General features: G+C 42.7%; 1 protein-coding gene across 1 annotated transcript; it reads right to left on the reverse strand.

The window, feature by feature from the left end:
• Window positions 1–30,295: 30,295 nt before the first annotated feature.
• LOC308657538 (L-amino-acid oxidase-like) lies at window positions 30,296–36,792 on the reverse strand (the record flags this gene model as incomplete). Its single annotated transcript, XM_081309310.1, has 6 exons — window positions 30,296–31,127; window positions 32,308–32,444; window positions 34,047–34,115; window positions 35,285–35,486; window positions 36,174–36,286; window positions 36,565–36,792. 6 exons carry the CDS (start codon window positions 36,790–36,792, stop codon window positions 30,296–30,298), a joined length of 1,581 nt encoding a protein of 526 aa, XP_081165436.1.
• Window positions 36,793–72,089: the final 35,297 nt, after the last annotated feature.

Genomic DNA, 72,089 nt, shown 5'->3' on the forward strand with positions numbered 1-72,089 from the left:
TCAAGATGGCAGAGCAGGAGGGCAGAGACTGGCTATCACATTTGTAATTATTCTCTCATCATCACAAAGGAGAGTGGCTTATTTGAGAACAGCTCTGCCACTTAAGCTGCGGTTATCATTATATTATTTTATCCTGAATTGTCTGTTGTTCATTCCCTTGTTTATTGGAAATTGGATTTGATAATCACATAGTTGTGACAGGAAGTTGAATTTGGGAATATTTAGCCCATTGAATTTTCACTGATATTACTACTAAGTGGAACCAACTGTCATAAGACTTGTGCAGAGTCCCTGGATCCGGGAGCATCCATTGGTTTCTCCTGTCCCCTCCAGGTGGGGATGAGTGAAAGTAGAGTAGACATTCCCAGAACCTGGACTTCTGCAATAAGCGCCATGCTTTCTCATGCCCGGGAGTTTAGGCAGAAGCAAGAGCGTGTGTGACCCCTGGCACTGCTCTCCCATGTCACCCAATGACCATATGATGAGTGGACACGCATGCATATTCTGGCCATTCATCAGCTACATATCCTAGTTTCCAATGCAGCTGTTTCTCTCTTTGGTCTCGGTTTGAAATCAATGGGATTTTTCAGAGAGGTTTATAGAAACCTAGTGAGATGCCGCTTTAAGTCAGCATTTTAATAGCTTAAGCATTTAATTTCATTTAAGTCAATGCTTACTGAATTCCTATGCTGTGACAGGCATGGCCATGAGGACTAAGTTCAAGCTTCTGGATCACGTGGTGACTTTCCAGGAGTCCATGTGGTGGTGTGAATGGATAAACCTTCCAAGTAGCTTCCCCTGCAGAGCAGCTGATGGCCACTCTGGGTTCCATTCCTAACTCAGGGGAGTCCTGCAATTTGGTCACCTTAAGAGCCAGTCTGAGGAGACTTTTAAACAAAGGGATGGACGGCAGAGGGGTAGCACATGGCACCCATGTGGAGGAGATATTTCCTGGTATTGGCCTCAGAAGTGTCCCTTCTAGGGCCAGAGTCAGAGCCACTGACCAGCTCCACATCAAACCCAGAGAATGAAAGAGAGATAAGTCAAAGCACTAAATTGAGCCAATTTCTAATATCTTAGAGGTCTCATTTAAATTCAGTTATCCAGATAGTGATGGATGAAGGAGGTTTAGTTTACACATTTTAAAAAATTCTACATTTTGAGTTGAGATACTGATGTAAACAATTAATTCACATTTTATCAGCTCAGTTTTTCTCTGGGGGCGGTGGGGTGGTGGTAGAGTCTACGTGATATTTAAAAATAATGAAGGGCATATAAGTAATGATATATGTAACTCATTTAAATGTAAATGAGTTTGCAATATGAAAATGAAGAGAGCAGGCCATGAAACAATGCACAGGGCATTCCTGTGTAAACACTTGATTGATGTGGGGCATCCGTCATAGTACACTGCAACTTTGGGTGAGGCCCTGTTTGCAAGGACTCTTCCCTCAGGCAAAGTGCCCAGGAGAGGCACTCTGTGTGTGGCTACAGCTCCCATGTTGCACAGGTGTCACAATGGCCTCACAGTGTCACGTGTGTGAGGGGCTCGGCAGTGAGGGCTCCACCATGTGAGCACTAATGAGCAGGGTCTCCATTGTAACTGTCAAGTACTCGAGAGTGATTAGGCTTTAGGTCGGCTGACGGTTTTGGCGGATTCCTTAAATGACTCCACTCTTGCTAGCAATGCTAGGGAATCTCAAGATGCACTGCAGTTTGGGGCTTGTCTCCCCAGCTGGCAGCCTGGCTGGCATGGCAGGTCACCATGGCAGGAGCTGGTTTTTGTCAAAGTGATTTAGCATTATGTCTCTTGCTAACAAGCATATTTTCAGATGCATGTCACACTTTAACTTCTCATAGCATCAACCACATGCTAATTATAATCTTTCTGGATGCATTTTGACATGGATAGAATTGGGAAAATGGCCTGTGGAAAAAATATTATGGAAGCCATCATTGAAAGTTCTTGAAACATTACACCCATAGTCCATTTCCAGTTTCTCCTACTGGAGATTTTAAGTAAGCATATTTCTCATCATGCCAAGGATTCTTAATCCTGGATATTTGCAACACAACGTTAATTCAACATTCCAGCATCGTGAGAGTAGTGAAGACGGCCTTGATGCTGAAGAATGAGAGCTGAGATCTCAGTTCCTAGGCTTTGCTGGGGTGAATCACATGTGAATTGTCCCCTCAGGGAATTCCTTCTTCCTGAAAATTTTCTACATCCTAGAGTCCGGAGCCTGGGTGCCAACACACCTCTATAGACACCCAGGGCTGGGAGGTCGGCTATGATCTACAAATACCTCGACCTTCCAGTCATTTAGTTCTGTAAGTGCCTTTATGTTCTCCCGCAGCAGCAGCAGCTTGCTGGGAACTTCTGGTTCCCCGTTATGGATCACTCCAGCCATGACCACGGCAGAGGCTCCCCTCAAGCCACAGTTCACACCTCCAGGAGCCACCTGTGGATTTCTTGGTCATGCACTTAGCCTCCAAGGTAATTCTGCATGAATTCATTATAAAGACCTCAGTTTTCAAAACGGAAGTGTCATTCAGGATGGGCTAGATCATATAGCAGTGACAATGACCTAGTAAGAGTTTCTCTATGGCTGGGACAGGTCTCACTGCCTGTCTGGCTGCCTGTCCTCCATGCAGGGGCTGGGGGGTGTCCACCCTCTCTCTAGGATCTTGGGCACCTGTGTTTCTGCACAGGCCTCTTCTCAACACTGCAGGGGAGGGCAGTGGAGGGAGCACCCACAGAGGCAGGCTGCCTTCCATTCACCCTTCACCAACAAAAATGTGCTCCAGCTGCAACTCTCTGTGTGGGCAGGGGATCGTCTCCTTCATACAGCTGGAAGTGAAGAAGAAAGGAATTCCATCCCATGTGGGAACCTCTTCATTCCAAGGAACGGGACCCCTCTTGAAAGACACAGCAATGGCTCCGATACATTCCAGGGGCACAGAGTGTCCTTTGATGTCTACGTAAATCTCCTTTAGATGAGCTGTTTCACCAAAATCACTTTCCTTCAGGAATAAGAAAACTTCAGTTAAGAATCTTATGTCTTCTTTTTAAAATATCTATATTTTGTTTTTATGTATCAATTAGATATAAACTTAAATTCAAAACATCTAATGTTCTTAGATGTGATAGTTATCTGTGAAGGTATGAAAGCTAAACCAGAATGCATATTCTTTGAAAACACACGTTTGGTCAGAACATTACCATACACTATTGGACTTCATAATGTATTAGAATATACTCTAGTATAAACTATAGTACTTATGTACGATCCCATGGGCAACTTCCACTCTCCCGAATGCAGTGTGGCTGAGTCATCATAAATCACAATGAGATTTCATAAAGCTGGAAATTTAAACAGCAGGCAACTCAAGGCAAAGAGGAAATTGCATGTAGGCCATTTAGCCTTGCATGTCTCAGAGAGTACCACATTCCAGAACGTTCAGATGCAGCCAAAGTGACAGAGGGGATAAACTGTACTCTAAACCCTAGTTACAGAAAAAAGAAAGATGGCAAAGGAGTAACTCCTATTTCCTTCTCACCAAAAAGACCCCTGCTGTGAGCATTAAAGAATAACCAGCCTTGTTTTTTAAAGGAGAAGGAAATAAAGGAAGAATGATCAGATATCCTCTGCATGGAGTAGTTGTGTTAACTATGGTGGGTCGGTTCCTGGGTCAGACCACTCCAGTCTCAGTGGTTTACAGCAATAAAGGCTTACTTCTCAAAAAATAAAACAAAGGCTCTCTGCATACAAACACCAGCAAGCAGGCTCATAACATGAATTCTTTAATGGGCTCTCTGCCCAGAGCCATCCTGTTCTGTCCACACTGAGCCTATAGTTGGAAGAATGCCAAAACATTGTATTTACTCTATTTTAGGCTTTTTGTTTCTTTTAAGCTTTTCCGGTTATGAAATTGCAAATGTTTTTAATAAAGAACATTTATCCTGAAATAAAGGCTCATGAAAAATAAAGTAAGAAGCACCCCCAGTTCTTTATCTCAGAAATAACCCAGGCTGCCTTGACCATTCCTGCACAGGTGGAGAGGTACGGGTGGAGACCCACCATGGTCTCTGCCATGTAGCCCCCATGGTGACCTAGGAGCAACTTCCTTTCAGAATCACCAGAGAAACATGCTGAAGACAGACTCCTGGGCCTCTCACCAGGCCTAATATATCAGTTTCCAGATGGGAGACTCATATTTATACTTTTAACAAGCTCCCTAGACATTTCTTATAAAGCCAACTTAGTCCAGTTCTAAAAATAGGTGTCTGGGAGCCACTGGGATAAGTCACAATACTGACTTCTGATCATTGGTTCCCCTCTTTCCTTCACACGTAGTTTTTAGCCCATCATCAAGCTCAGCAGCATCAACCAACATCACATTTGACCAGTAACCCTGCTACTGGGCCAAGCACGGTGGCTGTCATCCTCTGACAGACACCAGGAACCAAGTCCTGAATGACGTCACTGGCCTCTGTCCTGCCTAGCACCACAGCACTGAGTGTAGATCTGGTGGCACTATCATAGAGCCTGTCATCCCCTGGCCTTCCCCCACAGGGACGTAGGCCTAGAAGTCATGTCCCATGCATGGGGCTCTACACTGGTGGCTCCCACACAAGAGGATGCTCTACTCCCTGGGGACACTGGTGATTTCTGAAGACACTTTGGATTGTCCTCACAGGAAAGAGTGGTGCTCTGGTGTTGGTGGGTGCAGGCCAAGGGCACTGCCAGCATCCCACAGTGCACAGCTGGAACCTCGTGGCCCACTGCTTCCACATCTCAACCGTGCTGGTGGTGGAAGCCTGCACCACAGGCCTGCACTGCTGCCAGGCTTGCCCTCATGTGCCAGGAGAGCACCTTCTCAATTCTCCCATCTGTAGGACTTGTCAAACTCAATTCCACATCAGGCATTTTCTGACTGCATGGAGGAGGCTGGAGAGCTCCCAAGCTGCAGCAGCTCATCTGCTCTGAGCGTGAGATAAGCTCTGGGCGTCAGCAAACCCCGTCTTACGCTGACTTGTGCGTGAATCTCCCCAAGCCATGGGTTTTACCAACGTGTGTTTTTAAAGATGGTCACCTTTTGCACTTGGGCTACACCATGGCTGTTTGCTTTGTCATGAAGAGAGCTGGCTATGGTCAAAGGTAAATTCCAATGAAAAAGTCACACTTTGCACTTACATCTCTGTGGTACCAACTCCCATCTTGTTGTCTCCCAAGATTGACAGGGAGCTTTCCAAAGGTGTTCCTCTGTGAGTTTGTTCTTCCTCACAAGTTTCATTCCCTTTACAAGGTTTGCTATGAATGGTCCTGAGCTGCCTGTAGCAATGTTCTTTGACATTTCTGATCTAAGTCTGTAAGAAGGTGCTGAAACTGGCTTTAGTTGAGCTTAAAGGCATCCAAATGGCCAGAGGTGCTGACCGTGGAGCAGAGGCTGGGTTTGCTGTGGTCTTTGGGGCCTGAGTGGCACAATCAGATTTCCCAGTGTTGAGCAATGGATGGGAATCGGGAAGGTGAGCCTCCTCCACTGAGATGTGGTTAGTGAAGGAAGGAGATGGGCCTATAGTCAGACAAAGGGGAGGGTAAGGAGTAATGATCTTTAAATTTTTTATTAGGGAGATTTCAATTTAGTTTTGGTATCTCTGAGAGCAATTTAGTCTCTGAACTTTGAGGATGACCCAGTTGGTGAAGATTTGAGTATTTTGGCTACTATCCAGGTGAAAGTTTGGTACTGGGATCCCAGGGAACCAGCAGTAGCACCGATCTCTCCCACGGTGCTTTGCTATCTTTGTGATCAGAATATGACAGCGGGGAGGCCTCAGGGGTCAGATCCTCAGCAGGGCCTTGCAGCTTCTGTCTGTTGCTCACTCCTCTGGCCATGACTCTTCTGTGATACTTCCCAAGGTGGACATGCTCATAAAAGGACAAACTAAATCTTCAGTAAAACAGATATTTTAAAACCTTTTGATACCTGAAAATTAGACCTTGATCTGTCTGAGATGCCATGGAAATGAGAAGAAAATCTGCAGATTGTATTATGCTTTCCAGCAAAACAGGTGGACTTAGGTGGCAGTGCTCCTCTTAGAGGAAACATGGAGAAACCCAGAGATGTCAATGGTGTCCAGCTTAAAAGTTTGGCAGAAATAAAGGTATTAGGTACAGAAACTCTGATTGCTCACAGAAACCTAGCTTTGACAGATTTTCAAAATTTCCCCAGGAGGGTTGTACAAGTGACTTGGGCGTCTAATTCTGTCATTCCTACTGCCAGGGGCAATACATCTGAGAGTTTTGATTCAGTGACTCAATGGAAGAAAGCAAGTAAATCAGAGCCATGTGGAGTTCCGGAATGCTCCATGGCCACATTAGGTGGGCCTGCTCTCCTTTTGTAAAGAGGCAGAATCCTAATGAGATAGGAAAGACAGAAGCCTGGGAGCAAGCGGACGTTTGTCTTGGAGTCTACAGAGATATGTCATCTGAAAGGACACAAGATGGGCTGGGAGCCAAAATGGAGTTTTTCTTGACCCAGAATTTTAAAATGTCCTTATTTCATAGCACCCGATTGCAGACTATTCTAATACTGGCATGAACATTTTCTAAAACGGAGCAGGGAACATGATAGGTGAGCTACTAATGTAAAGAAACTTAATTAACTTCCATCAAAATGTATTTTATTTTGTTTGATGGTTTCATATGTTTGGAAGGAAAAGGATTCAATAATTTAGGAAGACATTTTATAAAACAATCTTTGGCATATTGGCTCCAAAAGGCAAAACAAGAAAAATAGGCTAGGGTTTTATTGAAGAAGAAAAGAAGGCAAATTCTCATTTATAGAAAACCTGTAAAATCTACAGTATCAGAGATCAATAGTGGTGCTTATATGTTACTAATTATTTGGTCTCTTCTCTGCTTGGAGAAAGAATAGTCCACAGTCTTTCAGTTTATATACTTGGAGGCATCTATTTCTCAGTGAGGTCTCGTCCACATCTTGGAATATCCGTGGAATATAGGGTTAAGGTTAGGGTTAGGATTGGTTAAGAGCATGCTGGACCTTGGGGTGGCATCAGCTTCCCTGAATCCCTCTTCTTTCTTGTCAGGTGGGGGTTGAGGGACTGGTGGTACCTGCTCCTACTGATGGGCTGGGACCAGTGCACAGGTGCCAATGCACCCTCCAGATACAGGCTGGGGTCAGCCTGGTGCTCACAAAGCAGTTTCTAAACCCTGTTAATCTAAAAAAATCCCCTTTTAGAAATAGAGCTTCCCACACCTTATCTTCTACATAATCTGGTTTCATAGTTCAGCATTGACCTCCAGGAAGCCTGTGTCTTAGTCTCGATGGGCTAAGAATGCCATACATCGGAGGGCTTGTCAATGCAGAGATTTACTTCTCATTGTTCTATAGGCCAGGAATTTGAGATCAGGGTAACAGCACGGTTTTCCTGTGTCTTCAGATGGTGAAGAGGGAAGGGACTCTGGGGTCTCTTTTATAATGGCACTATAAATTTGAAGGGGCATGCACATTTGGTCTATAGCAGCTATTGCATTCTGGTAAAGAGCAGCTACTCGTAGACATATTTGCTAGTTGGTTAAGTTAGCAGAGGAGAGCAGGGAATGTCTGGGCTCTGTTGCCTTTAATGACTGTGACCTGCATCTGGCGATTGTGCCAATGGCTGTCCTGGCTGTCTCTTCCCCCTTTATCTTCTTTATCTTGGTATTCCTCTGCCCACAAATAGGAAAAGCAAAGAGATTATAAAAGTCATAAAGTTCATACAACTCTTGACTAAAAATGCCACTTTTAATATTTTATTCAAATAATAACTTGGAGGAGGAAGGGGAAGGCGCTGGTGATGGGTTGAAGTTCACCCTCTATAGCTCCATTTTGGCATTTTCTTTTGCCCTTTATTGACGCGATTCAAGATTTGCTTAAGAATCAGTTTCACTCATCAGGCAGCGTCAGAGTTGGTTTTCACCTGCCAAGAAGTAGAAGCAATGACCAAAGCCCTCTCTTCCCAGGCAGACAGACCCCAGGAATGAGCTCCCAGATGAACAGGAAGGCTGCTTTCCACTGCTCAGAGGAGGCTGGGAATGACCTTGCTCTTCTCCTGGAGGGACAAGTCTCATACACTTGAGTATGAGGCCCAAAGAGTTCGGCATTGCTAGTTCCTTGAACACTGCATTTTGTGGACTGCCATCATAAGCACATGACGTGTGCACCTCCAACGAGGCCTCGCGCAACTGGGGCTGAAGTTTCAAGGCCTTTGAAATATGCGTTTGAAGAAATCAGCAGAAATTTGTCGTACCTCCCATGGTCAGTGTGAATTCACAGGAAATGCATTTTATGATACCCTGTGGTCACTGAAAATCACTTACCATTAACCTTTCTTACCAATAAATCACTAGAATTACTGAGGGTAATTTCAGAGACATGTGGGCAGGTAATAAAGTTGGAATGAAATGCAGCACTTTCCCCAGAGGTCTGCACACGGTGCCGGTTTCCCCAGGACTCTCGAGCCCTGCTCTTTCAGACCTGAACACTCTGCTCCCTGACCTGCAGGAGTGCTGTCTGCCGCACTGCACACAGGTGGAGCATGCCCCTGCACCAGGGCTCCTCTGCACAGGGACAGGTGTGCCAGCCCCTGGCTCCTCAGAGACCAGCTCTGTGGAGCCACCTGCAGAGCCCTGTTCCCGTGGCTGTGCCCTGTGAGATGAGCCTGGTGCAGAGAGCTACATTTTGACATTTTGAGAAGAAACTTCCTCTGATTGTGCTGTGGCGACAGAGGGCAGGTGGAATCCAGCAGCAGTTATTAGTAAAGAGATCAGCAAGGTTTTCAGGGCTTTTCCCAGCAACATGTTACCAGACATAAGTGTTTCTAGTTAGGTGACTCCCCTGGTGCTTGGAGAAGGAGCCAGTGGTGGATCCCTGAGGCTCTCCCTCGCCACACTACCCAGCCAGGCTCCTCCAGCCTGGTCTTGGTCAGCCTGGCTTGTCCTCTTCAGTGCCTTTGAGTTTTTTCCACTTTGATTTTCTTTTTGATGATCTTATGAACACCCAGAAAACCTAGCAGGTGCTAATTGAGTGTGCTGTTAAGGATGTTCTCGGGACTTCTGAGCGTGGATTGGACTCGCTGCTAAAGTACATTGAACCCCTGTTTGTTTGGTGCGTGGCTTTGTGTGCTGTGGGAGGGAAGCTGTGGTGAAGGTCAAGGTCTCCTCCAGGGACTCTTGCACTACATTTCAGAGAAAAAACTAAACCCAATCGGGACTTTTTGTTTTTGGATAACCAAACAGAGGGTAGAACAGAGGTGAGCCAGGAGAGTGGGTTCCCCAGAGATAGTCTTGACTTTCAGAAATCAGGTCCTGGAGATGGATGTGGGACGTGAGGTGTCCACCAGCAGGCAGATTTAGATGGGGAACTAACAGTGGTGACCTGGGGTCCCCTGACACACTGCTGTAAGCTCAGCACACTGTGTCCAGAGACAGGGCTCTGCTCACCCCAGTCCCTCCCTCTCACATGGGTGTGAGGGAGTGGAGTTGTACTTCCAGGACGCATCCATCTAGCCACTCCCCCTTCATTGTGTACCCGCACCTCGGGAAGCCCAGGTCACCTGGCCTGTCCTTCTCCTACCTGAAGACCCTGCCCGTGGCTGATCTAGAAGGGACAGGAAGAACCTCGTGGTGTCTGAAAGCTCACTCCCCCTTGTGAGGAGTGAATGCAGGGTCCTCAGAGACAATCCACCAAGGGTAGAAATAGCACAGAGATGGACTATACTCTGACAACCCCATACCAGGGATCAGTGTCCACATGCCTGGTGAGTCCTGCTTTTCTTTCTATGTCAATGTCTATTTTCAGCCTTGCTGTCCTGCTGCAGGGCCATCCCAGGGTTCCTTTTCCCCTCACCATGGTGTTCCTCTAAATTGCTTATAGCGGAGTTAAAATTTAGATTAAGGTTGACACATCAGGGCAACTACTGTTTCCATTTTTCTGGGGCTTTCAAAGAAGCTTACCAGATGTGGGTGTGTCCCAAGGCCATTCCCCCTAAGGTCTGCTCCCCAACCTTCCTCCAACCTCAGCATCTTGTGGGAGCCAGCCTGGCCAGCCTTGAAGAGCCAAGGGACTCCTCCAACTGAGGTGCACAGTGCTCAGCCAGAAAAATATGAAGTCTCTTCTCAGCTACTTCTCTGACTGAAGAAGTGAATGTCATCCTTTTCCCTCCAAACAGTTAGCGCATGGGAGAAGCTACGTTCTCTACACGTTCCTGGTTTGTTCCCGACACAGCCGCTGAGAGGGGAGTCTGAGAGTCCACGGGAAGTTTACGGGGAGGCCCTTCGACACACCCCCCTTGCCCACCACCCACCAGCTCGTTTTAAACCTCATAACCTGTATTTATGACAACTAGCCACTCCCCCTTCATTGTGTACCCACCGTCATTGTGTACATCCCAGAATCACCCAGTACTAGACAACGTGGGGGGTCCCCTTGGTGTGTTTTCTGTATACTTAGAAAAATGATCCTGACCAAGTAATTTCACTTACAGAAAAGGATATTTTTCCAAGTAGGATGCAATTTCTTGAATAAATGGGGCTGACAAGTTTGGTCTCATTTTCCTCTGCTTTGTTGGCTTTCTTTAAAGAGAAACACAGTGCACTTCTCTTCTTATGTTACCGTCTTCTCTAACTTCCTTTTTAGAAAATAATGCAGTCATTCAATAGCTAAGGATAATTACCGTAGGGGAAACACCACCAGGAAAGCAGAGAGGGACAACGAGCAGGGGCAATCTGGGGCTGTTGAGGGTGAATGTGAAGCTGAAGCAATACATCATTTAAAATAGAGAAAAACATGTGAAAGTGTAGCCACCTGTTAAATGTGGGCTGAATCAGGTAGGAAACCAGGCAAAGCTGAGCCAGAGCCAGAAACTCAGGACATCTGCACACAGCCGGCTCTCCATCCTGGGCGCCTGGACAGGAAGGCTCCTGGCCTCCTGAGCTTTCCCCTCTCACCTCCCCTTGGGCAGAGGTGCTGTCCAGTATCCAACATGGGTGCTTCTGCGTGTCTCCCTAAATCTCACACCTCCCATTTCTCCCTTCCCCTCCATTCTTCCCCACAGACACAAAGAGAGGGAAAGCCCAGGCAAGACTCCAACTGTAAAAGGCCTAATGTTTCATTTATTTATTTTTTTGATTTTTTGCATTTCACTTTGTGTCCACGTCAAGGATCCAAGTGTGCAGGACAGTGGCATGGCTGAGTAGTTCACAGTACTGATTTGTAAGGAAGGAGTCCCTGCTGGATGGTGACACTGCTGATTCCAGAGTGCAGAGGTAGTGACTTCCCACACACTGGTTCTGCATTTGGAAGCAGATCATCATGACTTCTGGGCAGAGGGCAGGACTCTTCGGCTTCTCTACCAGCCCTGGCTATTTACACTGCCCTCCCCTGCTCTCCTGCACCACCGAAGCTGCTTCCTTCCCAAAGTGCACTCTTATTATCCACTCATCTGCCTAAAACTGTCAAGAGCCCTGAAGCCTGTAGCCCAAAGGCTGCACTCCAATTTGCCATTTCGGCCTCATCCCCCGAAGTTCCCAGCCAGTCTCAGGCAAGAGTGTGGGTGCCTCAGTGGTCTTCCAGCTGGGGCAGGGGGAGGGAGAGGGCAGGCATCAAGGGTATAGGAAGAAAGGCCCAACACCGCAGGGATGGAGGAGGCCACGGGCAGTGGCCTGACAGCTGGGGTGTTTCCACCTAGCTGAGAACAACCTCCAAGGATCTGAAGGCCAGCTCCACCACTGCCCACCCGGAGAGGAAAGTGGAAGGAAGAACCATCCAGGTGTCTGGACCATCCAGGCTCCTGTGAGACGGCGACTCTGAATCTGGGTCCTATTTTACAACTTCCTGCTCACCCTGGAAGTCCTGGAGATGCTTTTAATGATGTGTGTGCTGGCCTCTTGACACAGCGGCCAAATAGTTAACCGACGTCCAGGTTAGGGTGTTAGATAGAGCCAAGAAACTCATGTTCCCTCAATTTTGAACGTGGAATGGATATGAAAAAATGCATTCAACAAACAATGATTTACAATGAATTAAGATTCTTTAACTACAAAATCAATGGAATTAAAAACATTTTATTTAGTATTTGAAATAAACACATCTGTTGTTCTTGAATTTTAAAGTAATGTAGTCAACCTTCCAATGATATAAATCCAACAAAAAGTAATATAAATGTGCAGCACAGTGAAAAGATACAAAATTGTGAGGCAAGGCGTATTATAGTCTTGAGAGCTAACAGGTGCGTCCAAATCTGGCTCAAGGTGAAGATCAATTGATCGATAAAGATCAAGGACTCAATATGAAGATCATGAAGATCAATGACAAATCAATGACTAAGGGAGGAATCCAATGAGTAGTAAAAGTTACCTCCAAAAATGCCTTGGAGGAACCCTGAGGCAGGAACAATGGAAGCACTTCCCTCTTAAGTCCTAAAGAGGAAGGAACGCCTTTCATCCTGCGCATTATTCATCAGCATCCCTGAAGCTCCCACCAGCTCGAACCAAAGAGTAAAAGAAACAGAAGATCTGAATATGAAAAGGCAACTTGTATGTAGATGACGGATTCACAGCTGAGAATCTGTTTTAATTGCATTCAATTTTAGTAAAGCAGTTAATACAAAAAATAGGTAAAAGGCAGTAGCCATTTGGAAGTGTATGATGCAGTATCATAAAATGTACTCAGAATGTCACGGGAACATCACAGTTATCTAGTTCCCAAACGCTTTCATCACAGATAACTCTCTGTACTATGTAACCTTCCTGAAAACCTGAAATCATTCAGAAATGTCAATTTATACAATAGTGAAAAAAATGACTTATAAGCAAACATAAAGGTCAATGGCAGAAGAGTCCTGGTGTGTTCCATTTTCTGCCTTGGATAAGGAACAGAATGCTCAGAAATCTGCACCCAGCTATCACCTGATAAAGTCAAAAGGAAGAAGGAGAATTGCTTTTCCTTTCTGTCTCAGATTTTCCAACATCTACAGCAAGGCCTTGTTTATGAGATTGCAAAGAAATTATCCAAGGAAGGAAAAGGAAGGAGTTTACCAATATGGCAACCTGAGCCACCCTAGAGACACCAGGATTCAGGAAGATCTCCCATGGGTTCCATTACCTTGAGGGCAGTGGAAAGCGGGACCCCGTGGTAAGAGCTGTCTGTCTACTTCTGCGGTTGCTCGTGCTCATCTGTTGAAGAGAACTGGAAAAAGGAGTCAGTTTTCATGGATTCTGCTGGCTCCCCTCCCTAATGGTTGGTTCTGGAAATTGAAATTGATCTTGAAGCAAAGAAGTATGTTTAGACATTCTCCCAAGGACTCATCACTCAGGAACAGACATTGTGTGGTCAATTCTGTTTCAATGTTTCCATTTTAAGATTTTTAAAAGGGTAAAACAAAGGGAGAATGGAGTCTGAGGAGGTCTGTAAGTCCCTTGGTCACTCTCCCTTGAGTTGAACTCTGTGGGGCACCTCACAGGCATAAGGAGGCTTTCAAAAGTGGACCCTAACTATTCTGAGACCTCAAAGTCTACTGTGTTTGCCCTGCTTGTTGTGAGATCAAGCCTCCTTATCATCGGCTTTCCCCAGACACAAGCACGAACGGGCAGCCATACTGGTGAGTGCAGATGGATGCTTGGTCTCATCCGGGAGTTTCTCTGGAGACAGGAGGACATGGACCCACAGCATCTCTTTCCCCATCTTCCCCAAACCCCTGTGGCGCATGCCAGACACTCTGGGCCTGCGGGGAGCAGGGTCTTTCGGGAAAGGTAGGAGACACGGTGTTACTCTCAGAGATGAACGGGCGCTCGGAGGAAATTCCAGCACAGTGAGTGGATGTGTGAGCGGGTGGGGAGCATTTTATTTGGAGAAACCAGGAAGAGTCTCAAAGTAGATGACAAGAGAAGCCTGCCCTGGACTCTGAGAAAGAGGTAGCTGTATAAAGAACCTATCCAAGCATGAAGGACCAGAAAGCACAAAGGCCTGAGTTAGGAAAAGCACATGAAAGGGCGTGGCCTGGGTGCTTGGAGGCAGCAATGTCTTCTGCAGGCCAAGTGTAACTGTGTCAGGGCTTAATTTAAAAGGTCAGCCATCACGTTCATTAGACCAAACAAAATGAGCACACACACACCAAAAGCAAAATGAAGGGAGCTGCTTCCTCCTGAGAATCTATCGGCTTCCAGATGGAAACAGTGAGCACTGACCAAGCAAAGTAGGTGAGACAGCACTTGCTAAGACGGTTTAGCTGCAATGCTCTGTGGTGCTACCCATCGTCTCTGCTAGGTAGCCCTCCATAGTGCACATTCTCGTACGACTGCCCCTTCATCTCAGCTGTTAGAATGGCTCTGCCATTTGGATTTCATGTGACCCATCTGTTAACACACACAGCACTGGAGCATTTAGACTGTTTCCCATGAAAACAGACGCATAGCCTGCAAAGAGCCATGAGCAGGGGAGATTAACCAGCGTGAGCTCAGTGTGGGTGGTGGATGCTCTCAGATGCCCATGAGGGTGAAGAGCAATGTCTGATAATGATGTGGATAGAGATGGGGTTTCGCATTACATTCTGAGCAGGGCTGAAGGGGGCACTCGCCTACGGCTATGTTTTATAACTGATGGGCTCTCACTGAAAGCTGCAACCTCCCCCACCCACTCACACTACTAGGAGATCTAAGTCAGGATCAATGGCTTGGTGATTTGCTGTATTTACCTTGGCAGAACTTTGGAGATCACAGCCCTGAGAAGGCAGCCTCTGCAGTACTGCTCCCTGGCCTTTGTGAAAAATCCAATACTCCATCCGAGTTAGTTGTCCTTGGCACTCAGGACTGTGCTTGAGAGGAGCACCCTGGAAGCCAATTTGATGACCTTCCTGCAGTCCATCCCACTGCCTAGCAGGATATTATAGGACATGTTTGGTCAGGAGAGGGTTGTTCCAGGGGCAGCAGGAGGCCAGTTTCAAAGCCCCAGAGTAGTCCTAGCGGCTAGAGACTTCATCACCCCCAGAGCGTCCATCCCACTTACTAGCATGGGGGAGGCTCCAAATGCAATTGAGAGTTTTGGGTTCTTTGAATGACCCTTTGGATCTTCGCTTCTCCTGTAGCTTTGTCCAGGTAGCCCACACATACTACCTCGGAGTAACACCTTGTTCACATTCACTGATCCAGCTGAGAACCCCAAAGGCTGAGCTCTGTGTTTAGGGGTAGGGATCACTGTAGCTCCTCACTGCCTCTGTGGACCTCCAGGGTGGAGGGGGACAATACACAAAGCACAGCAGGGTGACTGTGCGGGAGCAGGGACAAACGGCCATGGGACCCAGCAAGGGCAGTCTTGTCTGACTCGGATCCCCAAATCCTCAAAGGAAAGTGGGCCTCCTCTGACTTGGTTTCCGTGACTACAGCCAGTGTGAGGTCGGTGACCCGGGGGGAGGATCTACTTGATCCTCTGACCACAGCTCGGAGCCCAGCCCACTCCTGTGTTTGGAAGAGCAAGGCTGTTGGTCTGTCTTGCCAATGCCCACTCACGGCCAGCTCCCCAGGCTGGGGAACAGGGACGGGAAGCACTGAAGGCACAGACCTGGATCCTGCCATCTTGGTACTTAGCTCCCTGCTGTCACACAGTACCTAATTGACCTAGGGAGGGGTGGGGCCAAGTGCTCCCCACAAGGGCTTGTCCCAAGTCACCTCTCTCCTCCAATCAGATCCACTTCCCCAAGTGTCCACCCCCCCAACCCAGCAATCTCCACCACGGAATTAATCCATTCAGGAAGGAGACCACCCCCCAGGATCCAGGCACCTCTCCAAGCCCGGCTTCTGACTGTTGCTGGTTTGGGAACCAGACCTTCAACACATGAGCTCCTAGGGGACATTTCAGATCCAAACTGCAACGACACTGACCATGGCTTGAGGCTCACCCAGCTGGCTCTAGGTTTTACTCCAAATCATCATTTTTGTCTTCACATTACCAGCCTCCATTTCGTACGCCAAGGCTCTATAACTTGGGTTTATGTTTAATTTAGGGAATCTCATAGACAAACCAAATGGAACAGGCTTAAACACGTTTTACTTGCAGCAAAGTCTTGCATGTGGCACATGGAGATCTTGACCCAGGCTTGGAATTTTCCATTTTACTCTGCAGATTTTCCTAATAAGAGGAGTTATATAACAGGTTTACTAGAAGTAGGAGAAGGGCCTGTGGTCATTTTTAAAATAGTTCTCTTGTAGTGCTGAAACAAAATCCTATTTAACTCTGATTTCATGTTGTCATTCAGGTGATACCACAGCAGGGCTTTGTCTTCCAGGGTTGCCCGGGCTATTGGCAAAGTGCTTCGATTCTTCTCTGAGACACCATGAGATATAAGAGCACAATGCTCTTTCCTGAGTCTGGAAGATGGCATTTTCTGGAGCAAGGAGCTGTGTTCTCTCCCAGAAAATGACTGATGTGCTCCTAACACTTCCCGAGGTGGTACCCTTCAGATGCTCAGCCACCCCTGTGCATTGGACTTAGTGAGCAGCTGGTGACAGTCTACTCCAAGTAGTGCTAAATGACCACCACCTGAAACTCTAGGAGCACCATCTCACCAGAGTGAGTACAGGGCATGGCTGGGCATGACATCCCTGAAGATGTCTCAGAATGGAAAAGAGGAATGTAGCCAAGGGTTTAAAATTCCATCAGTTCTGAAATTCTAGGTTATTTTCCTTTGGGAGATGGGACTTCAGGGTTCTTTAGGAACACGCTAATTGGCCTCCCTAACCATATCCAATTCTAAGTTATTGATTTTCAGTTACTTTTTTTATGTTCCTATTTGTTTTCAGCTATACTGATGAGTCTTGCTTAAATTTGCAAAATTCTAATCTCTTTTTCCCACAAATGCTAACAGGATCTGAGACAGCAGACATATGGCTTGTTGTGCACATCTCTGTCCTGCCTGTCTTATTAACATTTCCTTGGCAGGGCTTGATAGTGTTTTAATTGGCATTGCTTATCATCCAGTTGCAGCAATCACACAAAGCCCATGGCTACTGTTAGCAGGCCCACCTGCATTTCCATTTCAAAGGCCTGCACCCACTTGGACAAAGGATGTCTTCAAGGCAAACCAAGCAAGCAGGTGGAACTCAGATAATGATCACTGAAGCCACCAGGCTTGTGACAGCTGTCTTAAAGACAAACTCCCCTCTAAGACAGTCCAGGCAAGGAGACAATTGCATTACCAAGGTGGACATTTTCCCTCAACCCCAGCACCTTTAAATAAACATGGTTCAAATAGATCTGACATTCAGATGAATTATTTTGGTTAGCTTTTGTTGTTTTATGGAGAAATTATTGTTCTAGTAAACATTGGACCATTGTTTTATCAAATAAAAGCAAACCACCAACTCTTTCATGCATTTGCTCAAGCATTCCTTCAAGGAGAATATGCCATACATCTGTTCTGTCTCCGGCCTTGTTTCATGTTGTGGGGGTGCGTCTGTCAGTGATTCAGGCATGGTGCTCACAGGTGGTACATGGAGAGAAACTGGGAAACAAATGCAGAATCCAAAAGGAAAAAGAAAATAGGCAGAAATATAGCAAGATGCTTGGCTACCTCTGGTTGTAAGCAGAGTGTAGCTTTCTCTGAGGGAGTGACATTAAAGATGAGAGGGAGTCAGTCAGGCAAATACAGATATAGAAGAGGAGAATTCCAGGCAGAGAAAAAGGCCTCAAGGGAGGGATCTGACTCCTTAGTGTGAAATACTCTAATGTGTAACTTTGAAATGCATCCAAGGAAAAGAATGGAGAGATGCACTGATGGAATGTTAAAAGGAGGGTTGGCTCCATCTGCAATGAAACAAAGACAGCAAGACTCTGAATGTAGTGTCATACTGGTGATCACTACAAATCATTAACTTCTCTGGATGTTTACAAGTTTTTGTAATGCCATTTTGGACAAAGTTCAATATGTGCCAAGATCTTAGACTTGTTATTTTATGTTAAGTGGCATTAAGAAAGTTTACTTTACTTTGTAAAAGGTAAACTAATATTTAGGACAATTTGAGATTTTTTATGCATAACATTTCAATACCTAGAGCAAGAGTGGATAAATTCTTCTGTAAAGGGTGAGACAGTAAATACATGCTTTGTGGGTTATGTGGTTTATGTTACAACTACTCAGATCTCCATTGCAACACAAAAGCAGCCTTAGATAATACATAGATAAGTGTGTGTGCTAGTGTTCCAATAAAACTTTATTTACAATCACAGGCAGCATGGGGGTGGCTGTGGACTATACTTTCCACTGCTGTCAGTACGATACACATGAGGGTAAGATCTTGAATAATTTTACTTATTATGATAAGTAAAACTTGTCTAGTTAGCTACTGGAAATATTTAAAGTGAATGCAGACCATTAATTTTATAAATGTAATTAACATTTCTAAGGAAATTCAATTAAATAAATCTGCAAATGATATAAATAATTTAAGTAAGTTTAGTTCAGTCAAGATTTAGCCTAGTCTAATATTAATAATGACAATAACAGTGGTAATCAGAGTGTGCTTGTTTATTTTGTTAGATTCTGTAACAGAATAATCAGATGTACAATTAGGGCTTAAAGGCTTAAGGGAACCTAATTTTTAAAGTTCATCATCCTTAGTCATTTGAATATTGCATTTATAAACCAATTATCTATAATTAGTCTTCTCCTCATATGCTTCTAGCATATAAAAATTCACACACAAATATAAACTAGGGTAAGTTATTTGGATTCATTTAGAGTAAAATACTAAACTATCAGAGGGGCTTATACAAGGGGTGACAATTGAATTTGGATTTCTAAGAAAGATTTCTCTGACAGCCGAGTGGAAAATGGATTTGGGGTGTGAGGCTATCTGCAAGAATGAAGAGATCAATTAGGAGACTATGAAGCTTTTAAGGCACAAGATAATGGTGACATGTGTCTGACATGTAATTTAACCAAATGTGTGACGAGAAGTCCCCAAATGTGGCTTGAGCCACCAAGTGGTTGCAGTTGCTATTTATGGGGTGGGAAGCCCAAAAGACTAGCAGCTTTGGATGATTCCTGCCACTGGACCCCACTAGTGCAGAGTAGCCTGGGTGGTCCATGAGGTAGTTCAGGGACCAGGTGCTGCTCCATCATCTCCTGGGTAGTCCTGTGCATTAGCCATGAGAAAGGGAAAGGGACGTGGAGAGCAAGCTCTGTCATGCCTGCTTGAATCCATCAGACAGCCCCATGGTCACAACTACCTGCAAGAGAAGCTGGGTCATGTTCTCTGGTGAGTGACCATGCATCCAGCTACAACCTTGAGCTTCTCTAACTGGGTTTTTGAAGGACAATCAACAACATTTACTTCCAAATTAAGCACAGAGCAGGTGGTCACCCCAGGCTGCAGTGCTGGGGGGTTCAAGCTGGAGAGATCTCACTGCTATTGAATTATATGGAAGATAAAGGAATTATGGGATTAATGATTACCCATGACATATTTCTTTTTTTTTAAAGATATATATATATATATATATATATATATATATATATAGAGAGAGAGAGAGAGAGAGAGAGAGAGAGAGAGAATATTTTTAATATTTATTTTTAGTTTTCGGCAGACACAACATCTTTGTTGGTATGTGGTGCTGAGGATCAAACCCGGGCCACACGCATGCCAGGCGAGCGCGCTACCGCTTGAGCCACATCTCCAGCCCCCCATGACATATTTCTTGCAATATGCTTTAGAAAGTGTCACTTTCTATACTTTATAGTCTTTTAGCATAAAGAACTTACAGGTGTTCTACACTTATAAGCCCCTGGCTTGTGAGCTTTGGCCTTCTGGTGACCAGGATTCACATGGGTCAAGGCAAGATGTGCTTGCTCGCTAGCCCTCACATCTACACCAGGGGTATGAAGGCAATCTGCAGATGAAAACACAATAAGGAGGTTGAAGAATTTATGGTACATAGGGTTTGAAACAATATAGTCAAAAAGGCAACTTGGAGAAAATTATAATGAGAACAATCTGGGGAGAGTAAAATTTTATATCCTTATGTTCATCATCTTAATTCTTTTCTTACATAATTATAAGAGATATGAGAATAATAAAGACCTAAAAATTTGCCAGCCAAGTTTCTTGACATGTTTTTGGGACATTCCACCGAGTTCAAATGATATCCCACCTAAAATTTGGCTCGAGGGTTGGCACTCGTGATGCCACACAGTAAGTTAATTTGAAAGAATGCTTCTTGTCCACACAGGGTTTTCTGGGTATGTGTGGCAGCACAGGCAGGTCTAGACTGGCAGAGTACAGTAGTCACTTTTAGGCATCAATTTGATGGGATTAAGGAATTCCTGGAGAAGTGCTACTTTCGGATGTACCTTGAAGGTGTCTCCAGAGGAGCTGTCCTGCAGCTCAGTGGACTGGGAAGGGAAGGTCTGTTCTCAGTGTGGGCTGCACCATCTAAATCAGCTGGGGTCCTGGATAGAACAGAAAATTGAAGGAAAGGCAGTTTTGCCTTCTTTCTCTTGGATCTGGGACTCTCTTCTGCTTTTGAACATCACAACTCCAGGTTTCCCAGCTGTGGGCTCATACCAGAGATCCCGTAGTTCTCAGCCTTTCACCCTGAGATGCACACAGTGGGCTTCTCTGACTCTCAAGCCTTTAGATTTTGACTAGCTACCAGCACCCAGGGCTCCAGTGTCTAATGGCTTGTGGTAATACTGTTCACCTCCACGATGGCATGAACCAAATCCCCTGGTAAACCCCCTCTCCTCAGTCTGCCTGTCTCCCTATCTATCTGTCTATCTATCTATCTACCTACCTACCTACCTATCTCCTATTGGCCCTGTCTCAATGGAGAAACCTGGCTAATGCAGTGGGCAGACCAAAGACCTGGGTCAGTTTGGGCCTGAGTTAAAAGTCCCAGTTAGGGCTGGGGATGTGGCTCAAGTGATAACGCGCTCGCCTGGCATGCACAGGGTGCTGGGTTCGATCCTCAGCACCACATAAAAATAAAATAAAGATGTTGTGTCCACCAAAAACTAAAAAATAAATATTAAAAAAATTCTCTCTCTCTCTCTCTCTCTCTCTCTCTCTCTCTCTCTCTCTCTCTCTCTCAAAAAAAGGCCCCATTTGCAGGAGGTGTCCATCTTCCTCCAGTGGGGCGGGAGGAGGCTGGCCTTCTTATCAAGCTCTGCAGACATGAGGCCAAAGAGACGATGGAAGGCAAAGCTTAGAGACAGGTCAGTGGCCAAACATCAAAGACTGAGTCAAACTCCATTACAGCTGGTTGAGAAAGAGGATTAGTGGGTCATTCTGAAAACTTATAAAATCGTCCACTGTATGAGAATACACTTGAAGATCCTTATCTTACAAAGTGTCCTCCATATGACTTATTTCAGAAGAAGCATCTTGTGTTAAGCACAAACTGGATGAGTCAGCCCACTCTAAATCCCCAGCTTGGCCTTGCTCTGGCTCTGGATCAATAAATCACCCCATTATCTTGACCTCCACTGCTTCCTTAGCAGTGGAATGTTCATGATAAGAGCATCCAGTTCCTAGGGCTGCCAGTAGGGTTGAGTTGGTTAATACACAAGGGCACTTAGTGTTTGGCACACATAAGCACTTAATGGGTATTACACAGTATTCCCGCTATTGAAATAATCCTTTTATACAAAGTAATCCTTGTGCTCTTTTTGAGATGTCCCATAAAAATTAGTAGTTCAGAGTCAATATATAAAGGTATTGGCCAAGAGCTTTATTAAATGGTTGATTTTATTTCCTGGTTAAAAAAAATTAGAGAAAGCTGTGGAGCTCAATGAATTTCTATATCAACTCTAGAAAGATTCTAAAGTCCCTTCAGGGGACCTGCATCTTGGCAAGATGGGCCTCTTCTGGCATCCAGTGTGAGGCTTCCCAGGGGCCTGCTTCTGCTGTACACCACAAGGAATCAGCACTTTTCATCAAATTAGAAAAACACCACTTTTAAGGGAAGTTCTCTGGGAACCTACATAAAAATAATAACATGGAGACTTCCAGTGTGTACACCAGAGGGGGATTCAAAAGAAACTACATCTGTTATACTAACATAGAAATGTGGACTCTGTGTAAGGTGGACAGCACTTCTGTTCAGAACCTTTTGCTCACTTGGGGAGAGGAAGGACAGGGCTATGGAGCAGGTGTGGGGTTACTCATAAAGTCCCTGGGTCTATTGGGACCCCTCTTCCTTCCTTCAGGTGGAGAGGAGAAGTGTGGCCCTTTGCAAGCCCAGGCCAGTTTCACACTGGGCTCAATTCATCAGGAACATTGCAGACTTCCTGCTTGGAATGGTGAAGAATATGGCCACCACTTGTTCTTGGCATCCAGGGTGACCTCAGCCAACTGTCTGTAATTGCAACCAGACCTCTCCGGAGAAACACACTTTCACAACAGTGGTGTTAGGTGGGTTTCTCTGTAATATTCATACAGAGTGTAAAATCAGGGATAAAATTTTTAAAAGTAAGCTCCTTTATTATAAATAGCTAGAAAGAAATATTGAACATCATAGGAGGATACGCATAGGAAAGAGCTTACAAGTGCTGACGCCTTCATTTGTAACGCATACACTCAGGGTGGATCCATAGATGGATTGACAGGTAGTGAGGCATATATAGCAAAAAATAGCAAAAGGCTCAATTTAGGTGTTGGTTGTATGGGTATTTCTATCTATGTCTTTCAATTAGTCTTTATATTTGAATATTTCCAAAATAAATTGTTGGAAAAAATTAAGAAGGCACTTTATAGGCTGAAGCAGATCTTCAATCTCAATGAAGTAAGTAGCTCACAGTTTAAAGCCCAGGGCAATTGCAAAGGACAACAGTTTCTATAAGAAAATGTGTGCAAATATGACATTTTTGCTAGGCATTATTAGTTTTTGAAGCAGCAGACTGAGCTGTTTTCAGCATCAAGGACAGCAACAAACTACAGCGATGATGAATTTGTCATTACCCATTAATGTTGCCCTGAAAGACTTGCTGACTGAGCAGACGAAAGCATTCTGGCAATCTTTTTCTTTTCTCCCCTGTGGTGGTAACTGAACCCTGGACTTTGTTCATGCTTGGCAATTGTTCTACCACTAAGCTGCACACCCAGTCTTAATGCAACAATCTAGATTGAAATTTGTTTTCTGTTTTAGTAGAAATATTTTTTAAAAATATTTTTCCAACGTGCTCATTCACCTAATAGGCACTGTTATTGACCTAAAGAGAAATAAGACAACCCTAAAGGAACTTAAGACCAAAACTCAGAAGAAGAGCATATTCATCAAATACACCTGAGTGCTCAAGACCGGGTCTTGAGCAAGGTGTGGTCTGACCATGCAAGATCTGGTCTCATGTGAAGGATTATCTAGGAGTCATGGCAAAGCTGATTCTCTGAGCATCCCTTAATAGGTTGCAAAATAGAAACGCAGGGTAAAGTCCTCATGTCCATGCATGATGAAATGACTTGTGTTTACACACACACACACACACACACACACACACACACACATACATATACATATATGTTTGTATATAATGCATATATACACGTGTATAATATAACTGCTTTCATTGTGTCCCATAGATTCCGGTATGTTGTGTCTGTATTGTCGTTTATCTCTAAGAATTTTTTGATTTCCTCCTTTATGTCCTCTGTAACCCATTGATCATTCAGTAACATATTGTTCATTTTCCAGGTGATGCAAGATTTTTCCTTCCTTCTTTTATCATTGATTTCCTGTTTCATTCCATTATGATCAGATAAGGTGCATGGTATTTCCTCCACACCTTTATATTTACTAAGAGTTCCCTATGGCATAATATATGGTCTATCTTTGAGTAGGATCCATGTGCTCCTGAGAAGAATGTGTATCCACTTGATGATGGTTGATATATTCTATATATGTCGGTTAAGTCTAGGTTATTGATTGTGTTATTGAGTTCTAGAGTTTCTTTATTCAGCTTTTGTCTAGAGGATCTGTCTAATGGAGAGAGCAGTGTGTTGAATTCACCCATAATTATTGTGTTGTGGTCTATTTGACTCTTGAACTTGAGGAGAGTTTGTTTTATGAACGTTGTAGCACCATTGTTTGGTGCATACAAATTGATAATTGTTATGTCTTGTTGGTGGATGGTTCCTTTTAACAGTATATAGTGTCCTTCTTTATCCTTCTTGATTAACTTAGGTTTAAAGTTGATTTTATTCGATATGAGTATGGCCACTCCTGCTTGCTTCCGAGGGCCATGTGAGTGGTATGATTTTTCCCAACCTTTTACCTTCAGCCTGTGTATGTCTTTTCCTATCATATGAGTCTCCTGAAGGCAGCATATTGTTGGGTCTGTTTTTTTAATCCAGGTTACTAGCCTATGTCTCTTGATTGGTGAATTTAAGCCATTAACATTTAACGTTACTATTGAAATATGGTTTGTACTTCCAGTCATGTTTATTTATTTATTTATTTTAGTTTGGATAGTTTTTCCTCTTTGGTTATTTTTCTCCCCCTTTACTGAGATACCTCCCACTGTTAGTTTTGGGTGCTGTTTTTCAATTCCTCTTCTTGTAGTATTTTGCTCAAAATGCCTTGCAGTGCTGGTTTTCTGGCTGCGAATTCTTTTAACTTTTGTTTATCATGAAATATTTTAATTTCATTGTCAAATCTGAAGCTTAATTTTGCTGGATACAGTATTCTTGTTTGGAATCCATTATTTTTAAGTGTTTGAAATACGTTGTTCCAGGATCTTCTTGCTTTCAACGTCTGTGATGAAAAATCAGCCATTAACCTAATTGGTTTACCCCTGAATGTAATCTGCCTCCTTTCTCTCATAGCTTTTAATATTCTCTCCTTGTTCTGTATGTTGGATATCTTCATAATTATGTGTCTTGGGGTTGGTCTATTATGGTTTTGAATGTTTGGGGTCCTGTAGGTTTCCAGGATTTGGCAATCCATTCCATCTTTCATATCTGGGAAGTTTTCTAGGATTATTTCATTCAATAGGTTGTCAATTTCCTTTGGTTTGAACCTCCATACCTTCTTCTATCCCAATGACTCTCAAGTTTGTTTTTTTATGACATCCCATATCTCTTGGATAGATTGCTCGTGAGTTTTAAGCATCCTTTCTGTGTTGACTATATTCTTTTCAAGTTGATAAACTTTGTCTTCATTATCTGATGTTCTGCCTTCTACTTGATCTAGTCTATTTGTAATATTCTCATTTAAGTTTTTAATTTGGTTTATGCTTTCCTGCATTTCTAGGATTACTGTTTCATTTTTTTAAAAAATCTCTACCTCTTGGTAGAGCTCGTTCTTTACCATTTGAATTTGTTTGTTTAATTCGTTTTCAAAATATACTTTCATTGCTTCAACTTGCTGTCTCATGTGTTCTCTAATATTCCATTCCAACTGAGTTAGGTATGCCTTGAGTTCTTTCTCTGTCCTTTTTTTCTGATGCCTCTAGGTCCTCCTGTAGATTTAAGTTGTCCTGCATTGTTTGTAATCCTTTTTTCCCTTGTTTTTTCATGTTGTTCACGTTACTTTCTAGCTCTGTTTGACTGCTGTGTTTCTGCTTTCTCCTATAAATTTGTTTTGGTTTTGTATATCTCTGTTGTCTCTCCTTTGTGATGGGAGACTATGTCTAGAAATGTTGGGCTTTATTGTACTTTAAAGCTGATTCATTCAATTCATAGAAGGCTTCCGGATTCTGTATGCATATAGTGATTTGTTGTCTGTTCTTAGGACTTTATGTTTAGGTTAGGTGCTATGATGGTATGAGGGTTAGTATGTCTTGGCTACTTTATAAGATTGCTCTACTGAAGGGGGATACTAACAGGTGATTGGATCAGGGTGTTGGTAGTAGCTAGGTATTTAGGAGCCCTATAGACGGCCTTGAAACATTCACCTATTTGCATTTAGACAATTACACGTAATGGAAGACGTAACACTTGGGATTAAAGTTGGGGGGAAGGGGAAGGAAGGTGCTCTTAAAAAGAAAGGAGAGAGAGACATATAGATTAGAGGAGAATGGAAAGAACAATAAAACTTGAAACAGTAAAGAAAGAAAGAAGGAAAAGCGGAGAAAAGAACAAAGAGAGAAAAAAAAAGAAAAAAAATTGAAGTCTTAGAGATCCATTTTCTTCTCTTCCAGTAGGCGGAGCTGTGCCCTCCACGCTGAGCTTCTGCCCTCTACATGCTGATAGCAATCCCTGTAAGGCGGCTCCTGAGAGTCTCTCAGTCCTGTTAGTCCAGAGCAGTATCACTTCTCCGGCCCCTCCCCTCCCCCCTTCCTCCTGCCAGCCAGCCAGCCAGGTCCTGTTCACTGGAGGCAGTTCCCCAAAGATCTGGTTACACTTGCAGCCCCACCGGGTGTCCTATATCCCGAATGACTGAGTGCTCTCTCCGTCATTCATCTAAGCCCCAGTGCTGTGGTGTGGTGATCTGGGGACCAACAGTTTTAATTTTTCCGGACCCCTTTGGTGGGCATGCCCCCAGAAACTGGCGGCTAAGACCTTGGGTGTTGCTGCTGGTGATAAGGGGAGTTGGGGATCAGGAATCCCCTCTGCTTCCCTACATACATGCCCCCAGGGAGATTCCTGAGGTTTCCTGGCTGTTTGTATCTGGAGGGGGTTGGAGTCACACACCTGCTAAAGTGGATTCTGCTGGGAAGGAATTCTGTTGGCCGAACTCCGGTGACGTCACCTCTCTGCTATGGCGGGCCCTAGGCTCCTTGCCAGAGTGTCCAAAGGGAGGGGTGGGACTGGTCTGTCTCTGGTTTATTTCAGCTCCCAGTTCGCTACTTTATGAAAGCCTGGCTAGAGACCTCTTCCTAGAGTCCCTGCGCCCTACCTGCTGGGCCGCACCTCGGGGCTCTAGCGGCCCAGTTGCGGGGGCCACTGGCGGGCGGTCGACAAATTGAGTCACATGGGCAGCGGCTGACATGGGTGGCAGTCGGGACCTCTGCGCTGCGCTGCTTGGCGGAGATTCACTCGTCTGGGGCAAACTGTCACCCCCCAAAATCCTACCAATTGCCGGCTGGTCTCTCTTCAGTGGAATTTCGCCAGGAGCCTCTCAACAGGTAGGATCTAAGCATATCGATGCGTCTCTCTGAACCCATTACTGAGGAGGTACTGAGAGCGCTGCCTCTCCACCCGCCGCCATGTTGGATCCCCCCACAAACTACATTTCTGATAAAGGACTTTATCTAGACTATATAGAGATCTCTCAAAACTCAATAATAAGAAAGCAAACCATTTAATTGGAAATGAGCCAAAGATATGAGAGGATATTTCCAAAGAATGTTATAAAAAGATGTTTAACACTGTTGAAGTAAAAATCAAAACCACAGGAGGTGTCAGCAATATTATTTAGCAGAATGCCCTGCCCCCACCCCAATATATACATTACCAAATGCTGGTGGGGAGGATGCAGAGATGCATTCAAATATTGTTGTTGGGAAGTAAAATGGCACAGCCATCCTGGAGAGAGTATGGCAATTTTTTAAATCTAAATATGCACTTACCCAATAATTATATTTCTAGGCATTTATCATTGAGAAATAGAAGCTTAGTTTTGTCCAAAAACTTACACATAAACATTCATTGCACTTTTATTTGTGAAAGTCCCAAACTGGAAAAAGCCTAAAATTCCTCAGTGGGTGAATGGTTAAATAAACTATGGCACTACTGTACCATACAATGCCACTTTGCCACAAAAACAAAATGATTTCTACAAAGAACAATTTGGATAGATCTCAGGGAGTTATTCTGAGTGAAAATGTCAATTTCAAAAGGTCATATACTATAGGATTGCATTTATATGGCATTCTAGAAATGACAAAATTCTAATAATGCTAAACAGATTAGCAGTTGCTAGGGCAGGAAGTGGGGTGTGACCATAAAGGGGTAAAACAAGGGAGATCTTTGTGCTAGTAGAAGAGCTCTTTATCGTGTTTGTGATGGTAGTTACAAGAATCTAATCTAAATAGAATTATACCCAAACATTGTACTAATGTAAAATTTCTGGTTTTGTTATACTATAATTATGTAAAATGTAGCCATTGGTTGAAATTGGCCACACTGGGACCTGTTATTCTCTGTGACTTCCAGTGAGTCCATAATTAAAAAAAAAAAATTATCGGTTTCCTACATACTAGGTGTCATCATAACCCCCTGCAATTATAATCCAGGCAGAAGCCCACTTCTGGCATCCCAAAGTTCTTGCTGTTTTATTGATGACATACAACATAAACTGTTTCTTGTTATGCTTATTTTGTTGTATGTCTGAGTTCCTGAACTTGTCTCCAAGTTCACTGCGGTAAGGATTTAAGTCTTGCCTGCCAGATTTCAGAGCTGTTATCAGAGTGGTTGTTTAATGCATGTGAATTTAATGTGTGCAGTGAGACAGTGGGGACTGTGAGACTGTGGTGCCAATGGCTCCTGTGTAGCTGAGCTTCAAGTGAGGGAGGGGACAGATAATTACACTCTCTAGGGAGGTAACTGGAGCATGGGTGAGTCAGTCCTGGGAGAAACAATTTGCCCTGAGGCCTCAAGATTCCCTACACAGTCCTTTTGGGTATGCTCTGAATGTAAGGTCCTGACCACTCTTTGCTAGTACTGTTTCTCAGGGTTGTGTTTTAGCAGCAACCTTGGAGGATAAAAAGTGCCTATAAAAAGAGCTGGGGATGTTGCTCAGTGGTAAAGTGCTTGCCTTGCATGCACAAGGTTCTGAGTTTGATTCCCAGCAAAGGAAGAAAAAAAAGTGCTTAACCTTCACCCCCAAGAAAAAGCAGGCTTGCATACTGCTTAACAATAACAATATTGTTAAACTCTCAGAGCTTAGTGCTCCTCAGCTTTCATACAAGTCCACTGCAGATGTAGTATCTACTAGGATCCCTCTATCTTGCCCCCTTGGGACTTGGGAAGTTCTTGCAGCTTGAAGGTGTCATGAGTCCTCTGTCTCTAAGTCATGAGTCTTGTCAGCTTCCATGAAACCTTGACAGGCTCATTTGTTAGACTGCAACTGACATAAAATTCCAGACCCTGTTGGAGTGGTTTTTCTGAGAAGCAGCATGCTGTTCTGGCCTAGTTTTAGGCTCTAAACAGAAAGTCAGTACCTCAGGTGGTTCTGAAGGCCTTCCTGAAGGTACCTTGTTCCCCTTGATGATAAACTGTCCCCTAACTTCATAGCCACCTGGCTTCTTGCTGTGGCCTTTGAGTGATGAACTCATACCCCAAGAGGTCTTTTAGGGACAAAACTCAGGCCAGGTCACTGCCAAATGATGGGCGTCTCTAGAACTCATTCATACCCTGTCATTTCATTAACCCTGTGCTTGAAAGTTATCATCAGTATCAACTCCATCTGTTTACTTCTTCACAGGACTGCCAGTCAAGAAGACTCCATGGGGGTGGGGAAAGGAGGCAGAAGACAGCCCCCTGCCTTCTGAGAACATTGAACTCCTTCAAACACTTCAGATGTTAATTGCTGAAGTCTGCAAAGTGAATTGTTAATTGTTTTGGGAGCACCAAAAAAAAAAAAAAAAAAAAAGAATAAGACCAAGAAGCTGAGCCTAGAAGAAGCAAGAGGATTTGTAGTTATATTTAGAGTTGGGTTGAAGTTTAAACCACTTAGGACCAGCATTTGTGACCTCTTGGAGAATCAATTTTCATAATCTGTAATATGGAGTAGTACTGGAGTATGTACCTCAAGGGCTATTGTAATAATTTGGAAAAAGCATTGAGCTTTTTCACACAGTTGCCTCCAGGTAACTAAATTTCTACCCTCTGTTAAAATTCATGGGCCTGGCCAGGCATTGCAGCAATCCCTAGTACCACAGGAAAGAAAAAGGAATTAGCCATGGAAGGAAGAGGAGGGGAGCTAGGGATAGACTCAGATTAAAGGAACAGAGGCCAGAGCAAAGGGCCCCAGGAGAGGGCATTAGAAGAGTCTCTGTGGCCTTCCGAACTCAATTCTAAAATTATTTGAATGCCACTCAGAACATAGACAAAACACTTAATTTTAGTCTTAAATTCAACAAATGCTTTATTGTTTTAATCATTACATCAAATATTCTTGTTGTTCAAATATTGTCAATAAATCCAAGGTCACGGGTGGTCAAATATTGTAGGGATTCCGTTCATTGGCCTTGATTTGACATCTTTGGGCAAAGGTGAAGATAAAATGAGAGAGTGGGTTTTGAGGGTTTTCCTATGGATCAAGGTGATTGGAATCACCCCAATTCTTAGGTGCTACAAGCTGGTTATAGCTCACTTTTGGAGTAGGCCTTTTTTGTGTCCCCAGGATCCTTTGTCAAAGCCAAATCCACAGACTCTTGGATGCTCTTTGCTGCCCTGAGCCCTGATTTAATAGCTGTGTCAATCCAGCCATGGGGCAGGGCTGTGTGTTCACCAGCAAAGTGGACCCGCCCTTCTGGATGGCTGAGCTCCTGTGCGTAGTCCACATATTGGTAAGGAGTGAAGGAGGTGAACGCTCCCAAGGAATAGGGGTCTTGGCTCCAGTGCTTGACCATGGAATAGGGGCACAGGGCCCGGAGCTGTTCTTTGGGGCGGTCATGGACAGCAGCTAGGTCATCCAAGATGACATCTACCACCTGGGCATCGTCCATGGCAGCAAAGAACATGGAATCATCACTCACAGTATAGGAAGCCAGGATGATACCTGTGCCATTGTGGGAGATGTGACTGGGATAGTAGATAAAGCGGGCGGGGCGGTCGGTGCTAGACTTGCCACCGAATATGCCTTCTTGCTCCCAGAAACGCTGTGTGCAGGCCAGGATCACTTTGGTGGCGCTGGTGTAGTGGACTGAACGTAGTGAATTCTCCTTGTTGAGAGAGAGGGGTGGCCGAAAACGGAGGAGCCGGGCAGCCTTGGCAGTGCTGGCCACCACCACAAAATCGGCAGTCAGACGTGACCTGGGCTGCAGAGGGTCAGCTGTCCTGAAGGTGACATGGACATGGTCTCCAGACATCTCTACTTCCTCTGCTGGTGAGTGAAACAAGACTGTCCCTGGCAAGAGGGCACCATGAAGGGCCTGAGGGAGTTGGTCAAAGCCTCCGACGATTTCATGAAACCTGAGAATGAGCAAGCAAAGAAGGAAAGAGAAACAGGTAGATGGACAAGGCATTCAGAAGACAGGTCATTTGGACTGGACAGAGGCTGAGTTCCCTAATGGACTGTACCACTCATGTGTTGGGGAGATTTAACAGTTGGCAAACGGATTAAAGCAGCCAGAATGTCAGCTTTAGGGAACTAGAGAAAGGTGTGGCTTTGCGTTGATCAATCAGAAAAATGTAACCCTCTGAGTCTGTATAGCCCCTTACTCTTTGTTACCTTCCTCTGGTCCCCTTGGTGGTCACCTCCATGGAAGATGCCTGGTCTCATGGCTGACAAAGACCCGGATTCTTATGTATGGATTCAACCCCTTCCATGATGTCCTTACAGAGTGCAGCACAGGGTAGCCTTAAATATTGCAGGCTAAACACCACCAAGAACCTTCATTTGACCTTGATCTGTCTTCAGACTTCCTCACCTTCCTCTCTCCCCCTATGGCAGCCATTGGCTTGAATTTAAATTGATTAATTCTGAATAAAAATGCTGAGGAGAAGTGGGAGGATGCAGGTAGGGAAAGAAGAGGTCTGTAATCCATCAGGGCTCTTCCAGGCTTAGTTCTCCTCTGGTAAATGTCAGTACCTGTTTCGTCTGAAATGGGTCACAGAACCCCAGGTGAGAGTGAATCTCAGTTCTTTTGATCTTCATTAGCTACAGATCACATAGCCAGTTACCCAGGGTGACTAAGATCTGAATTTGGAAGCCTTGATTATCTTTCAGGTCTGAGAGATACCAAGTTCCTCTTGCATGAACCTCTAATGTAGGACTGAGGTCATGCTCTTTGTCACAGAAGAATAGGTAAGGGCCAGAGTAAAGCAGATCTATTGGCTCCTAAGAGCCCCTTAGCTAGAGGTTCTCAAAGTGGGCTCCCAAGTCAGATAGCAATGTCACTGGAATATGTCAGAAATGCATGTTCTTGGGTCTCAGCGAAGGTCCATTGACTTTGGAAGTGATGCCCCATGTTTAAGAAGCACCCTCCCTCTGGTGGTTCTGAGGGGCATTGGAGTTGGGAAACCCCTGCCTCCCCTCCTGTCACTCTCACTTTTCTTGGAGTTATCACCTGATTTATCTTGTCCTTCCTTCTACCCCTGTCCTCACTAGTAACTGGCCACCCCGTGCCCATTCTCTCCCCCCATTTCCCACCGAGATTCCTGAGAGAAGATGATCAGGTCACGCAGAGTTTCTATGAAGGACTCGTAGTAGCCAGAGTCTGTGTTCAGCAGGTCCCCGATCATCTGCACTGCCCCACGACTCAGGTCCCCCACCTTGATCAGGTACTCCTGGGATCACGTTCAGGGAAAGAAGGCAACCAGGTCAGAATGTTCAGGGAGCCGACATGAGAGCCATTGCCTCCCACCTGGGGGTAACGAGGAACAGAACTGCACAGGGTGGAATGACAGAAGTGCACTCAGCTGGGTCCCAGGTGCCTGGTTTGCACACAGGGCTCTGAGGACAATGTTCCAAATGGTCTCCAAGTCCCAATAACAGGGACAAATAGCTAATGTTTGGTATGGATTTTAACCTACAGACCCTCTTCCAAGCCCTTTACTTGTATAATCCTCTTATATAATCTGAAGAAGCCCTATTTTACAGATGGGAAAGCTGAGGTCCAGTCTTCATGTCCATCTGTAACTGTATGGGGCCCAGACTGGCCTCTCTGATCTACCCAAAACACCAAGCCAGGAGAAAGGTGAATACCAAGTATTGCTTCCCATCCTGCCCTGACCCTCTATCCTACCCATTACCTGGCTGCCCTGGCCCCTGGACCATAAAGTGACTATGAGGTTCTACTTCTAGTATAATTGGCCTGTGATTGTGCCCTGCGGTTTGCCCATGCTCCTTTCTCCCAGGCAAGTCCTGGACATGACAAATCTGGCTGGAAAAGTTTCACCAATCAGGGTGGCTGATCAGATATCACAGGACTTTGACCCACCCAACTTCTGAAGCACCCAGTTCAGAAAGGCAAACCGCCACCTCTGTTGGAGCAGTCGGCCATGAATGGTTAGGATCTCCTCATAACCATTCAGCTTCCTCCTCAGCTATCCAAATTTATGCACCCCCTTGCCCCCTTTGCTCCCATCTCAGGAACAACCACTGGAGGCCAACTGTCCTCCCCTAGCCAATCACATAGGTGCTCCCTTTCCAGTTAACTGCCTCCAGCTTCTCCATGCCAATAGCCTCCGAATGAGGCATATCTGAAACCTTCCCCTTGTGGCTGTGTGTGTGTGTGTGTGTGTGTGTATGTGTGTGTGGTGTGAGGATTGAACCCAGGGCCTAGTACATATCAGGCAGTGTTCTTCCTCTGAGCTATTCCTCCAGCCCCAGTCACCTCTTTTTGCACTACAGCCATGAGTACATCAATGATGGACCACGTATAGGACAGTGGTCCCAAGAAAGTGTATAGCCTTGTGACATTGTAGCCATCTTTGTGTAACTAAGCATTATGATTTTTACTGAACTCTGTCATCATCTAAGGATGCACTTCTGCGACGTTATCCCCCTCATTAAGCAACACATAACTGTATGAGGGCTTTCCCATACCTCTACCTGCCTTTGACTCTCTGCAAAAATGCAAGTGATGGTGGCAAGTTCCTTGAAATAGCAAGCTCTGACTTGCTGTATCTTTGACCTTTGATTGCTGTCCTTGGGGTGGTCTTTTTTAAAATTTTCTTTCTTCCCTCCCTTCCTACCTTCCTCTCTACTCTCTCCTGTCCTAGTGGAGCTTACATTCAAGTAAAGGAGAGAGATTATAAAAAAAGATAAACAAGTAAGGTGCAGTGTAGTGAGTACTAGGGTGGGTTGTCCCACTGGGTTGGTTTCTGGGTAGCTGTGACAGGGTGGTGCATGGTTAGCCATGGTTAGAGGGGAGCCTCAGGACTGACCTTGGTGGAGAAGGAGTCATACTTCTCCAGAATCTGGCTGCAGCTACTGTTCTTCAGCTCCTCCACCAGCTTGGCATGGAAGAAGGAGGAGGGGAGGACACTTTAGTGAAGGTCAGTTCCACACACACCCTAGACCCTGCTCCCACATACCCCCATGTTCCACGCTTGGCACTTGCTTCCACTCATCCTGGGTGTGTCTGAGGCATTCTTTATATTAGTTCTGAATGCAACACTCAGTCCTACAGCTGGATTGGGGCACTTGAGGATGGAAACATTATCCCCTGTCTTGCACATATTCTGAGGTGTATAAAGCTGGAGCCAGGCTCCCTGTCAGCCTTGGAGCCCCCAGAATTGGGGAAGTCTATCTCCTTGTCCTTGTCTGAGGACATTTCTGCAGGCCTCTGGGGCCACTGTGAATGGTGTGGATGCCTAAGGGCTTGGTCCTACTGAGCTGTTGAGTGACACTTGATGAGGTCCAAGAGCTATGGAGTGTATGCTGAGCTTAGCAGGATATCACTCCAGCAAAGGCAGGGCATCTGGACAGAGGCCTCCTGTGTAAGGTATGTCCCAGAGCTCAGCTGTCACACTGAGGTCCTTTTGGGTCACAGGTCAGGAAAGAAAAAGGCACTGTCAGTGCTGAGTAAACATTGTTCAGTTAGAAGAAGGCATGCAGGTATTCCAGACAGGGCCCATCATTGATTTTCTTCCTTGACCACATATCAATAATGATGACAATTATAATTCAAGGTTGGCCATATGCCTTGCAAAGTTCTGATCACTTTATACGCATCTTCTCACTTAATCTTCACAACCAGGCTGGGAGAGAGGCTCTAGCAGTATGATTGTTTTATAGAAGTTGGAACAGAGAGATGGCAAGCATCTTGTCCAGGGTCACACAGTACATTCAAATAGAGTCCAGCTTGTAGGTCTCTCTCTGCCTTAAACCTAGATCTGCCATGATGATCTCAAAGGCAGCTAGCTTTACACATATCTGTACATGTGAAGACCTTTGGGTCTGAAAATGCACAATGACTGCTGAGATGGGAGGTCATGGGAGGGAGGCAAGGTTGACAGACCAAGCTAGTGGAGCCCTCCTGCACATGGGCCTGGGGTCCACAGAGAGAAACTTTAGAAATTTTGCCGTGGTTAGAGGGGAGCCTCAGGACTGACCTTGCACAAGATGTCTTTGAAGAAGGTGATGGCCTGCATGGAGGTCACTGATTCCTACTTTGGCTTACCTTTCTCAATGCTTCAGCAAAGAGCTGTTCAGCTGTCTTCCCCACCTCATCTGCTCTGACTGGGTACCCTAGCAGGCTGGGGTCAGCCTGCACAATCCCCGTGCGCTGCCGTATTCCATTGATCAGCACCCAGGTCTGGTTGTTGGAGGGGAAAAACTCCTTGAGGGTCAGCCCCAGTTTCCTAATAAACTCATGACAGAGCCTGTGGAGTGAGTCAGAGATTGATCCAGGATGAGGAAGCAACCAGTCTTCCCTGCTCCCTATGCTCACGTCCTGCCCCTACTGGATTCTCTGGGGCCCTCTCTAACCTCCCTCTACAGAAGGAACACTGGCTACTTAGCACTGAGTTGCTATGCCAAGCTATGGCTATGTGACCAAGAGGAAACCCTCTTTGCTGGCTGAGATCTCTCTCACTTTGTTCAAGACTTGAAGCCTTCAGACTTTTAGGTGTGGCCCCTCCAGGTCCAGGAGATACTATGAAGATGTGTAGAGGGAATGTCCCCTGGATTTATCCTCCCTGGAGACTGTGTGTATCATGAGTATTCCAGTCTGCATTCTCCTAATTCCTGCTCACCCACCCCTTCAGGATGGCCCTCCCAAAGTGGGCCCCCACAAGACACCTCTTTCTCCCACAAGGATGTTCATATTTCTATCGTTAGCAGGCCTCACAGACTGCCTTTTGACTTTCTCAGGTGTTCTCCTATCCCAATTATCTTTTGTGATCCTCAACAGGTGCAGCTATGTCTGTTCTCTATATTAGAACATTGATGCTGGGAGAGGGTTCGAGGTAGCTGTGGAGCTATGAAATGAGTTGGCATAGGTCCTGTCCTTGTTGCTAGCAGCCCATATCCTGGTCTTCCCCATCCACCCCCACTTCTCTCAATCATACCTGTGGTTGATGGGGATCCTCATGGCACCCAACTCTATGTACAACTGTGTTCCAGGAACTCTATGGGTCTCAATTCTGCCACCTACACACCCTGAAGCCTCCAGGACAGTCACCTAGAAAGATAAGTATTTATAGAACACAACTAGGCTAGTCGTGTCCCCGCCATACAACCCCCTCCTCCTCCCTCCAGGCAGGCCCAGATTTGCCTCTTTCTGAAGTCTCTCTGTGTCATAGTGACAGACCAATTGCTCTCCTACCCCTTCCATCCCAGCCTAGAATCCTAGACTTAGTCTTTGGCTCCAGTTCCACTGGGCTATCCACCACCTGCAGCCACCTCCCTGCTCAGAGTCCAGGATCCCTATGAGGTACTCTCCCAAGCACCATTGTGTACCTGGTGGCCAGCATCCTGCAAAATCTTGGCAGCTGTGAGTCCAGCCATGCCTGCCCCAATCACCACTATCCGTTTCTTTTCAGCTGTCTGCCCCAGCCCATCTTGAGCCAGCTGTAGTAGTTCTTCATACTGGGGGTCTTCAAAGCATTTGACAAGGTCATCATCAAAGGCCTGGGTACTCATGCCCAGCATAGACAGAAGGGCCAGAGCCAGAAAGCCTGGGAACATAGTTGTGGAGATGGCAGTCAGGCAAATAGCTGGGGACCAAGGAAGCCAGCCTTAATTCTTGATCAGTGGAGGATCATGTCACTGAACCTGTAATGCAACATCCTGGGAATTCCTGTTTCTTTCCTCCCTACCAGAGTGTGCATTAGCCGTGGACCCTCCCATTCTTGCTTTCCATGGGGAGATCAATGCCCTCCATTCAGGGAGAGACACAGGCTGCATATCTGTCCCTGAGGACCTGCCATCACCTCAGCCAGCTGGACTTCCATGTAGGAGGCCAAGCCCTCCACTGACTAGAAGACAGGTGAGATAGCTCTACCCTTCACGTTGGGTTTCCTTATCTCCCCCTTGGGGTTGATAAAATGTTTGTTACAATGGGAATACCTTACCTCACTGCAGCTAAGGAAGGATGTGGGTAAGACATTGTTTGATAAACTTACATTCTCTGAGGTGTGCATGGTAGGCTACCAGCTTTCCAAGACTAAGAGGAACATCCTGGGGTCATCTCTTAGAGATGACCAAGGGTTATTGAGGTTAAAGAATTTTCTAGACCTAGCCTCCATTTCCACACTTGTCTTCCATTATATTCTGTCTCTGTTCTGAGAGAGATGTGCCATAACTTCCCCCTAGGGTCCTATAAAAGGTGTAAGTCTTGTGATTGTTTCATTCCTATTTTCAAAACTATTTATCTGTGCTATGGGCTGAATTGCATATGCCCAAAATTCATATGTTGAAGCCTTAATCTCTAGTACTTCATAATAGTGACTCTATTTATAGATGGAAGCCCTTAAAAGGTGGTTAAGGTAAAAGGAGGCTGTTAGGATAGGTCCATTCCAATCTGATTGATGTCTTTATAAGAAGAGGAAATTTGGACACAGATAGAGACACCAGGGATGTGTACACAGAGGAAATAACTTGTGGGAAGATAGTTATCAGGAAGCCAAAGAGAGGTCTTAAATCAAACCTGCCAATGCCTTGATCTGGGACAGCCAGACACCAGAACCATGAGAAAATAAATTTCTCTTATTTAAGCCACTCAGTCTGTGGTATTTTATTATGGCAACCTGAGCTGACTAATATAGTTTATTCTTTTTCTCCCCCCATGTGGAGAAGAAAAGATGATTGGTTCTTACCCAACTCTCTCAAGTCAGATAGCCACAGACCTTGGAAGAAAATTTGTATTCATTTTTCTTCTTAAATTTTTTTTGGTGTTAGGAATCAAAGCCAGGGCCTTGCAAATGCTAGGCAAGTGCTCTATCAACTGAATTATATCCCCACCCATATTTGCTTTTCATGTAAATCCACACAAGGAATGTGTGAATGTCCCCTGGTCTTCAATCTCAGGATTTTTATTTAATTTGGGCTACCCTTCTTTCTTGGTTTGTCATAGGATTGGTATTCACATTACAGAAAATAAAGGCACAGAGGGACCCATTATTTGTCTCCTTCTGGGTATAATTTCTCACTCTCCCATTTCATTTCAATCATCACCATTAAGTTTGTGCGGTCCTGCTGATTCTTGCATGGAGTATGTTAGATAATTGCTAACCTCTTGTCTTCTCCATCTTGAAACAGAAATCAGTCCCTACTGCACAGAGTGTGCCTCCTGAGAAGCACCTAATGTATTTGTGGAATATAGGGGTGGTAGAAAAACTAGTGGATGGAAAGATGGGGGAACAAATAAATGAGTGCATGGATGGACAGTGGGATGGACAGTGGGAAGGATGTGTGCACAGAGAGGCTTTGGGGCCTCCAGCCTCTGCATTTCATCACAGATTCCAGCTGGTGGGCAGTGTCCAGCCTGGACTTGTGCTCTCTGGTCCTTGAGACCAACATTTAAAAAATTATTTATTTTTTGGTTCTTTTCAATTATATATCCATTTTGCTATGATTTTGCAAGCATGGAGTATATGTTACTCTAGTTAGAATCCCAGTCTTAAGGATGTACATGGTGGTGAGATTCACTGTGTTATTTTCACACATGTACGTGGGAAAACTGTGTCAGATTCATTCCACTGTCTCCTTTGCTCATCTCCCCTCTCTTCCCTCAATTCCTCTTTGTCTACTGCTCTTCTAGTCTTCCCTTCACTCCTCCTTCTATTGTGGGTTAGGGTCCACCTATCAGAGAAAACATTCCCCCTTTTTTTGTGGGGATCCTTCCGTCCACCTTTCCCCTGACTCTGGCCAAGGACTTCACCTGCTTCTCCAGCTTCCTTCTGTGAACCTGTGTGTTTGGCTTTCTCATTCCTTTTACTCGGTCCATTCACATGCACAACTCTCAGAATTCAGCCTCTCTCTGCCCTCAGGAATCGTACATCTTTTCTTTCTTCAAGGAATGGAAATAGGGTTTATTCCTTGTCTATTTCTTTGAAAAGAGAGCAGAATCTGACTCATTCTGAATTCCCAAGTTTTGGTCTTTTTCTCCCCAGTCCCTTGGGATGTTTATAATTATTTCATTACTTACTTATTTGTGGTACTTATTGATTGAATACAGGGCCTCTCTCATGGTAGGCAGGTGCTGTTACACTGAGTTACATACCTAGTCTTCCAAAAACATTTTTATCGTTATTATTTACTAATTAATTTGTTTTATGGTACTGAGGATTGAACCCAGGACCTCACACATGCTATGCAAGGACTCTGCCACTGAACTTTATCCCTAACCTTTCCAAATTAAAAAAATAATTAATTTTTTATTTTGCCAAGTTGCCCAGGCTGGCCTCTAATTTAGAATCCTGTAGCCTCAGCTTCCTGAATAGCTGGGATTACTGGCATGTGCCACATACAGTCTATTTTAATTTTTGATTAATATATATTGATTTTACATATTCATAGGATTCAGTGTGATTATTCCCACACATGCATACATGCACTGATCATTTCAACAGCATCTCTATATGACTTGAAAATGGTACTTGAAATTGTCAGCAATTCCATTCCTTAAGGAAACCATAGATTCATGGCTGGACCTTCTAGGAAACACAAATGCTTTGAGGTGTTTTCCCAAAGGTGAGGGGGAAGTTTCCATGGAGAAAGCCCCCTCTTCTATCAGTTGCCTTGCCCTGTAGAGTCAGCTCTGTAGAGTCAGCTCATTAGGGCAGAGGGCTCCTCCCTGGCCATAGAGAACAGAACAGAGTATCTTTGCTTGAGGAGCTATCAAAACAATCCAGAATAGCCTTCATTTCACACAGAAGAAACCAGACCCAGAAATCCATGGAGACACACAGGTATTTACTATTTGCAAAGAGAAACCAACACCAGACCCACAGCCCTAGCGCCCCTCCACATGCCTCCTGAGTGAATCAACAACCTGCCTTAAAGAATTGCTGTGTTCTGTTTTGGAGGTGGGGGGACTATTAAGCAGCCCAGATGCCTTCTCTGAGAATTAAAAATCAGATATTTCCTGTTCACTCTGAATAGAAGCTGTGCACAATTATTACATGTCAATTAAAAAGGAAAAAACCTCCATAATTTCTGATTTTTTGTCCCCTATTGGTTTGGAAAGCAGGATCGCCAGAGCAGGTTAATGGGAGATAAGAATGGAAGACTGGGAGGAAGAGGGATGGCCCAGAATCCTGGCCTTGTGGGCTCCCTCCGGGTACTCACAGAAGCTCAGCATGGTTCTTAGTTCCCCAGGATCTGGAGCTGGATCAGGTCCTTATAGGGCTCTGAGGATTGTCTGAAAGATGTGAGCAGAGTCAGAGATATTTATGGCCTGTTCCTGCCTCTCAACTTCTTAGTTCCTACCCTTAAGTCACAACACCCACTGGAAGCCTGCCAGGGAGGAGGCCGTGGACAAGAGATGCTTGGGTCCTGGGGGAAGTAGGCACAACCTAGTGCTCTTCTTATCTCCACTTACCAGATCTGCCCACCTTGCCTCCCACTACTCTGTCAAGTGGCCCTTACTCTGTCAGTTTCCTTGGCTAGAAACCCTAAGGTAGGTTTGAGTCCTCCTTTCCCGAGTCTTTGTGTCCAGGGTTTCCAGCTTCCTTAAGCTCTGCCTTCCCAGGGCACTTACCATCGTACCCATTCTTTGCTTAGGTTCCCTCTCTCTCCTAGCTTGTGGGGTTCTCTCCCTCTGCCCCTTCACAGTCACTGCAACTGGGCCCTTCTTTGCCTTGGCCACTGCTAGAGTGACAGTTGTAAATGCAAATCAGGTTTGGTAGCTCCCTCTCTCCCTCTCTTTTTAATATTTTTGTAGTGGGGATTGAACACAGGGCCACATGCATGCTAAAGCAAGAACTCTACCACTGAGCTACCCCCTCAACCCCAAACTTGCTCCTGGAAAACTTTGATACTTTTATTTATTCTGCTGGCTAAAGAAGAACCTATCAAAGAACTTGTTTCTTTAGCAAGGACGCCTATTGGAGTGCTGGGTAGGCAGTGGTGCTTCAGTGAATACTCTCTCAATGAACACATAAAGGAGGTGTGAGGTTCGGTACCCAACACTGTGGCCAGCAGGGACTCTGGTTTCCAAACTGACAACCTCCAGAAGACAGCCTATCCCATCCTCTTCTCCCACATTATCTCTTCATAAACTTGTCTTGGACAAAAGTGCCTCTGTCTCAACCCCTCACGGTGCTTCAGGATGTTTACAACAGAGATTTCTCTATCTGTGGCTTAATTAGTCCTTTGCTTCCTGCTCCCAAGTGCATTTTGTCCCCACCCACCCAACTCCTGGTGTTTTTTCCTTGTAGCCTTTCGGGAACTGTAACCTTCCTCCTTTGCCATGCCCTTTGCAGGGTGGTGAGGGTTTGAGATGTCCAGGGTGTGGCAAGGGCATGCAGAGACTGGAACAGTCTGGGCTGGAGAGAAGGGGTGGGGCTTGAGCTGGTAGAAAGTGGAGTTGGGCAAGGGGGAGTAAATGTGTTAAGGCACAAGCACTAGCTGCTGTCACCCAGTCTTGCTGTCTGCCCTCTGAATCCCAGGGCTGTGAAGGAGTTCCTTAAGTTTGGCCGTACTCGGCAATGAGCTAGCAAAGCTATTCAGCAGGAATGCTGGCATCCAGTTTTAGGCCCTTCTAATTCCTTCTAGAAGTGCTCCAACTCTATCACCTCTCTTATGCACAGTAACCAGACTGGACAGATCCTCAATGTGCTGGGTGTTTTTAGAGACAGGCATAGCACCAGCCAACAAGCAGGTCAGCCCTGTCACCTCTTAAGCAGATAGTACTCTGCTCATCTCTAAAGATCTCTGGGCATAATGTTGAACAAAAGACACCAGACAAATGACACCTACTTGTTACTTTCCTTACATGATGTTTAAACACAGGAAGAACTAACCAGTAGGGATAAAAGTGATAACAGGGCTTATCTTTTGGAAGCATTTCCTGGAATGGAGCATAGCAGAACTTTCTGAGAGTAATGGAAATCATTTTACCTGAGCGGTAGTCACTCTCAAGTGTTTCGCCAATTAAGATGTCTGTGTTGTACTCAATGTAAATTATTCCTGTGTAAAAATTCAAAATCATAAAAAGGCACCCCCCCATGCTAAATGGTTTTTTTTTTCTAGGTTAAAAAAAAATGAAGGAGAGAGACAAGAGTGGAGGAGATAGAAGATAAATACAATAACTATATAGTATATCAGATGGTGGAAAGCATTCTGGAAAAAGTAAAGTGGGCAGGGAGGTGGGCAGGATGGTGGAGCCCAGAGCAAAAGGGGGAGCCAGAGGCCAAGGAGTCAGAGGCTGCTGGGGATTTGGGCTCACATCTGTTGAGAGCCTTCTTGGGCTATGCCTTGCCTACCTTGCTTCTAGGAACTGACTAAGGCCCGAGAAGCCCTAAGCACTGATAGGTGGAATTCTAAGTAAAACATGGCTAAACTCGTATAGATGAAAGTCTACAAAGTTCTTTTTTTAGTTTATTTATTTATTTTTAAAATCCAATATTAAATTGCTGGGAAAACTCCATTCTCTTGTGGGGGGTGTTTTTTGTGGCCAGGGCCTGGAATGGAAGTTTGACCCCACTCTTGCTATTCCCGCTCTGATTATTTTACTCACCCCACATCCCACACACCCGGAAGCAGGTCCTCTTATTACTGTTGTTTCTTGATGAGGAAATAAGACTTACAGGAATGGGTAACTTGCTAAGAAGGCCCTAATCACATCACAAGTGTGTGTCAGAAATGAGACACACATGAGCTTCCTTTTGGCTCTTCCTGGCTTCTGAGGATGTGTCAAATACTGGGGGTGGGGGGAGTGGTGGGGACTCTGGCAGGGCCACATAACCAGAAGAAATAATTCAAACATCTTATTCAACCTCTGGTGCTGAAGTTGCAACACAGCCTGACGCACAAGCACACATTAAGGCTCAGTGAGCAAATCAGCTTTCAAGGGTGGGCTGCCTGGATGGAGCTGCCTCAGGAACTCCTGGCTGCAAGGAAGGCACCTCCCAGGAAGGTGGGAAATGACTGCTACAAGTGTGTCCTGAGGACCTGTGTTTTGACTGAGGGGCACTGGCTATGTATGCTAGTGCTGCTGGCTCTCCCAGTCACTGAGGTGTTGGTGGTGGTGAGTCCACTCGGGCCTGGCCCAGTCAAGCTTCTGTTCTTCTGATCCACTCAGAGCCTGGATAAAGGCTGGATGTAGAAGTGTTGTCCAAGGGAAGGCCTGACCAGACCACTGGCATGTGGCTGGGAGCCTGTCCTGGGGGACCCTATCCTAGGGGTCCTGTTTTGGAAAAATCTTGTCCTGGTGGCCTTGTCCTAGGAGATCCTGTTCTGGGGGGCCTGTCCTAGGGGGCCAGTCTAGGAGAGATTGTCCTGGGGGAGCCTGTTTTGGGAGCCTGCCCAAGGAGGCTTGTCTTAGGGCAGCCTGGCTTGCTTGTCCTCTGATGGGAGGCAAAAGAGCTTGGAGAAGGAATTTTCTTGGGGACTCTTGCAGGGACTCTGATCTCCCCAAGCTCATCCCCATGGGTGAATCTGTTTATTGTAGGAGAACTGGTGGAGGTGGGAAGAGAATGGGAGGAGGAGAGGAAGGATGCAGGAGCAGGAAGGAGCAGGGTACTGAGTCTGTAAAGGGGGAGACCTCAAGCAAGTTCCCTGCCTGGCAGCCCTTTGAGGACCTGCCATTAGCCCCCAGCTTGCCTTCCTCGTTGTGTACCTCATCTGTCTCCTCCACAGCCACTCACTGGGGTAGGTGAGAATTACTGAGAGCCCTGTCTTCTCATGTTCCCCTGCATCATATACAGAAAAATAGATTGTCACTAATCCTTGCCCTGGCTCCGTCCTTTTTGCACTGCTGCCCTGCCCTGCCCTCCACAGAGGTATCAAGAGTGTGAAGTGAGGCCCAACAGGGGGACTATGTGGGTCACGGGGCCCCAACTACACCACCACTGCCTTTGCCTCTCCACTTGAGGACTCTACCCACTTTCTACTGCAAGAACAGTAGGGGACCTCAAAAAACTTAATGGAGGTGGGAGTGGGGGTGAAGCATGCAGGGCATGCTTCATGAAGGAAGAGAGAACAGGGACCCAGGAGAACAGATTGCTACCCATAAAACATAGTGGGGCAGACACAACTTACACTTCCAGACCACACCTCCTCCCCACACACATACACCCTTCTTCTCTGGGCTACTCTAGGACCATCTTACCTTTATGAGAAGATGAAATGACAAGAGGGAGAGAGAAGGGACCCTCCTTGGATCACAGAAGTGCGGGCTTACTCCACCCCAATCCTCATGCCATCCTTTCTCACTGGCACCCTGTCTGATTCCTCACCAAGAAAACAGCTCTATGGATGATGTGGCCAATTGGGGTCCTGGTCCAGGTGGAGATGGACTGGACTTCAGGCACAATACCTCTTTCTAGGAAGGCAGGACAATTAGAGGAAAGGTCACTAGAGGAAAGGAAAGAGTCCCTGTATGTTTATCCTAAAAGTTTGTGCTGTGACAAAATATAGGGATCAAGATACCTAGGAGCTTGCCTGGGGCCTGTAGCACCCATGTCTACAAAGCCAGGGCTTGAGCCAAGTCATGGGTGTCTTGGAGGGTAGGTGGAGTCAGAGTCCTGGATAAGGACTTTCCTGTTGTGCTCCTCATAATCAGTCTACGGTCTGGATCTTCATGCAGTTGAGTTTCCTGATCTCTCCCCTGATTTCCAGATCTTTGCTGACAGGTCCCACCAGAGAAGTTTGCAGAAGAGAAAGGAAGGGGGTGGGATTTAGATTGTGCTGTTAATCCAAACCAAATGCCAGTGCCTCTGTGCCAGACATCCAGTAAGATGTTCTCATCCTGATGCAATTGGTGGCCTGGTTCAAGAGAGTGGACCAATCTTGGGCTCATCAGGATCAGATAGCTTGGGCCTGAATAGATGTGTGCCTACACTCAGTTTCTACCTCTCACCTTCTCTGTGACTTAGCTACTGGGTGCTGTTTCCCAGCATCCTAATGGAAGTGGACCTGAGTGACCGGGTATGGTCTCATACATGTCTCCTCTCTGCACCTTTAAACCCGGTCTTCCTTCTTTCTAGAGCTATACATGGAGAGAAAGTTCTAGCATGACCAGAAGTCTTTCTTTTTTTTTTTTTTTTTACCAGAAGTCTTTAGGTGTCCTCTGGAAGGATGAGAGAGCACACTAGAGGTTCTGCTACTGTTAGTGGTGCCCATAGTAACAGCCTTCTCTGCCCTGGCCATGTGTCTCCCAGCTGCTGTCTTCCTTCTGGAGGTCTGTCTCTTCTACCCTTTCATCCCATCTGTCCATCTGGGACATAGTATTGTTCTCTAGTGGTGGGTGGGGTGTTGGCAGCAGTGACTTTCTGTCTTTCAACATCTTTATTTATTTTATTAAAATACACACACATAAATTTTATTTTTTGGTACTAGGATGAAAGGCTATTTCAACATATGAAAATCAATAAATTTAACACAGCAGATAAATAGACTTAAAGAAAAGAACCACATGATTATCTCAACACACGCAGAGAAAGCATTTGACAAAATACAGTATGCATTCATGTTTAAAATATTAAAAAATCTAGGGAGAGAAGAAACATAACTCAACATCATAAAAGCTATATATAACAAACCCAAGGCCAACATTACTCTAAATGGAAAAAATGGAAGCATTCTCTCTAAAAACAGGAAAAAAACAGGGATGCCCCCTTTCACCACTTGTATTCAACATGGTCCTTGAAACCCTAGCCAGAGAAATTATACAAAAGAAAGAAATTAAAAGGGAACAAATAGGAAAAGAAGAGCTAAAGTATCCCTATTTGCCTATGACATGATCATATATTTAGAAGACCCAAAAAAAACTCCACCAGAAAACTTTTAGAGCTCATGAACGAATTCAGCAAAATAGCAGGATATAAAATTAGCACCCATAAATCAATTGTGTTCCTATACACCAATGATAAATCAGCCAAAAATTAGGAAAACTATCCCATTCACAATAGCCTCAAAAATAAAATAGTTGGGAATAAATCTAACAAAAGAGGTGAAAGATCTCTATAAGGAAAACTACTAAATGCTAAAGAAAGAAATTGAAGAAGATCTTAGAAGATGGAAAGATCTCCCATGTTCTTAAATAGGCAGAATTAATATTATCAAAATGGCCATAATACCAAAAGTGCTATACATCTTTAATGCAATTCCTATTAAAATCCCAATGACATTATTTACAGAAATAGAAAAAGCAGTCTTGAAATTCATTTGGAAAAATAAGAGGCCCAGAGTAGCCACAGCAATCCTTAGCAAGAAAAGTGAAGCTGGAGGCATCACAATACCAGATTTAAATTATTCTACAGAGAAATAATAACAAAAAACAGCATGGTATTGGAACCAAAACAGACATGTAGACCAATGGAACAGAATATAAGGCACAAAGACAAACCCACATAAATACAGTTATCCCATACTAGACAAAAGTGTCAAAAATATACATTGGATAGCCTCTTTAACAAATGGTGTTGGGAAAACTGGAAATTCCTTTGTAGCAGAATGATCTCTCTCATGCTCCAAAAAACTGAAAGTGTATCAAAGACCTAGCCATTAGACCATAAGCCCTGCATCTACCAGAAAAAAAAAGAGTAGGCCCAACACTCTATCATGTTAGCTTAGGAACGAACTTCCTCAACAAGACTCCTAAAGTGCAAGAAGTAAAATCGACAATCATTAAATGGGATGGTATCAAACTAAAAAGCTTCTTCACAGCAAAGAAAACAATCAAGAATGTGAAGAGGGAGCTGACAGAATTGTTGGAATAAGTTTCAGTCTCAGCTAGCAGCTACTAGCAGCTTGGAAGTGCCTGAAATATCCACCTTCCTTCAGGCCTGATAGGAGGGCCTGCAGGATGGTGTGAAACCACATCCTCAGCACTTGTGGTTAGCATTACCAAACTTCCCAGCCAAGAAACTGAGAGTCAGGGACTTCAGGGCATCACTCAGGGGAAATCTGGTCTAGCAGGAGAAACCAAGACTAGCAGGAGAAACTAGGGGACTAGAGGCCAGGCCCTTGCGACTAGGCGGCTGGAAACCGCAGGCCCGCCGGTGACAGTTAGCCCACTGCCCACGTAACTGGGCGGTAGGAGAATGCCTGCCCGCCGACTACCGACCGCTGGACTGGGTGCCTAGAGATCGCCCGCCCACCGGCGACAGCCGGCCCGCTGCCAGCGCGAATGGCAGCCGGAGTCCACTCCCCCGCCACGACCGATCACCTGCCCGCTGCCTGAGATACTGGGTGGCTGGAGACTGCCCGCCTGCCTCGATGGGGAGCTGAAACCAAACAGAGACAGTCCAGTCACACAGCCCCATTAGGACACCCCAGCAAGGAGCCTGGGGCCCGTCACAGCACAGTAGTGACATCACTGGAGCTTGGCCATTGGAATTCCTTCCCAGCAGAATCCACGTTAGCAGGCACAGTTTAACAACACAAAGAAGAAACAACAGAGTAATACAGAACCAAAACAAATCTATAGAAGAGAGCAGAAACACGGCAATCAAATAGAGCTAGAAAGTAATGTGGACAACATGAGAAAACAAGGGGAAAAAGGAGTACAAACAATGCAGGACAACTTAATTCTACAGGAGGACATAGAAACATCAGAAGCAGGGATAGGGAAAGAACACAAGGCATACCTAACTCGAATGGAAAGGAATATTAGGGAAGACATGAGACAGAAAGTCCAAGCAATAAAAGTATATTTTGAAAATGAATTAAACAAACAAATTCAAATGGCAAAGAACGAGCTCTACCAGGAGATAGAGATCTTAAAAAAAAAACAAACAATAATCCTAGAATTGCAGGAAAATATAAACCAAATTAAAAACTCAAACGAGAATATTACAAACAGACTTGATCAAGTAGAAGTCAGAACATCAGATAATGAAGACAAGGTTTATCAACTTGAAAAGAATATAGTCAACACAGAAAAGATGCTTAAATCCCACGAGCAATCTATTCAAGAGATATGGGATGTCATAAAAAAACCAAATTTGAGGGTCATTGGGATAGAAGAAGGCACAGAGACTCAAACCAAAGGAATGGACAGCATATTAAATGAAATAATTCTAGAAAACTTCCCAGAGATGAAAGATGAAATGGATTGCCAAATCCTGGAAGCCTACAGGACCCCAAACATTCAAAACCATAATAGACCAACCCCAGGACATATAATTATGAAGATAGCCAACGTACAGAACAAGGAGAGAATATTAAAAGATACGAGAGATGGGAGTTCAAAACCCAATTGAGTCTAATGTATGAAAGATGATATATCATGAGCTCTGTAATGTTTTGAACAATCAATAAAAAAAAAAAAGCTACGAGAGAAAGGAGGCAGATTACATTCAGGGGTAAACCAATTAGGTTAACGACTGATTTCTCATCACAGACTTTGAAAGCGAGAAGATCCTGGAACAATGTATTTCAAATGCTGAAAAATAATGGATTCCAACCAGGAATACTGTATCCAGAAAAATTAAGCTTCAGAATTGACAATGAAATTAAAATCTTTCACGATAAACAAAAGCTAAAAGAATTCACAGCAAGAAAACCAGCACTGCAAAGCATTTTGAGCAAAATACTACAAGAAGAGGAATTGAAAAATAGTGCCCAAAACTAACAGCAGGAGTTATCTCAGTAAAGGGGGAGGAAAATAACCAAAAAGTAAAACCAGCCAAACTAAAATAAATAAATAAAGAAGCATGACTGGAAGTACAAATCATATCTCAATTGTAACCTTAAATGTTAATGGCCTAAACTCACCAATCAAGAGACATAGGCTAGTAACCTGGATCAAAAAAATAAATCCAACAATATGCTGCCTTCAAGAGACTCATATGATAGGAAAAGACATACACAGGCTGAAGGTAAAAGGTTGGGAAAAATCATACCACTCACATGGCCCTCGGAAGCAAGCAGGAGTGGCCATACTCATATCGAATAAAATCAACTTTAAACCTAAGTTAATCAAGAAGGATAAAGAAGGACACTATATACTGTTAAAAGGAACCATCCACCAACAAGACATAACAATTATCAATTTGTATGCACCAAACAATGGAGCTGCAACATTCATAAAACAAACTCTCCTCAAGTTCAAGAGTCAAATAGACCACAACACAATAATTATGGGTGACTTCAACACACCGCTCTTGCCATTAGACAGATCCTCTAGACAAAAGCTGAATAAAGAAACTATAGAACTCAACAGCACAATCAATAACCTAGACTTAACCGACATATATAGAATATATCAACCATCATCAAGTGGATACACGTTCTTCTCAGCAGCACACGGAGCCTACTCAGAGATAGACCATATATTATGCCACAAGGCAACTCTTAGTAAGTATAAAGGTGTGGAGATAATACCATGCACCATATCTGATCAAAATAGGATGAAATTGGAAATCAATGGTAAAAGAAGGAAGGAAAAATCATACATCACATGGAAAATGAACAATATGTTACTGAATGATCAATGGGTTACAGAAGACATAAAGGAGGAGATGAAAAAATTCTTAGAGACAAATGATAACACAGACACAACATATCGGAATCTATGGGACACAATGAAAGCAGTTTTAAGAGGGAAATTCATTTCTTGGAGTTCTTACCTCAAAAAAAGAAAAAACCAATAAATAAATGAACTCACGCAACACCTCAAAAACCTAGAAAAGGAAGAGCAAAACAACAGCAAATGTAGTAAAAGACAAGAAATAATTAAAATTAGAGCAGAAATCAACGAAAATGAAACGAAAAAACCATTGAAAAAATTGATAAAACTAAAAGTTGGTTCTTTGAAAAAATAAATAAGATAGACAGGCCCTTAGCCATGCTAACGAAGAGAAGAAGAGAGAGAACTCAAATTACCAGCATACGGGATGAAAAAGGCAATATCACAACAGATACTACAGAAATACAGAAGATAATTAGAAAGTATTTCGAAACCATATATTCCAATAAAATAGAAGATAGTGAAGATATCGATAAATTTCTTAAGGCATATGATCTGCCCAGATTGAGAAAGGAAACACACACAATTTAAACAGACCAATAACAAAAGAAGAAATAGAAGAAGCTATCAAAAGACTACCAACCAAGAAAAGCCCTGGACCAGATGGGTATACAGCGGAGTTCTACAAAACCTTCAAAGAAGAATTAATACCAATATTTTTCAAGCTATTTCAAGAAATAGAAAAAGAAGGAGCTCTTCCAAATTCATTCTATGAGGCCAACATCACTCTGATCCCAAAACCAGACAAAGACACTTCAAAGAAAGAAAACTACAGACCAATATCTCTAATGAACTTGGATGCAAAAATTCTCAATAAAATTCTGGCGAATCGAATACAAAAACATATAAAAAAACTTGTGCACCATGATCAACTAGGATTCATCCCTGGGATGCAAGGCTGGTTCAATATATGGAAATCAATAAATGCTATTCACCACATCAATAGACTTAAATACAAGAACCATATGATCATCTCGATAGATGCAGAAAAAGCATTTGACAAAGTATAGCATCCCTTTATGTTCAAAACACTAGAAAAACTAGGGATAACAGGAACTTACCTCAACATTGTAAAAGCTATATATGCTAAACCTCAGGCTACCATCATCCTAAACAGAGAAAAACTGAAGGCATTCCCTCTAAAATCTTGAACAAGACAGGGATGCCCTCTATCAGCACTTCTATTCAATTTAGTTCTCGAAGTACTAGCCAGAGCAATTAGACAGACAAAAGAAATTAAAGGCGTAAAAATAGGAAAAGAAGAAATTAAATTATCGCTATTTGCGGATGACATGATAATATAATTAACAGACCCAAAAGGGTCTATAAAGAAGCTGCTAGAGTTAATAAATGAATTCAGCAAAGTGGCAGGTTATAAAATCAACACGCATAAATCAAAGGCATTCCTGTATATCAGCAACAAACCTCTGAAATGGAAATAAGGAAAACCACTCCATTCACAATATCCTCAAAGAAAATAAGATACTTGGGAATCAACCTAACAAAAGAGGTGAAAGATTTATACAATGAAAACTACAGAACCCTAAAGAGAGAGATAGAAGAAGATCTCAGAAGATGGAAAAATGTACCGTGCTCATGGATAGGCAGAACTAACATCATCAAAATGGTGATATTACCCAAACTTCTCTACAGATTTAATGTGATGCCAATCAAAATCCCAATGGCATTTCTTGAAGAAATAGATAAAGCAATCATGAAATTCCTATGGAAAAACAAAAGACCCAGAATAGCAAAAGCAATTCTAAGAAGGAAATGTGAATCTGGAGGTATAGCGATACCAGAGTTCAAACTATACTACAAAGCAATAGTAACAAAAACAGCATAGTACTGGTACCAAAACAGGCAGGTGGACCAATGGTACAGAATAGAAGACACAGAGACTAATCCACAAAGTTACAACTATCTTATATTTGATAAAGGGGCTAAAAACATGCAATGGAGGAAGGATAGCATCTTCAACAAATGGTGCTGGGAAAATTGGAAATCCATATGCAACAAAATGAAATTGAATCCCTTTCTCTCGCCATCCACAAAAGTTAACTCAAAATGGATCAAGGAGCTAGATATCAAATCAGAGACGCTGTGTCTGATAGAAGAAAAAGTTGGCTCCGATCTACATATAGTGGGGTCGGGCTCCAAATTCCTTAATAGGACGCCCATAGCCCAAGAGTTAATAACAAGAATAAACAAATGGGACTTACTTAAACTAAAAAGTTTTTTCTCAGCAAGGGAAACAATAAAAGAGGTAAATAGAGAGCCTACATCCTGGGAACAAATTTTTACCCCTCACACCTCAGATCGAGCCCTAATATCCAGAATGTACAAAGAACTCAAAAAATTAAACAATAAGATAACAAATAACCCAATCAACAAATGGGCCAAGGACCTGAACAGACACTTCTCAGAGGAGGACATACAATCAATCAACAAGTACATGAAAAAATGCTCACCATCTCTAGCAATCAGAGAAATGCAAATCAAAACCACCCTAAGATACCATCTCACTCCAGTAAGATTGGCAGCCATTATGAAGTCAAACAACAATAAGTGTTGGCGGGGATGTGGGGAAAAGGGTACACTTGTACTCTGCTGGTGGGACTGCAAATTGGTGATGCCAATTTGGAAAGCAGTATGGAGATTCCTGGGAAAGCTGGGAATGGAACCACCATTTGACCCAGCTATCGCCCTTCTCGGACTATTCCCTGAGGACCTTAAAAGAGCGCACTATAGGGATATGGCCACATCAATGATTATAGCGACACAATTCACAATAGCTAGACTGTGGAACCAACCTAGATGCCCTTCAATAGATGAATGGATTAAAAAATGTGGCATTTATACACAATGGAGTATTACGCAGCAATAAAAAATGACAAAATCATGGAATTTGCAGGGAAATGGATGGCATTAGAGCAGATTATGCTAAGTGAAGCTAGCCAAGCCCTAAAAAACAAATGCCAAATGTCTTCTTTGATATAAAGAGAGCAAATAAGAACAGAACAGGAAGGAAGAGCATGAAGAAAAGACTAACAGTAAACAAAGACGAACGGGGGGAGAGAAAGGGAGAGAGAAGGGAAAGCATATGGAAATGGTAGGAGACCTTCAATGATACACAAAATTATAAGAGGTTTTGAGGGGCAAGGCGGAGGGGGGAAAAAGGGGAGAGAATTGAACAACAGCAGAGGAGATAGAGAGGGAAGATGGGAGGGGAGGGGAGGGGGGATATTAGGGGACACGAAAGGTAGCAGAATACAACAGTCACTAATATGCCATTATGTAATAATGTGAGTATGTAACAGTTGTGATTCTGCAATCTGTATTTGGGGTAAAAATGGGAGTTCAAAACCCAATTGAGTCTAATGTATGAAAGATGATATATCATGAGCTCTGTAATGTTTTGTACAATAAATAAAAAATAAAAAAACTGTGACCCTAAAAAAAGGCTATTTAATTATAAATTAATAAATAAGAAAACAAAACAAAACAAACAGAGAATGATGTCTCTGTCATGTCAAAGCCATGGTAATATAACTGGTGTTTCCTATTCCTCACAAGGAGGACAGAGGGTATTTCCAGATGAGATTAGTATTTGGATTGGTGGTCCAGTAAAGTAGATCACTCTCCCTAATGTAGGTGGGCATCATGTTATTTGCTGAGGTATATTTTGTTTTCACTGATTCCCAAATCTCCAAATAACTGAGGCCTGAGGCTCTCCCTGCCCTGTCTTCCTGCTTGCCTATTAACAGCAGCTGTAGCCCTAACAAAGCTTTTTCTCAGGCACACTCTGAACTTCCTTAAGGCTGAACCATCGCCCAGTATATGTATATACCACATTGTTTCCCCATTCATTTATTGATGAATATTCAAATCCTATTTTGGATACATATGATGAGGGACTCAGAGACTGAAGTGCTGTGCACATAGGGAGGCAACAGCATCAGGACAGTTGGTAGCTGTAGGCCCTGGAAGGGAGCTTCTCAGAATCTGTCACCTCCCTGACAGTCAACTGATGCTAAGTGGGGGAAGCACATTGCCCAAGTCCCAGAGGCTCAGGAGCAGGACTTTGGAACATGACCTAAGGCATTTGCTTCTCAGGGATCCTACTCATCTTTTGTAGACATCCTGATGCTAAATTTCTCTTGCTTTACATTAATTTGAACCAATGATACTGAGTTCCAAGGCCTGCCTTCTCTTGCAGCTGCTACCAGGATGAATGTATAGAGGGGTTGCAACAATGAATTGAAAATGCACAAGCCCTGCATGGAGGTGAAACTCTGGAGTCTGTAAGTGACTTTGGTTTGACTTTTACCCAGTAGTGTGACCTTGGTTAAGCCCTTTGATCTGCCTGAGCATCAGTCTTCTCATCAACACTACTCACTTTGTGTGGCAGCAGTTGAGATAGAGCAATGTTAGTGAAAATTCTTTGCATGACCTCTGACTCCTCAACACATCTGTTCCTCCTGTGGAGCTGAGACTGAATTATGAAGGTAAGGGAGAAATGAGATAACCTGCAGAAACTTGCCTATGCCTCGAAAATATGTTTATGGTGATAAAATATACATAAGGTCAAGTTTACCATTTGAACCACTTTTAAGCATACAGGTCAATGGAATTGAGTACATTCACATTGTTGGGTACCCACCAGCACTATCTCCTACCTAACTTTTAACTATCTCCTATTTAAAGTTAGTTATCTGCTAACTTTTTTATCGTCTCAACCTGAAATTATATCCATTAAGCAAAAATACCCCATTTTCTTGTCCTCCAGTTCCTGGAAACCACACCATTCTGCTTTCTAAATTTCTTATAAGTGGAATAACACTGTGATAGTAGGAGCAAATGTGACTCCATTTTGTTTTATGACTTCATCCTGTAAAACAACCATGCCAAGTAGAAGAGTCATGACTGGGGCAAAATGTTCTTTTCCTTTTGCTATAGAAACATTTAAGAACACAAAAGTACCTAATGGGGTATTGTTTCTGTAACTAGGGTAACGGGGCTCTGTTTCTGTAACTGGGGTGACTGGGCTAACTGTGATTGGTTAGGCTTCCCTCTGCTTGACTGCACTGTCCTGCTTCTGTAACCTGGCTTGCTTGCATTGGCTAGACCCCCCCGAACATCCCTTTTGCGGTTTTCAGGCTTATAAGGAGCACCCTTGCAATTGTTTGGGGTTGATCAGGGGAACAGCTTTATGTTCTGGTCAGCCGCCACCGGTGTGCTTCAGTAAAGGCTTGATTTGATTATACGTGAGTGGTCTGGAAGTCAGTTTATGAAACCCTGGGAGGAAGCTTTAGCTATAACATTTGGGGGCTCGTCCGGGATCCATTTCTTCCCTACCCTCACGCCAAATTTGCCTCCAACAACAGGCCTTTGGACCTCGGCCCTGGAGTACAGGGGAGCTCCTGAGAGATGTTCCTCAGCCTTACTCTGAGGACGACTCCAATACATCCTAGGATGCTCTGAAAAGCCTCCTGCTGGCTGTCAGTTCTGGTGAGTCGACTCTTCTCTGGGGGAAAAGGTCAGATTGGATGCAGTGGCTTTCACCTTCCCTGGGATAGGACGAGATGTTGTCTCTGTTTCCCTGGAGGTCTCCCTGTGTGACCTCATCTGTCTGTATCTGGGGCCCACTGGAGGCCTCCCTGGGAGGCCTCATCTGTCTGGGAGCAGGATGAGACTTGGTCTCTGCCCCATTAGAGGTCTCCCTGGGTGACCTCAGCGATTGTTGCTTGTCCTGTGTCTGTTCTGCTGTTTGTCATTTCTCCATCGTCTTCTGCTGTTTGTCATTTGTCCAATGTCAGTTCACCAGCTGTTTGTTCTGTTTCTGCGGTCTCTGCCCCATTAGTGTTCTCTCTGTGTGGCCTCAGCATTTGTTGCTTGTCCTGTGTCTGTTCTGCTGTTTGTCATTTGCCCCGTGTCTGTTCGCTGGCCGTTTGTCTTGTGTTTGTCTGTCTGTGTGTTGTGCGAGGGCCCTTTTCTTGTTCTCATAACAGCTCTTCTTTCATCAGGACTCCTTCACTCCACCGACATCAGAGACAAGGAAACGCTACAGAGATCTCTACCTGGACCCCTTTAACTTGTTTTCTTAACAATTTTCAGGACTTTGTCTGTTGGTTTGTTTTTGCTTGTTCCCTTTGTGTTCTGTGTTAATTTCTACCTCAGTTTGTTTCTAATGGAAAAAAAATGGTTAAAACGGTTTTAACTCTGCTCACTACAGCTTGCATTAAAATGTAAAGTGCTGCCAACAGGACTAAAAGAATTGTCAAAAGTAAAAGCTAAAGGTAAAAAGAAAAAGGCATTTTAGAGATTGCCTTCATTTAGGAACTGGGCCAGGTGGCCAACTGGGTAAATCATGTCAGTTCCTATAGAGGACAGATTAAAACTAAAGTGTTTTATAAAATTATTATTCCTAAATTACATAATAAAAAAACATAATTTTGTCTAGAAAATTTGGCTTTTGTCTCTCAGTATTTGAAAGCATAAATAACTCCCAACTATTAAAAAATGGTCTAAAGATTTATCAATGTCAGGCTAAAAGTTGGTGGCCACTATCCAAGAAACCAGAAAAACCAGTTTAAAAATGGGACCCCAACCTGGGGGACTCTCCCAAGGAGACCAATAAAGCTGTGTCTTTGGGAAGTTGCTCCAGGGAAAAATAAACCCCTTAATTTGTCTATGATCCCTCAACTCTTTTCAGCTTTCATGAACAGGACCACCTCAGGAAAAAGGTCAGAAAACTTTTAAAATTCTATATTTGTTAAACTCATAATTTTGATCAATATGCCTAGGTTAATATGTTTTTCTGATTACACTCTGCTTTATTCTAAGGCCAATTTACAAGGGTTAACTCTCAATCTAATAGGTTTTTTAAAAAAATAAGCTACAAGGCTTTTGTTTGTCTGTTTGCTTTGTGTGGGTGCACCGGTGTACTGTCTGTCTACATGTATTGCCATGTCTACATGTATTTGGTACAAAAAATTTGACATATGAGCTCATAAATTAAAATTTAAGAAATGGATCCAAATACTTTTGGTTAATATGATCTAAAAGGTTCAATTTAAATTGGGAAAATAGATAAAAGTACAAATGTCTTTAAAGTTACTAATGCACAGTTTTGTTTCTAGATGGTTAAACAGCTGTTAAAAATGTTAATGTCTATAAAGTGTCTAACATCCATTGTCTTAAGGATTTGTCATCAATAGGAAAAAAAGATTACTAATACTACTCAATGAACTTGTCTGATACCTTGTTCCTTTTTTTAAAAAAAGATACGTAGATTACATCTAAAGTTATATAAAATTAATCATAGACATGTTTGTTAGAGACATTGGTACAAAGTTAAAATGCTGACTGTTAAATATAATATCAAGTACTCTTAACTCCTTAAATTCCAAAAGGTAAAATACTTTAAAAAATGTTGGTGTTTTATAAATTGGTAAACTAAAAAGGAAATTTGTAATTATTTTGTGTTATTATAAAAACAAGGTTACTCTAAATTACAAAGTCCCAAAAGGTATAATTCTACATACAAGGAGTCAAGAGGTTTCGACTGTATTTCATTTAAAGTACTGTAAATAACAAATATTTAATCTTATGAAAATGGATTAATTTATCTAAATTCAGAAATTTATAAGGGTTATTTTAAGGTACAAATAAAGGATCAATGGGTTAAAAAATTATTAAAAAGTTCTAAATATAAAAATATATTTAATAAAAAACTTTTCCAGGTAAAAAGCCTTTATGTGGTAAAGTATAATTATAATACATCTAAGTAAACAACAAAAAAGGTCTAATTAAGTAATATAAAGGTCTATAAATAAAAGACAAATATTAAAATGTTTATATGTAACTAATTTTGTTATATATGTAACATAAATAGTTAAAACTATTCAAGGTTGTTCCCTAAGGACAAATAATAATGTAAACTTCTAAAAATATTAATTACATTATGTCTCTTAAGTTTTATCCCCTAGAACAAGTAATCTTGGAAAAAATTAAGGTTTGTACATCTGTGGCTAAACAACAACTATTATTTCAAAGTATTGTCCTACATTACAGAGTCTAGATTTTCCTTTAAACACTAACCTTGGTTAATATAAAAACATCAATAAAAGTGTGGTAAATATGTTTATATCTTTCAGGTATACAGGTATTTAAGGTAAAAGGTTTAAAGAAACATTTTATCAAGCTGGTATTCTCCAAACTAAAATTGTCTGTAATGGTAATTTAAACTTATAAAGATAATATATTTTATTGGGGATTTATTTATATTATTTGATGTTTTGTAACCAAACCTTTTGTTATCTTTTACATTGGGATATAAAAATTTAAAGATATTTTAAAAAGTAATGAGAGACTAATCTATTTAAAGATTAATATTAGAAAACATTTTGCCACTTTTCCACATGAAAAAAAAATGTTAAGAGCTCTCAACCTTTCCTTAATTAAAGTTTCAGATATATGTAATATTGTGCTATCTAACATTCATACAGAGTCAGGAAACAATATATGTAAAGTTTATAAAATGAAATCTAAAAAGAGAGACAAATATCAGCTTTAGAACTAAAACACTTTACATAAGATTTGTGCCTTACCTGCGATAAGGCTCTGCCTCCCACCTTATAGCATGTCAAAATAACTTCAAAGTAGGCTAGATTTCAGTTAATTTAAAGTTATATTCAAAGATTAATTTTATTGCAGAGTACTGTGATCTCAAATAGAAAATATAATGTATAACTCAGCCAAAGTTCAAAATTATATACAAGCTAAATGTTTTTACTGTTTTTAGTTTCACTTTGTATTTTCATTATAACTAAAAAAAGTGACCACTACACTTAGAGCAACCAAGAGACCTTTACTGTGACAATGTCTGATTAACACGAGAGAGAGAGAGAGAGAGAGAGAGAGAGAGAGAGAGAGAGAGAGAGGAAAGTGCAAGAGAGAGAGGAAAGAGAGAGAGAGAAAGAGAGAGAGATAGAGATAGATAGATAGAGAGAGAGAGAGAGAGAGAGAGAGAGAGAGAGAGGTGCAAAAGAGAGAGAGAAGAAAAAAGTGAGAGGGAGAATGAGAGACAGGGAAAGTGAGAAAAAAAGGAGAGAGCAAGAGAGGAGGACCTGGCAAGAGAGAGTTTTTATAGCCAAAATCTAATGGGGTCTCTGGGTCTGCAAGCTGCTTTGTTGGCATACAGTGATTGTATCATACAGTAGATGCTAAGATGTCATCTTCTGCCTTCAAGCAGACCTTCAATGTTATATAAATTAATAAATAAAATAAGGATATTACATTATGTAAAAATTAACTGTAAAGTTATAAACATTAAAGTTAGAGCCCAGCGTTCTTACTTTAAAACTGGTAAAAACTGACTTGCTGGATGTTTAAGGCCAAATTTAAATATTAAGGTTAAAATAAAGGGGTCAAAGAAACCAATATTTGGCTCTTGCCCTCTAAGTCAACCTGAAACCAGGACAAGGGGAAAGCTTTGCAACTCTGGGCCACGTAACCTCCCGATAAGAGAGATTAATTAGACCACTAGAGAACAGAAAGCCAATGAGTGTACATGCTGCAAAAGAGGAGGGTCATTGAAAAGGGGAGACATGCCTGATGCTTCCAAGGGAAGCCAGATGGTCAGCAAGACCTTGACCCATCCTAATGAAGATGACACTAACAGAGCTAAAATGCCACTCACACGTTCCCTAAGAATGTCCTCCAAGGAAACTCAGCTGACTCTTACCAATAGATAGAAACAAGGTCAGTTTGACCAGCTTGGTCTTAAACACCTAGCAAAAACAGTTAAAACCAAAGCACAGCCATTCCTGGACATTTAAAAAGGAACAACAGTGATTTTAATGGAACTTAAAATGTACACTAGTGTTAGCATCCCCCAAAATAAGTAAGACTGGAGGCAACAAAAGAAAAATTCTTAAGCAAAAATGCCTGATGATAACTATCAATAAAAAACTTCCAGAAGTTTTTAGTCAGTTTAAGGCCTACAGATCTTCCTAACTTCCTACACAGGTAGATGTAATCAATGTTTATTAATATAATTATCTAGCCCTAAGTAACAAAGGAAACTTTACTGAACACAAAGGTCATGCCAAAAAGGTATTTTTACAAAAACCAGATGACATTAACTAATTTAACTAAATGTTGTGTTTACATTCCTGATAATTCTGGCAATGTTAAAAATTTATGTTCCCTAAAAAGTGCCTTATTAGGCTTTGTTAGGCCTTGTTATGGGGACATTTTCTCAGGTTTTCCATCTCCTGGTAAACAATTATTAATTTCTGTCATTTTCATGATATTCATGGACAGGTTCCAGATGCTACAACTGCTATTTTGTATTAAACTTACTTCAGCACTCATGTCTTTTTGTTTCTCTCATAGAAGTGCCCACCTCAGGTGAATTTACATCCTGTTCTTCCTAAGCCAGATTTTTACCATGGACTCCTTAACCCACTCAGTTTCTAAAAAGGGACTCCAAACTGCTTGCCCACTGCACATTGCCCCCTTTCAGCTGGAAGTAGCAAGAACGGTCATCGCCCTTTTCCCTTATGGCAGTTGGAGGTCCCTAATATTAGAGGAAAAATTACGGTCAACATAGATGTTTGCCAACATGTCTAGCTCAGGAAGATGTACCTGGGAAACTGCTCCCAAGATCACTGTGGGTGATCTCCCATAAAGAGACACTTGCTTCCACAACCCAACTTATAAGTAGGACAACTCCCCATTCACCAAAAATTGTGCTTCCCATATCTCACTTTGAACTCCTTGACTAAATCTCCAAACTGTCAATAACTCTGAACTATGTAACCTACTATTTTGATGGAGTAAAGGGAAAAGAACACCTGGACTTATTAAAAGGCCAGGCCCCACTGATTTATCAACATAGACTGGCTACCCCCATTTTAGTTCCCCTCCTGGCTGGTTATCTACTGCTTTGGGAACTACAACTCTTATCACAGGCTCTAAAAATTTCAAGCCCCTCAGCCTTCAAATAGATATAAATTTAAATTTTAGATAATTGGTTACAAAAACCTATTCTCATGGTCCCCTTGGTTGACTACCATCATTTCAGCCATAGTAGGGCCCCTAGTCCTTCTCCTGATTGGTATCACTGTAGGACCCTGCCTCTTAAAAACCCTCCTAAACCATATACACAAGAATGTAGGTGAGGTCAGACTCTATGGTCTTGCGAGCCCAGTATAGTCCCTTAGACACAGAAGGTTGGAACAAAAACTGAGACCTAATGATGTGCAAGATTGACATCAAACTTACTAAAACCAGTGGGGAATGTGATAGTAGGAGCAAATGTGACTCCATTTTGTTTTATGACTTCATCTTGTAAAACAGCCATGCCAAGTAGAAGAGTCACGACTGGGGCAAAATATTCTTTTCCTTTTGCTATAGAAACCTTTAAGAACACAAAAGTGCCTAATGAAGTATTGTTTCTGTAACTAGGGTGACTGGGCTAACTGTGATTAGTTAGGCTTCCCTCCGCTTGACTGCACTGTCCTGCTTCTGTAACCTGGCTTGCTTGCATTGGCTAGCCCCCCCCCAACATCCCTTTTGTGGTTTTCAGGCTTATAAGGAGCACCCATGCAATTGTTTGGGGCTAATCAGGGGAACAGCTTTGTGTTCTGGTCAGCCACCACCGGTGTGCTTCAATAAAGGCTTGATTTGATTATATGTGAGTGGTCTGGAAGTCAGTTTATGAAACCCTGGGACGAAGCTTTAACTATAACAACACAATTATTGTCTTTTTGTGACTTCCTTATTTCTTTTAGCTTAATGGTCCATGCATGTTGGAGCATGCAAACAGGATATTCCTTCTAAGGCTGAATCATAGCCCAGGGTATGTATATGCCACATTGTTTTCCCATTCATTCATTGATGAATATTCAAATCCTATTTTGGATTAGTAAGTCAGCAAATTTGTTGATTGCAAATCTCAGAAGTGAGGGTGAAGAAGAAAAAGGAAGGGAGGAGAGAACCAAGAGATAATAGCTAACCTTGAAGAGGAAGGGAGGGAGGGAGGGAGAGAGAGAGAGAGAGAGGGAGAGAAGCTTCTGAGGATGGTGATGAGATGGTGGGAGAGGAGTGCTGCCTTGGCAGACCTCTCCTGTTCCCATTCTTGTGTCACTAACCTTGGGTGTGATCTGCTAGAAATTGCTTATTATGGGAGCTGAGGCTCTCCTGGCCCTGTCTCCCTGCCTGCCTGCTGCAGCTGTGGCTCTTGCAGTTTTTTCTCCAGGTGCACCTTAGGTTTTCCACCTACCTGTGCTTGGGGTATTTGTGATATCACTCCTTGAGCCTGTTTGACAATGAGGTTGTACCACCCACAATTCTGTTTCCATGAAGCAGGAAGCAGGTTGCTATTTCTCTCCAAAGGCCCTCTGCCAATAAAGGCATTCTGAGAAAGCTGCGGGTGGGGAGTGCCAGGGTTCACTTGGGAGACAGTCTGTAGAGAGACAATGCAACCAGACAGGTGGGTGGGAGGACCAGTTGGTCCCAGAGACTTTCTTCCCTTGGGTTCTCAAAGGCCCCAGAGCCCTCTTTGTGGGCTCCTTTTGGAGATAACATCAGTATATGCTTCCCTGTCTGGACAGGTGCTGGGAGGAGAGGAATAAGAAGTAAGAAATAACAGAGTGACTCACACTCCTCAGGGCTATTAGAAAGATAATAATTTTTCCATCTTGGGATCTAGTCTTTTCACCTGGCCTCAGATACCTTCCTCTGGAACAGGTCAAAGGACTGATTAACAAAGGGAATGCAAAAAAGTTCTCATCCTTGGGTTTGGGGTGCTGGAAACAGAATTGAAGGAGGTTGTGCCCTCTTTTCTGGACTTACTTCCTCCTTCCCTTCCTCACTCCTTCATTACAGTTAAGCAAATTGTCAACAAAATACCAGTCCCTTGTGCTATTTTAGATTTCATTTAAAATGAGGTTCAACTGAAGAACAGAAAGGAATGGAGAAGAAAATGTACGCTGCATACTTCTCAGACTTGGAGACACAGGGTCAATTAGTGTTTATCAAATGACTAAAAAGAAAAAGATGAAATAAATTCCTGCCCTTAAGTGGTACCTATTAGCTTACATTAAATAGGTGTTTGGAATGATCTCGAACATTCAATTGATCCCTCATTCACACTTACTCCTTCTGTTTCTTAGAAATACACCTGTGTACCAGTGGAGCCATCAAAGCCCTGTGGTAAACAAAGTAGACAAACATGGTGGCTTTGTGGACTTACAGTGTGAATGAAGACCAAACAAGAGTAAAGAATCTGTTATCCGTTGGATGGTAACTTTGCCAAGTAGAAAAATAAAAAAAGGCAGGGAACAGGGAGCACTGGGTTGTTGCAATTTTAGGTGAAGTGGAAATTTGGAGGGGCGTGGCGGAGGGGTGCACGTATGTGGTAGAGATGTGCAAGTGGTGGAGACGTGAATGTGGTGAAGGCATGTATGGTGGAGGTGTGTTGTGGATGCCATCCTGGTAGTTTTCCTCCTCAGGCATGTAGCTGCCTCATGGCAGCAGCTGTCCTCAATTCTTTGTCACTGACCGTGGGTAGGGGCTGTCTGCCCCCTTGGGACCAGAATAAAGTTTAAGCCTCAGGGCTGCTTTAGGGATCATTTTCAAATAGATCAAAGTTCCAATCTCCTGGTTTCCCTCCACTCCTACCCCCCTTGCTTCCTTGTTCAATCAGAGGAATAGTTCTGGGCCTACCATGTCCTACAAGCCCAAACTTGGCTCTGCTCCTGATCTTCCATTCTGCTTCAATCACACTGGCTTCCTGCAGATCACTGAGCCTTTGCTCTGGCTGTTCTCTCTGTCCTAAAATGGTCTTCCCACCAGCCCTCACCTCCTGAACCCTTTGCTCAAGTGTTGCCTTCTCACTTACCTTACTCTCACCTCTGGTCTGCTTATTTCTTCCACAGTACTGTCACCTTTTAATCATGAGTGGTATGTGTCACAGCAAAGCAGGGAGCTGAAACTCCAAACCTCAGTTCTTGTGTTCCTATGAAAGAAGATTTAAAGTCAGACACCAAAAGCCATGCAAGAGGACTTTATTAAGTGGAAATGAGGTGAAAGTTAAGTAAAAATGAAGTAAGGCTCAAGCAAAGAGCATTCTCAAGAGAGAGAGTGGGCCTCTCCGAGAAGAGAAAGACAAAGGAGACAACATTGTCTCCTAATTTTTTACTGTTTGGTGTTTACCAGCAACCTTCACCAATCAGGTGTTCAATTCCTCCTTCCCATGGGGCAGTGGAGTTTTTGACAGTAGTTGGTCCTCTCCAGAACTGTCTTGGTGGCCAATCTTTTTAGGGGGGCTTCATTTACAAGTCAATCCCGTGCTAATGTGGGCACTGGGTCAGTAGCTGGTCAGAATTTCCTTAGTGCACCTGCGCTACTAAAGAAGCCTTCCTTTCCAGAGAAATGAAGCCAAAATATAGCCATAATTTCTGGCTTCACATCAATCTCCATGAACTCTGTCAAGAGTTAATTCCATTAATCCTTTTCTCTTGATGAGTTTTCCAAATAGCTTCTTTATTTTTGTTTATTTTCTACAGATTAACTGCCACCATTTGCTTTCTTTTCCACTTTGAAAGCAATTTAAAAAAGATACTAAAGTAATTTTAAGAACACTTTTAACCTTGCTATGCATTTCACTGCTCATTGTTACCTACTATCTAACAGTAAGGAGAAAAAGGAGGAAAATCATAGATAGGGAAAGTTTGACTAAACTGGGATGTAGGTTAAGCCTGATATATGAGACAAAACCTCACCCAGCAGAGGTGGGAGAGAACTGAAAGAAAGACAGTTTTGGCTGTGTTGAGGATCCATCTTGGGCAGGGGACATTTGGAAGAAGGGGAAGAAAACAATGTGGGGAACATGTAGGGTGAACATCATGACAGAAGCCAGGGTGAGCAGACATCCTGGTTGGTTCTAGGCTGATTGTTTATGTGTTAGCATAGAAAGTCCCTTATTTGGGAAAGACCTCTGGGGGACACATTGCTCAGTGATAGGTATTTAAGATTGAGAAAGGCTTGGGCTACTCTGGCAAGTGTCCTATACTCTGCAGTATTTTGTATGTTTAGACTTGGCTGAAATGTTTATTAGGTTGTATTTTGCATATCAATTTTTACTAGACTAGACTGTGGATGTCACAAAGGCTGAGATTGACCTCTTTGTCCTGTTTGCCATAGCCTCCCCAGTGCTCAGCATAGTGCCAGGCAAATGCTAGGCATTCAGGAGTTATTTTTTATATGAATTAATAAAATTTTAGTAGATATTTCTTTAGATTCTACTTTAAAAAAGTCTGCTGGGCATTTTTAGAGATATTGTTGTCCCAAATGAACAAATATTTTGGACAAAAATTATATTTCTAGTGGGAGGCTGTCTTGAAGACCACTATATATTGTTATATGACAAATGGCTGAATAGTAATGCTTTGGCTGATGAAGATAACTTACCATCTTGAACAAGTGTCATGAGTAGTTTTTATTTTTTAAATAGTTATGGAGCTATGGCTTGGAGAGGATCAGAATCATCATTGGTTTCCTAAATCTCTCACCCAGGACCCCAGCATGACTCAAATTGATGGCTACTTCCTCAGTTTTTCTTGACTACAACTTTTTTAAATTAACTCATATTATTTATGCAAATTAATGTGGTTCACAGTGATATTTCCATACATGCACATAACGTCCATTGACAAATCCAACCCCACTCTTTCCCCCACCCACTTCCTAATCTCTAGTAGTCACTGTTCTACTTTCAGATCAACTTGTTTTTTAGTGTCTACATATAGGAGAATTTGCAGTACTTATCTTTCTGAAAACACTTGCTTTTTTTACCTACATGCCAAAATGAAGTTTTTTTCTTTAACAACTTTACTACTGTATATCTTGGTATTATTCTAGGTCAATATACTTAAATTTTTTTGTGTACTCTTTCAAAATATAGGTAAAAATCTTTTAAAAATTTAAAAAATCTCTCTTGACAAATGTTTGAATTACGGTTTTCAGAATATGTTCTGTTTCCTAATTTGTCTTTCTTTATCTATATGGTGGATTTTTCTTATCTACTTTCTTTTTTTGGGGGGGACAGTGGTGGGGGGTGCACAGGTGTTCCAGGGATTAACTTAGGGGCACTGGACCACTGAGCCACATCCCCAGCCTTATTTTGAATTTTATTTAGAGACAGGGTCCCACTGAGTTGCTTAGCACCTCAAGTTTGCTGAGGCTGGCTTTGAACTCATGATACTTTTGCCTCAGCCACTGGGATTACAGGAATGCACCATCACGCCTGGCTTTATTTAATTTTTATTAGTATTTTTAACCTTGTTTTGAATCTTTTTTGGCTTTTTCATTATTTCTCAATTTTAAAAATTTTCTTTCTTTTCATCTTCTATTTCTCTTTGAGTTTTTTTTTTTTTTTTTTTTTTTTTTTTTTTTTTACTTTTTTCATTGCTAAGGATTGAGCCCAAGGCCTGATGCCTACTAGGCAAGCACTCTACCATATGGGGAGCTACACCTCTAGCCCTTTCTTGGGGGAACATAAATGTTATACTCATTTATTATTATATTCCTTCTAGTTTAGGCTTCATTTGTGATAATGAATTTTTCATTTTTCTAATTAGTTACTGAATTTTTCTATTTTTGATTGCTATCATTCTTTTGTACCATATTATTTATTAATGTCTTTTTAATTCTTTTTGAAAGAAGTTACAGTTTGATCTGTTTTGTGGGCATATTTCCATATGTGAAGGAACTTTATCCCACTCTTTTTTTCCTCATAATACTGCATGGAATTTAACCTTGATTTTTCTTTTCAGTTTCTCATTCTCTAAAAAGTTAGTTTTTCTGTATATTTAAAAGGAGGCTGGTTTAGGATAGTTTTTCTAGCTTCATGGAATTCCTTCTTGTATTGTTATTTTTGTGAAGGATTCAAAAAAGTGCTGGCTTTCTCTGTGATTTGTGCTTTATCCCTGATCTTTCAGAGCACAATCAACATTAAATTGGATGAAACCACTCCCAGCTTCATCTGAAAATTGGCTGACTGAACTTTTCAGTAAACAACCTATTGGCAATTTTGTGGTTCTCTTGTTTGTTTGTTGTCAGACACCCCTTTTCTTCACTCCTCTGCTCCCCCAGCTCCACACAGACCCTGGTCACATAGTGTTCTTGAAACTTAGTATTTTGTCATTATACATTGGTATTTTGGGTTTGTGGGGAAACTTGTGACCTGATTTTGTATAAATATTGTCCCTGAGATTCCCCTACCTAGTTGCTCTATCTTGTCTCTATGAGGAGGCTTTACAGGTAATACCAAATTCTGAGAATTCTCTAGACTTAAAAAAAAGGGGGATGTGGGAACTAAAAAGTATTAGCTATCAATACAGGTAAATTGTTTTATTATCTTGAGTTGTAGAAGGCTTTTCTAAATATAATATTAAAGCCAAACATGAAAGAAATTAAAAGGTAAAAATTAACATGTAATAAAGGAAAATTGGAAATCTGTGTAAAAAAACAGCAAAAGACAAAGCATAAACAGAAAATTATGCAAATCATAACCAACAGGTAATGTTCTTAGTATGTGTCGTTTTACAAATTAGTCAAATAAATGAACTTCTGATTCATAAAGGAAGAAATAAAATGGGCAATAAGCCCAGAAAATTCAAATTGAAATGGAATACTATTTTATTTTTTAAATTCAATAACAAATTTCAAGGTTAAGAAAAATAAATTGGCATACATTTTCTGGAGGGCAATTTGGTAGTATATGTAAAATTTAAAAGACACCTATTTCCTCTTACTCAAAGATTATACTTCCAAGAATTTACCCTGGAAAAGTAATCATTCAAATGTTACAGAGATGTGTATGCAAAGGAAGTTCACAAAAGCATATTTATAAGAGAAACCTGGAAAAAATATAAATATGTTTCATCCACTAGGGTATTTGTAAAATATATAATTATAAGTTGAAATAACAGAATACCTTTCAGCCATTATAAATGGTAATGCAGAACTAAATTTATTGATATAGAAGTCAATGATATATTGAATAAAAACCAAAAAAATTAAAACATGTCATAATGTGGTAAATGAACAACAGATTTTGTTTTATATATGAGTGGTGTGTGTTAGTATGCAGGAAAATTTTGGTCAGTTATTTGCAAGAATATTGATGCTGGTTACCTGGAGGGTGGGTTGCCTGGGAAAAGGCAGGTGATGAGCAATCTCCTTAACTGCTTTCTTCCTTGCCTGAAATTATTTAATAATGTACATGTATTTAAATACATGTATTATGTTTAATAATGAACATATATTATGTCTATAATCTGAAAAACAATTTCCATTGAAAATTTTACAACGTCATCTTCTCAAATAATGAGACCTGATTTATCTGTTCCCTTTGTCTGAATTCAAGTATGTAGTCTACAGTCTGGATGACACAATTTAAGACTTAATTATATGTCTTGGTTATGCCTTACTCACTAATGATTTTGTTAGTGTTACTCAAGCCTCCCCTACATTATATGCAGCTCCCTAGGACTAAAGAATGTCTTTTTGCTTCTTTTGCATTTGGAAGCAGTATAATGATCAATCACTACTTGTGAAAAAGTTAAACACAATTTTACATTCTCCCATAATTCCTTAAAAATGTTAGCTCCTTCCACTGGTTGTAAATGTGCTTATTCTTTGGTACCTGCGATGGACAGAATAATTGCTCCCCAATGAAATCCACATCCTAATACCCAGAACCTTTAACTGTGTTTCATAACATGGTAAAAGAGAATTAAGGTTTCACATGGAACAGGGATCCTTATCAGCAGACCTTATAAGAGAGAGATTATTCTGAATTATTTGGGTGAATGTCATCACAGGAAGGAGACAGAAGAGCAGTCCTGAGTGCAAGAATGATTCAGCTTGACATTCAAGGATTTGAAGATGGAGAAGGACCATGGGTGAGCTAAGGAAAGGAAAAGGCAAAACAATGCATTTTCTCCTAGAGCCTTCAGAAGGAACATGGCTCAGCCAACACCTTGGGTGTCAGACTTATGATTTGTAGGACTGTAAGATAAAAAAATGTGTATTGTTTTAAGCTACTAAATTTGTGTTACTTTGTTACATCAGTCATAGAAAAAATTATATAGTACCCAACTGAGCTATGAGCATTTTAATTTCCAAACACAGTCTTAGTCCAGAAACAACAACCACAACCACAATAACAACAAAAACCTTCAAATTAGTCCTGGAACTAATCAAAACACCCTCTTCCATTCAGTGCCATTTGGAGTTGGGGAGGTGAGATCCTTAGGGAGTGAAGATGCTTGATAAGACAACCTTACCACTCCTTCTACCTCTGTCTCTATCCTGTTCCCTATAGATTTGGTAACAGAGGGACCAGGACCTGTTTGCCTGCCATTTCCTTCCTAAATTCTGCATCTGTGTACTTGGCTTTCACTCAGTGTGCAACTCAATTCAGAAGGAACCAGAAAGAGTCCCATTTTAATTCCACTACACATGCAAATGGTAGTTCCTAAATAAACATAGTCAGCCCTTGAGATTGGCCTATATGTCAGAGTTGCTATTAGAACACAATGTTTTCATTATATAAAGCAAGATTTCCTACCCTTCCATAGTCTTTCTTAAGAAATTTTGTGCAAATAATGGTTGCCAAAGACCTTGCTGAGCTTTCATTTTGCACAAATTTGCTACATGCCCAAACTGGTAAAGTAATGAAGACAGAGTTCTTAGTGGCTATCACATGCCAAATTTCTTCAGGGAGGCTTACATTTTATTAGCATAAAGACAGAGGTTAGATAGTTATCCATATCACAAAGCCTGATACCTGAGGGTACATCTATTAGTAAAATGCTATTATCTCGATCAATCCTAATGTGATCACCTAAATGACTTCTTCTCTGGGATTTAATTACCCTCTTGTGCTGAGAAGTGACAGTGATTGATGATTAAGTACCAAGGAATTTATTCCTGTTAGGTAGGTGGTGGCGGCTTCGAAGAAAGCAGCCACTCTGGAAAGGAACATCAATCAGGTGCCAGGGGAAACACCTGTCAATCAGCAAGATCTCCTTCTAAGGCCTGTCAATCAGCAGGACCCCCTGGCCAATCCTGGAGTTCAGCCAACTCCCCTGACCAACTCCAAGGGTACAAGGGACCCTAAAAACACCTTTTCCTGTCCCACGCCCTTCCCTTCCTGCTGTAAGCCCCATAAAAGTCCAGTCTGGTCGAGCTTCCATGTGGTTTATCCTCAGATCCTTCCCCTGTCCCCTCTGTGGGTCTGATCAAGTTCCACCTGGGAGTGATATCTCAATAAAGTCTTGTTCAGTGGCCCTTTTTAAATCTGCCTCTTTTGATCGCTCCCTCCTTGCCTGATCTGACAATTTCTTTCAGAGATTCCTCAGGGGTCATTTCTGCTCCACCTGAAATGGACTTAAATTCTTTGAATTTAAGTTACACAGACTCAGTTATTGAACAAAAGCACTGTTATAGTGGGGGAAATTATCTTCTTAGGCATTGAGATGGGTGATAGGGTTGAAGGATCTGGTCTGCATGTTTTGGGAAGTGTATTATATAGTTAAAAAATGCCTGGTCCCCCATAGCGCATCCTGGTCTTGCCACTTACTGCTTCTGCTTGTAGAGGCAGCACTTTGTGAATGGAAGCTCTGGCTGTGGCCCCAGCCTGACCTTGTGGGGGTCAGGTTGGCAAGAGTGTTAGCAGGGCCTGTGGGATTGCCACAACAAAACCTTATCACACAAGCCTCTTGGGATCCTCCCTGGAGGGTTTTATAGTAAACTTGAAGAAGAAGAAGAAGAGGAAGAGGAGGAAGAGGAAGAGGAGGAAGAGGAAGAGGAGGAAGAGGAAGAGGAGGAAGAGGAAGAGGAGGAAGAGGAAGAGGAGGAAGAGGAAGAGGAAGAGGAAGAGGAAGAGGAAGAGGAAGAAGAAAGAAGAGGAAGAAGAAAGAAGAGGAAGAAGAAAGAAGAGGAAGAAGAAAGAAGAGGAAGAAAGAAGAAGAAGAAGAAGAAGAAGAAGAAGAAGAAGAAGAAGAAGAAGAAGAAGAAGAAGAAAGAAAGAAAGAAGAAGAAGAAGAAGAAGAAGAAGAAGAAGAAGAAGAAGAAGAAGAAGAAGAAGGAGAAGAAGAAACCCACCTGATGTTTACTTCCTATGATAATGAAAACAGCTACCAGGGAACTTATAATGAAAGGATCATTCTTTGCAAAGAGTGGGCTAATTAGAAAATCTCAAGTACATCCATTAATAGAAATGCTATTATCTTGATCAATTCTAATGTGATCATCTAAATGAGTTCTCATCTCTGGAACTAACTCTCTTGTGCTGAGAAGTAAGGATGATTATTGATTTAGTACCAAGAGATTTATTACTTTCAAGGATTCTTCAGGGATCATTTCCTCTCCATCTGAAATTTTGATTTCTTTGAATTCAAATGATATAGACTCAGATATTGAACAAAAAAGTGCTGGTAAAATGAGGAAATTATTTTTCTGGGCATTGGGAAGGGTGATGGGGGTTGGAGAATCTGGTTTGCATGTTGGGTGAAAAGTATTTATGGAGTTAAAAAAATGCCCAGCTCCCCCATCCTTGGCCTCAGCTCTGTGGTTTGAGTCTGGCTTGGCAACCAAATGTGATATAACTTTATATTCTGTTTTATTTTTAATTAATTAATTTTTTTGAATTATAGTGTGATACTGATATATCTTATATATGTCATTAGTATATATTTGTATGCATACACATATGGATAGGTGTATACACATGTAAGTGTAGTATTTATTCTGAAAATATTTTAGAATTACATAAAAGCTACAAGAATAATAAATACCATACCCCACAGTACATTCTCAGCTTCTCTTGAGGCTACTGTTTTAAATAACCATAGCATAGTTCTCAAAACCAGTGAATTAAAATTGATACAATGAAAATAACAAACTATAGGTCTTACTCAAGTTGCATGACCTTCCTCACTAATGTCCAATCCAAGGTCCCACAGTGTATCTGACTTCCATCTCTTCTTTGTCTCTTTGCCTCTCCAATATTTCCTTAGACTTTGTCTTTTATAACTGGAACCTTCTTGTTAAGAATGCTACTCACTTCTCTTGTTGAATGACCCTCAGTTTGGGTTTATTGGCTGCTTGCTCATTATTCAATGGAGAACATGCAATTTGGGCAAGAATGCTAACGAAGTGATGCTCTGCATTCTCCAGAGCATCATATCAGGGAGGTGTATACTGTCAATCCATCTTATTAGTGGTGATGTTCATCTTGATTAGCAAGAAAAAGAATTTGAAT

This window comes from Spermophilus citellus, assembly GCF_964194105.1.
Source record: "Spermophilus citellus genome assembly, chromosome: 1".
NCBI classification, from domain to species: domain Eukaryota; kingdom Metazoa; phylum Chordata; class Mammalia; order Rodentia; family Sciuridae; genus Spermophilus; species Spermophilus citellus.